Source organism: Rutidosis leptorrhynchoides, chromosome 6 (assembly GCF_046630445.1).
Source record: "Rutidosis leptorrhynchoides isolate AG116_Rl617_1_P2 chromosome 6, CSIRO_AGI_Rlap_v1, whole genome shotgun sequence".
NCBI classification, from domain to species: Eukaryota; Viridiplantae; Streptophyta; class Magnoliopsida; order Asterales; family Asteraceae; genus Rutidosis; species Rutidosis leptorrhynchoides.
In genome coordinates, this window is record NC_092338.1 from 65,592,073 (window position 1) to 65,664,161 (window position 72,089).

Here is a 72,089-nt window from a genome sequence, read left to right on the forward strand (position 1 = left end):
TTAATGTTAATGCAAGGGATGCACGTGAGAACCCCGACTTGGTTACAGGTATATTCACTATCAATAATCTTTTAGCTACTGTCCTATTTGATACTGGTGCCGATAGAAGCTATGTATGTAGACACTTTTGTGATAAGATAAATTGGTCATTAGTTCCTTTAAAAGAAAGTATGCTTGTCGAGGTAGCCAACGGTAAACTTAAAAAGGTTGACCAAATTTGCCGAGGAGCTATTATTAACATAGCTGGTGTGGATTTCGAAATTGACTTGATACCCATCAAATTGGGAAGCTTTGACATGATTGTCGGCATGGACTGGTTGACTAAAGTAAGGGCCGATGTTATCTGTGGAGATAAAGCTCTTCGTATACCACAAGGAGATGGTGAGCCACTGGTTATATACGGAGAGAGATGTAGTTCGAAACTGAACCTCATTAGTTGTATGAAAGCGCAGAAGATCATGAAGAAAGGACGACTTGCCGTTTTAGCACACGTGAAGGCTTTAGAATCAGAGGAGAAGAGTGTGAATGACGTGTGAATCGTGAATGAATTCCCTGACGTCTTTCCGGAAGAGTTGCCTGGATTATCGCCACCCAGAGCAGTGGAGTTCCAAATCGATCTAGTGCCGGGAGCTGCACCCGTAGCTCGTGCGCCGTATCGTCTGGCACCTTCAGAACTGCAAGAGTTGCAGAGTCAACTGTAGGAATTGCTCGACCGAGGGTTTATCCAACCGAGCTCGTCGCCTTGGGGCGTACCTATTTTATTCGTGAAGAAGAAGGACAGATCTTTCCGCATGTGTATCGACTACCGCGAACTCAACAAATTGACGATCAAGAATCGATATCCTCTTCCCCGAATTGAAAATCTTTTTGATCAGCTGCAAGGATCAAGCGTTTATTCTAAGATCAATTTGCGATCAGGTTATCACCAATTGAGGGTGAAGGAGAGTGATGTGATGAAGACTACGTTTAGAACCCGCTATGGTCATTATGAGTTTCTCGTGATGCCATTCGGTTTAACCAACACACCCGCTGTATTCATGGACCTCATGAATCGTGTCTGCAAGCCATACCTGGATAAATTCGTTATCGTCTTCATAGATGATATCCTCATCTACTCCAAGAGCGAAGAATAACATGAGCAACATCTTCGGTTAGTGCTCAAACTCTTGAGACAAGAGCAGCTTTATGCCAAATTCTCCAAGTGTGAATTTTGGCTGAAGGAAGTCCAATTTCTGGGTCATATTGTGAGTGATCAAGGTATCAAAGTTGATCCCGCCAAGATCAAGGCTATCAGCATGTGGGAAACCCCCACTACTCCGACTCACATCCACTAATTTCTAGGTCTTGCCGGTTATTACCGAAGGTTCATTGAAGGTTTCTCTTTGATTTTGCGTCCTTTGACTGCGTTAACTCATAAAGGGAAGAAGTTTGTTTGGGAAAAAGAACAAGAAGCAGCATTTCAAACCCTGAAGCAGAAGTTAACCACCGCACCTATCTTATCTCTTCCTGAAGGCAGTGACGACTTTGTTGTGTACTGCGATGCTTCGAAGAATGGTTTTGGTTGTGTATTGATGCAAAGAACGAAGGTCATTGCCTATGCATCTCGTCAACTGAAGGTCCACGAGCGAAACTACACTACTCACGATCTCGAACTTGGAGCCGTTGTCTTCGCTTTGAAGTTGTGGAGACACTATCTTTATGGGACAAAGAGTACCATATTCACCGATCACAAAAGCCTCCAACACATCTTCGATCAGAAGCAACTGAACATGAGACAGCGTCGATGGATTGAAACGCTAAACGACTACGATTGTGAACTTCACTACCATCCGGGCAAGGCCAATGTTGTAGCTGACGCCTTAAGTCGAAAAGAGAGGACGGTACCTCTTCGCGTTCGGGCTCTGAACATCACCATCCATTCGAACCTCTACAGTCAGATTCGAGTAGCCCAAGAAGAGGCTCTCAAGGAGGAGAACATATCTCGCGAATACCTGAACATTCTCGTCTCTAAATTCAAGGTTAAGGAGTCTGGACTCCGATGTTATGCCGGAAGAATTTGGGTACCTCGTTATGGAGATGTACGGAACCTTATACTTGATGAAGCCCACAAGTCGAGATATTCGATTCATCCAGGAGCTGGAAAAATGTACCACGATCTTAAGGAACAGTATTGGTGGCCAAATCTTAAGAAGGATGTTGCAACTTATGTTGGAAGGTGTTTAACTTGTTCGAAGGTTAAGGCTGAACATCAGAGGCCATCTGGATTATTTCAGCAACCAGAAATCCCACAATGGAAATGGGAAGTAATTACAATGGATTTCATCACGAAGCTACCAAAGACGGTGGGCGGATACGATACAATCTGGGTTATCGTTGACCGTCTTACCAAATCTGCTCATTTTCTAGCGATGAAAGAAACAGACACAATAGAGAAACTTGCTCAACTGTACATCAAAGAAGTTGTATCTCGTCATGGTGTGCCTCTATCAATTATCTCAGATCGATCCCCGTTTTGCTTCCAGATTCTGGCGTTCATTGCAAGAAGCCTTGGGAACTCGTCTCGGCATGAGTACCGCGTATCACCCACAGACCGACGGTCAGAGCGAACGAATGATTCAGACTCTAGAGGACATGTTACGTGCCTGTGTTATTGACTTCGGAAAGTCTTGGGAAAGGCATCTGCCGCTAGCCGAATTCTCTTACAACAACAGTTATCATTTGAGTATTAAAGCCGCGCCTTTTGAAGCGTTGTATGGTCGCAAGTGCCGTTCTCCTATTTGTTGGGCCGAGTTAGGCGAAGTGCAAATCACCGGACCCGAGATAGTCCATGTAACGACGGAGAAGATTTCTCAGATTCAGGCAAGACTTAAGACGGCCCGCGATCGCCAAAAGAGTTATGCTGATCTTAAACGTAAAGACTTCGAATTCAACGTGGGTGACCGAGTAATGTTGAAGGTCACACCTTGGAAAGGTGTAATTCGTTTCGGAAAGCGCGGAAAGTTAAACCCGCGATATATTGGTCCTTTTGAGATTTTGGAACGTGTTAGACCGGTTGCTTACCGTTTGGATCTTCCGACTCAGTTGAGTGCTGTTCATCCTCCCTTCCATGTATCAAATTTAAAGAAATGTCTTGCTCCACCGGAACTTATCATACCATTGGAAGAACTTACCATTGATGACCAACTCCACTTCGTGGAAGAACATGTCGAAATTATGGACCGTGAGGTCAAAACCTTGAAACGCAATAAGATTCCAATTGTCCGAGTTCGATGGAATGCCAAGCGTGGACCTGAGTTTACCTGGGAGCGAGAGGATCAAATGAAGCAGAAGTATCCTCACCTTTTTCTGACTCCATCACCATCAGCTTAAATTTCGGGACGAAATTTCCAATAACAGGTGGGTAATGTAACGACCCGACTTTTTCGACTTGCTTTTATGCCTTGTATTTTAGCGAAACTACGTATTTGTGCGTACTGTGTTACTTTATTACTTCAGAACCTTGGCACAGGTGTTTTATATTCATATATACTTAAAAACATGCCTTGGTGTATGTGGAATGCTTAACTTGTCCACTGGATGCTTTATAACCGTTAGTGTTACTTGCCGTTACGAATAAACCGCGGACACGTTTGACTTTTGTCGGAACCGGAACTTTTGGACTGCGAAATATTAATTATTATTTTATAATAATAATTACCTGGGCCGTTGGATGCTTAATTTTATTTATTTAATTGCTAAAGCCCAATAGTTAGTCTTGTTGGACTTTCTACCTTGTTGGGCTCAAGCCCACCCTACTCTAGCTAGTGACCCAATTAATTAGCCCAAGTATTATTACTAGTGGCCCATAATAATAAATAAATAATAAATTAATTAATTAATGAGTCATACTAGCATAATGGATAAGGTTTATCTAAATGTTACATAAGATTCTAGCAAAAGGACACACTTTAGACACCATTAGCCAAAAAGCAAGTTTTTGTCTCCCCCTCCCCCTCTAAATGCCATCCACCACCACCACCATGGTCATGGCCATGTCATCAATCCATGTGATCTTCATTTGCCTATAAATACTAGCCTTTAGTCCCTCATTCCAACACTTGATCATTTTGGCATTTCACACACTTATTCTTTCTTTCCTTCCTAGCTTGTAAGTTTTTCTTTTCCTTCCTCTTTTCTTCTTAAATTCGTGTACATCATCATCATTATGTGGAAGATCAAGTTCCTTCTAGCTTTGATCTTACTTATATCTTGTTGATTCAAGCATGAATCTTTCAAGAACATGGAAGATGGAAGATTCAAGCTTTTTAGCTTGAATCTTCATATCTTTTGTAGATCTACTTCTTTTATACTTTAATCTTTCTATTTTATGATAAAGATTCAAACATTTGTTTGTAATCTTCATGCATCTTCAAGATCCAAGCTTTATGCTTCAAGATCTTCAAGAACAAACAAGATGCAAGCTTTCTAGCTTGAATCTTCATATCTTTTTGTTAGATCTAAGTTCTTTTTGCTTTAATCATGTTGTTTTATGAAAAAGATTCAAACTTGTGTTTGTTATCTTCATATATCTTAAAGATCCAAGCTTTATGCTTCAAGATCTTCAAGAACACTTAAAGGTTCAAGCTTTCTAGCTTTGTAACCTTGTAACTTGTGTGAAATGGATCCAAGCTCTCTAGCTTAGGGTTCCATCACCTCATTTGACTTAGATTGTGCTTATACTTGTTGAATTGATGTAAAGTTTGTAGCTTTAGTTGTTATTGTGAATTGAAATTGTGTTAAGACTAAGGATATGATGTAACCTTGGTTCATCATCCATCTAAGACTCATGAATGAGTTGTGTTCTTACTTGGTCTTAACATATTGTGTATTGATGGTGAATCTTGGTCCAAAGTGATGCTAAACCATCAACGAGTTGTACACTTGAAGCTACAAGCATCAAGGATGAGAACCGTGATGAGCATCAAGCACCAAGAACCCCACCGGAGCACTTACCTACTATTTTTCGTATCTGATCAGACCACCTAGGCTACTGAAAAGTTTATTTTTAGTTATTTCGGTTCAAGTATATGATTTTCCGTTTAGGCCTCGTCTTAATCCGAGTTACGGTTTAGGATTTATGGCCCTCCGATAGTCACTACACCCTATTAACGTTGTGCTGAAATTTCTGACCTACTCACACTTAAACTGTCGCCACGGTCAAACGAAGACGAGTTAGGTTCTTAAAATTGGTCAGCTGTTAGGGGACTGATATACGGAGCCATAGCCACTGACTATGCGTCTTTTCGATTTACGTAGAGGTCGTAGCAGCTGACCGAAGTCAGACTATTGTTTCGATCTCTATTCTTGAAGAACTTACTTAGCTTTTATGATGATGATGATGACACTTAAACTTAATTATGAACTATTTGAACTTATAAAGACAACCTACAGACCTAGTAACCTTTGATTTAGGTTGACGACCTTTCGGACCGACTTACTACTTGTGTACTTTAATTACCGACTTTACCGCTTTTATCACTGTGAGTTATAGCATCCCTTTTTACTTTAATTATTTTGGGACTGAGAATACATGCGCTTTTTACGTTTTACATACTAGGCATGAGTACTTAAACTTTATATGTGTGTGGGTTATACAACGGCATAAACATTCCCCTTAGCACGGTAACGTTTAGTCATTGGTTTTTGAACCGGTGAACGCGAATCTTAGATATGGATCCATAGGGTTTGACATCCCCACTCGGGCTAGTCGCGCTAGCATTTAACGGGTGTTTAATACTTCGTGGACATATGCACTCGTCAAGTGTACTTTCAGGGGGTTATAAACGTTAAGTCTAGTTACCGGGTGCCCACGGTTATGCATATACTTTTCATACTGTTTTGATACGCTGTTGCAGCACTAAAATCTCGTGGCCTATCTTACGTTACTATTACAACTTAAACTATAGCTTACCAACATTCGTGTTGACTTTTTAAGCGTGTATTTCTCAGGTGCCTAGAGGTTTATTGCTTCCGCTGTTAGACTTGATGTCATGTAGTTTCACTTGCTGTCATGCTGTTATTGAATTGTTGTTATGGACCTACTGTACTAGTTATCCGCTGCATTACTAGAGATGTCTCAAACTATGAAACTTATGTTTTGCATTCATAAACTTATGTTATTTTGGAACAATGGTTTGTAATAAGTCTTATGACATGTTATCTTTTGTAAAACGTTATCTTTTTAATGAATGCAAATCGGTTTTCAAACAGCATATAGTGTTTGACCTTATGATGATCCTGTTGTTGATGATCCGTACACGATGATTTTGTACGGGTCGTCACAACAATACTCCTAACCACTACTTCACCCAAAAAAGAAACACATCCTAGTCATCCAAAAAGTGCAAAAAGACAAGTAACACCACAAATAACACCACTCGCCGTTACAAATAGTCTTGTACATCAATCAAATATAGTGGTAATTCACACATCATTAATTTTTATCCCAACAACATTCAAACACATTTTAATATCAAATCTATTCATATATATTTCATCAAATATTAGGCACACAATTATAAATATTTTTAATCAAAATTTTAAAAGATAAATTTTGAAAAGTCAAATGAAATAGGTATTTGTGAGATGGAGGGAGTAATAAAAACTAAGGAGTAATTAGGTTGTGATGTGGTACATCGATTGGCGGTCTGTCTTTTTTAGAGGAGGTTAGGAGTTCGACCCACATTGGTTACATATTAATCTATAATTTCATCTTTGCCATAAAGTATCACATATGACACATTTCTCACATCGCGTTTGGGGGGTGGGGTAAGAGGGAGGGGGTTTTACCGTCCATGCCCCGATTGGTACGGGTTTTCTCCTGGGCACGCAGTTGGAGGACAAGTATAGCAACTGCAGGAGATGATCGCGTGAGTGGTTAAGTCCCATGATCCACAACTAATTTTTTTTTTTTTTTTTTTTTTGGCAAAAAACGATAACTTTATAACAAAGACTTTATCTCTGGAAGAGTTAAAGAATAACAAGATACAAGAAGATACTATGGGCGGGCTCGAAAACAACAAACTAAACTTAACGACATAATCGGAAAAAAGCTAACTAACTCCGAGCCACACCCTGAAACAAACAGAAAACACGACATACAAGCATAATAAATGATGATACACGAACTTACAATACTCACCAACAAAATCTAACCCCACTAACGGGCATCGTCATCCTTACCACACTTTTTTAGACATGAAAAAAGGACCTCCTTGCCATTATTGTTGGTGTCGACGCCATCACCCGCACTAGCCTTGAATGAAAAGGACGAACTGTTTCCGGACACGTCGCATGTGATAGTATCCGACGAAAAGGGATTCAAACCGCCTTTTCTAAACTCATCAAAAAAACTACCTTTTTCTAACAAGCGTCCCTTACCCGAGACCACATAAGACCATTTACAAACCGAATTTACTTGAACTTCATTGAACGAATTTTGGATCGCATCCCCTGCTTCATCATCATCAATGCTATCCCATAACTTGAACGAATTATCCGACACAATCTTCTTCCTTGCCTTATCTTTTGCCTTACCTTTTGCAACATAATTCTTCACCCCGGGCCCACGGAAATTACTCGAGTGTATACCCCATCCTAGGCAAAAACCTTCACATTTCGCGTCCGTACAAATACAAAACTTCCTACCCTTACCATTCTCCGTAGCAACATTTGCCAATTTATCTAACAAACAACTAGTCTCTACACCTTTCGATTGAAAAGTAATAGCTACGGATATTTGGACATTTATTAGTCGGAATAGAGGTGGTTGGAACACTTACAGGGATAAAATCTGATCGCGCCATTCTTTCATCTATCATTTCATTGCAATGATTCGTACCCAACACAAAAGGACTACAGATATGACCATTCTTCTTTTACATTTTACCTTCTTTAACTTCACTTGCGTTACTTTATACATTGGATGATTTGCCCCCATCGTCTTTTGTGACCTTGTCAAACATACCCATCCATTTTTCATTTCTACTCCTTTTACACTTCTTTATTGTTAGTAAATGATACATTTATAATTTAAACATCAACTTGATAAAGAGTATCTAAAGATTTGGACGAGCGGACTTGATCATGCAATTCTTCAATGAAAGTTATTAGCAAATAACTTGATATCTTATTGCTCCAAAGTCTACATTAACAAGTGGTATCATTATAATAGTAAACTTATTGTCAATATTTGATCCTCTTAATTTTTTAATATTTGTTGCCTTAAAAAAAAAAAAAAAAAAAAAAAAAAAACCAACGAATCTTCGCTTCAACGGTATCCACAACACCTTGTGTGTTGGTGCGAGGGTTAGGCCATGAGTTCGAGCCTCGCTCGGCTCATGCTATTAATCAATCTGCCTGAAATATGGAACTCCAGATTGACCTAGGAGGGTTTTCTCCCGAATCTATTCAGGATTCAAACCCGGTCCGCTGCCTCTCGGGATAGTTTAAGGATCGAGTTCCTGCAATGTGATTCGGGTTTTCTCTCGAAAGTGCGTGCGTGCATGGCAAATTAGAGTATTCGATGCCGACTGTTGCCTTTCAAAAAAAATAGTAAACTTATTGCCATATTTAATTTATATCTAAGTTAACTATTACTGAAATATAATTTAGGATACAAATTCTAATCTACTAAGTACTAAAGGGGCCAATGTTCATAAAGATAGAGAAAACGATTAAAGCAAATTAAGTTCATAATTTTTTGACAAAAAGTTTTTAATGTTTTGACAAAAAGTTTGGAAAAGATAAAACAATAGATTTTAGTCAAATTTGTTTTTAAAATGTAATGGTCAAACTAATACAACCAAATCGAAAGTATAAATTTATGAAACTTCAGGGATACAAGTTTACTCAAAAGTAATAAGGTAGGAGGCAAGAAATAAGAATGGACCCATCCCCACATGCCAGGATTTAATACGACGGCAACAGACTGCTTTGTTTGCTGACGTGGAGGAAGATCTTGTCATGTAGCGGCCTCCTGACAAGTACACGTGGGAGTCAACATCTATACATATTGACGTGGCAAAGGAAAAAATGACCTGGCACTCCCGTTTTGTTGGAGTTTCTGTGAACAAAAAAATACGGAGTAATAGCATGGTGACGGCGTTTGAAAATTGCTTGCGACTTGTCAATTTAAGCATGTCAATTTATATCGAATTGCTATAATTTTATTAATTTATTAATTAACTAGTTAAAAGACCCGTGAAATTACGAGATTTTTTTCAAAAAAAACTTTTAAATAATATGTCATAGTTGACAAATATTGTTAAACTAACATGTTGATCTTATCCCTCTTCTTATTAAAAGAAAAGCCAAAGTAAGTAATATTTATTTCAATAAAAAGATCTTGACTATTTATTTTTTCTAATCAATTAATTATAACCATTGGATCAAAATATGAAATGAATATTACCTAATACAAATTTCATTTGAATAACATATTACTACACTACCCCTTTTTGTTTTAAATTGCTTTTGTTAATTGTTAGTTAGGAAAACACTGTATTGAGAAAAATTAGCAAATAAATTGGGAAGGTTTTTAATTTAGGTATTAAATTAATTAATTTAATTAATGAAATTGCATTTAATATAATTGCATGTATTTTTAAAATAGGTATTCCAGAGTCAAACTCTATGAAATCTTCTCAGTTACATCCAATTATCCCCTAAATTATGTTTTTCAACAAAAAAACCCTTCATCATCGCTCGGAATCTAATCACCATTGCGGTATATTACGAGAAATTGGGATTTTTGAAAGACCACATCAACAAATTGTCTATTCACCATTGCGGCTTATTACTAGAATTAGGGTTTTTGCGTCAAACTGTTGCATCAAAATGAATAATCAAGCGTATCAATTCAGGTTTCGATGATGGTCAAGACATTGGAAATCACAGAACAATTGATTTATGTCTCACATACCATCGGTAAGGTTTGATTCCGTTACTCTTTGGAACCGAACCCTGTTATTCTCCTTGAAACTTTAGTTGTTTCTATTTTTGTTGAATACATCGTTCGGTTATTTGATGATGTGAACCCTACCTGATTATCAAATACTTTCGATTTTATTTTATATAATACGTCACCGTAAATTTTCTATGGCTTTTGTTATATTATGATACAACCCTTAATTTAGGATTTCAAGATAAACTTGTGAAGGAAGATTTCAGCTTCCGGATCAGAGAGCAACTTACTTCAATCGAAGCGCGAGTCTTTCCACCTCCACCTATAATAAGCTTTTTATTCGTATTCCTATTATTGTTACTTTCTATATGTGTTTCTGACACTCTTAAAACTTCCATGGGTTCAATTCAAGTATCTCCTATCGGGGCGTCAACAAGAATTTCTACCAACTATCAGTCAATGGAATGTCTTCGACTTGAAACCTCCAATGGGTCAAATTATTGGAAACAAGTGAGAATAGTGAACTAATTCTAAAACTTGCAATATAGTTTGCATGATAAAATGAATGCTACATTTGTTTTATGTTGCCTCCAGGTACATCTGTAGACGCTAAGAGAGGATCTTAGAATCAACCTAACACGATCTAGAGGCGGAATAACACTAGAAAGAGCTTAAACGAATATCTATGGGTTTTCGGGTTCGTACAAGTCAAACCAAGACTAGATCTTGATAAACACGAAGCCTAGACTGACATTCTGTGGTATTTGGACATGAAGATTGAGAGAGACTCGACCAAGAACTGTTTTCGTGTGTGTGTAATGTGCAGAGTTGTTAACCGAAATTAATGAAGATTAATTAGGCTTAAATACCTCAGTTCCTATGTCGGTCGACAGTGGATGACAGTCGGTCGACTGACCATGTCAGTCGGCCGACTGTCGAATAATATTACGAATTATATTTAAACGTTTACAAATATAAAATAACACATCGACAATCAACGTTTAATAATATTACAGGTTACAACATGATCGAATAAAACGTTAAAGTTCATGGAACTAGGGATTACAAAATATGCACTAACAAACTCCCCCTAAGACCTAGTTCCTCATAAGTCTTCGATCTGCTTCAATCTCTGTACGGATCTGTAACCATATTATTCAAATAGCAAACCTTTGCAACACGAATGTACTGTTGTGCTTGAACTCTATTTTCTGGCCTGTACATCATCCGATTGTAGTACAATGTGAAGATGTCAGCTTCACAGCAATTTCTCAACCAAACGGGATCTAAAACCCGTATCGAGTCTGTCTCATCTTCCTTCAATTTGTCCAAAACGATGACTGCCTCCTCTGAGCGTTCATCGTAGTACCACCAGCGAAAACGTGGGCTAAAGTTCTGCGGCATTTTCATCACAGGAACCTTTCTCATATAATTTACTGGCTTGTATTTGACAATCTTTCTTCGTTCGCCCGTTTTCTTGTTTGTTCGATAAGTGATCGTGGGAAATTGAGGGCCGAATCCCTCAAAGTTCTTTGACAAGTACGAGTGTCTTATCTTCTTGTAAACAATATTAGGAATTCCGTCATAATCCCTATATAACATTTTGAGCCTAGCCACCTGCATAAATTCAAAGTACGGTAGAGACGTGAACTCGTATCCATATTTGATGTAATCCACTCCGTACTCCTTCTTTATTGCGTATATATTCAACTCTTTAATGTAGGCCCACGCAATTATTTTTCCTTTAGCCAAAAGATTCGCCGGTCTATTAATGTAATTCATCCATTCAGGTTCCGGCGCTGGCTTCTCACAATATTTTCTGATCCTCAACAGGATCTTCCACTCAGCTTCTAGAACTTCTATCTTTTCTTTATTTATCTTGACCGGTAAAAACCCTGGAGGCAAATCTTCGGTCTTTTCTTTTTCTTCGCATTTACGGTTTAGAAGCTCTTCATTCATTTTGAAGTAGTCTTGAAATGTAGGTAGATCTTTATCGTTATTACATTCGTACTCCGGAAAATCACCTATTGGTTCATCTTCAATAATTACTTCATCAAAATCTTTGTCGTTTTCATTACTTACGACAATTTCCTCAAAATCATCACTAGAATCGTAACGATTCTCAAAAGATGAGCTAGCAGTTGCGTCAGCTGAAGTACTTGCTTGTTGCTCTTGACGCACTAGCTCGGCCTGCTCCTCAGCGCTTAGATCCGGCGGGATCTCCCCTTCTTCTAAATCATCAAATACAACTGAGTGATTCAGACGATCCTGCTTTGACAAAAAATCACGTAAAGAATAATCAATATTTAGAGGAATTACTGACAGTGGGTTCTCGCTTGTGCCTTTAGCAATATCCAAACCTAGCTCATCCTCGCCTTGATCGTTAAAATTACCAAAGTCTATATCCTCCTCGAGATCAACAGCCTCAATATCGAAATTATTTTCCCACTCAAGCACCTTCGACAGTGCCTTGTTCGCTGTAGTCTCAGCCTTTACAATCAGCAAATTCTGAGCATCAAACTTAGTTTGTAACTTCTTCAATTCAACCTGTTGATCTTCAACCTGCTTGGTCAGTTTGGCAATCTCAGCATCCTTTCTTCTCTCTCGTTCATCAGCTTTTTCTTTAAACTTTTCAAATTCAGAAGCCATATTGACAACCTTCTCACTTAATATAGAAACCGCAGCATCTTGTGTAATAGCAGTCGTGGATGCAGCAGCATGAACTCCTGTATCAGTTTCAGCACGTGTTTCTTGAGTAGCAGCAGCTGAAGGTTGTCGTTGTGATTGCTGTGATTATCGCTGTTCAGTAGCGGAGGACGACTCAGTCCTTTTTGCCTTCTTAATGAATCTTATGCGCCTCTGCTTCGGCTTTGTCGTAACCGAAGGACCCTCAGATTGTTTTCGCTTTCTCAGCTCGAATTGATCAGGGTCAAGGTCATCTCCTTCATCGTCTTCATCAACCAGTATCTGTTCAATTGGAACAACTGGCGGTGGCTGATTAACCTCTTGATCGTCTTCACCAACTGCGACGATATCATCTTCATTACCAGACGTACTGTCCTCATGACGACAGGCAGCACCTGGTGGACATACATAGTTTTCATTTGCGAGGTGGCCAACCAATCTCTTGAATGGTTCATCCGGACCTCTCTTTTGCTTGACTCGATTGAAAGTCAAATCGTTCAGATGATTCAGCTTAATCTCATCCTCCCAAACCTTATTCAATCCTTGCACTTGCTTTTCAATCATCACCTGCAAGAACCTAGGAAACATTAAGTGGCTCTTCTTTTTCACGTTCACCAACATGCTTCTGAAAATTACTTCGGAGAAGTTGAAGTCCGCATGAAGAACTAGTGCTGCAAACATTGAGCTATAAGTCTCATTCAGCTCATCAAAACCGCCTACCATTGGACTCATGCATCTTAACAACACCAAAGTTAGGTATTTGTATTGATGACAGAATCGAGTTCTCTTAACAGCACCTTTCATTGGATCACCAGAGTATCCACATCTTACTAGTCACCTTCGGACCTTAGTTCTATTCAGTGTGACTGGCATAGAATCATTATCTGGAAAACCTAAGTCTTCACGAACTGTCTGTGCCGAGATCTTTACAATTGTACCACCAACGCTGCTTCGTATCACCTTTCTTCCTTGTTCAGTGACAATAGAAGCATTGTTCCAGAATTCTCGTTGGTGTGAGTAGTATGCCTTGCATTCTAGAGTTATTGCAGTATGAATCCTGGACCTTTTCAAGAATTTGATAATATCAACGAAGCCTTCCTTTGCTTCAGGTCCTTCCTCGTTTAGACATGCCTCTAGATTGGCATTTTCGCTTGCCGTCAGGCCTGGAAGATTCTTGGACAGAATCACCTCTTCCTCATGTACGTCTTCGTTCACTGGACTACCTAGTTGAGCCATTTATTCTCGATTGGATTACGGCGCTGGAATCACGAAACAAAGTTGTATAAGAAAAACACGATCAAAAACTCCTCCTTACAAAGTTCGAATTTTTTGGTAAATCAACACAATCGCACGAAATAAAGAACATCGGCCGTCTGAGGGCCTTTTATACCCAGCTCGACAATCGGTCGACTAAGTGATTATGTCGGCCGACATATGTGACAATCGGTCGATACACGTGACAAACGACCGACAAATGTAACAAACGTCCGACATATGTAACAGGCCAGTAAGTCGGTCGATTTTTGTTCAATGTCGACCGACTTATAGTACAAATCGGTCGACTGTATCCTCCTAATTAAAAAATTATTTTTCGATACATAAACCCCGATAATTCCCTCTATTCACATCCACTGGCTGATTTTACACGCAAAATATTTTCGTTTTGAAGACTTTAACAACTTTATGATTTGAGATGTGTAGTTCGTTTCTTTTTGACGTCGAGACACTATTTGTAACTTCAAGGAAATATACACATATTCACATAAGCAAACAAATAAAATGTTTTTGTATTTTTCAAAATAAATATCAACACACTGAAAAATCTTTTTGTAGTTTTTAGGATTTTAAAACATTTCACAATAACAATGCAAATGAAGTACAATTCATGTCAGAAAGTCAATGATCAAGGTTAAGAAAGATCCAAGATTGTATGGCATAAAACATGTTATTTACAGGAAGCAGTTTCTGTAAGTCATAAACCTAAGGAAGCTAAATTATCAAAATGTATACATGTTCAATTAACATTCAGACAATAGTATGTACACAAAATTTCACAAGTAAAAGCAAACAATAACAGAGAAAAGATTTTAACATGGTTTCTAGATTCATTAAACTTTTACAGACTTTCCTCTTAGACATTTTGATGATCAAGTTAATTAATTACATTAACATATTGCTATGTTAGATTCAATCATTGACTTAGACATCATTTGAGATCGCACGATTTATTAGGTAGTCAATTGAGCACAAGTCTATTGACGCTTTCCGTTACCACAAGCACATACGATAGGTCTAATTGAACAGGAAGATTCTCATAGTAATTTTGGAATATCCCTGTCAGCCATTAGCTTCTATCGTAACGTATACTTTTCAATTCATATGATTCTGATGGATCTCATAGTATATTCAATATTCTATCAATCGTGCAATCAACCAACTGCTATCAATCTCATTCCTTCTTTATTATTAAAGTTATTAGAGGAAATGGAATGAAAGACGTAGCTTTCTTAATAAGTGAGTATTCAGAATATCTCTCTGAAAACATCTTTCGCTGTCTAGGCCTTAATGGGTACAGTCCCATATCACAGACAATGATAATAAGTCCAATAGAATGGTTTTGTTGAAGTATGAATGATTTAAGTTCTTCTTGGTAATCTTCACACTCATTTGTATTCTTGCAAAGACTTCTCTTCTCGATTTCATCATTATCTTGACCTTGATATTTTCGTCTTCCATGATTTCACTTTTATTTTCATGATATAATAACTTGATATGCAATGTGCCATTTTTTTTTTTTTTTTAAACAACACATTGCAGTCTTGACTTTGATTTAGTTCTCGAATTGACTTCCTTGTGATGAAGATCTCTTTTCTTCATTTGTGTATCAATTAACTTAAATCATTCATTCATGGACTGTCTGTAATATAGAACCACACTTTTCAACCCGTTCACAGGAAAGACACTCTTATTGAGATAAACTTACTATTTTGGAGTTTAGGTACGATTCAAGAATTAAAGTTTGATAGAAGTCGGTATGCATAGTCAATTAGAACATTTTCAACGCTTATTGATCGCTTGAATATCCCAATTAGTCGTGAGACTCAATGGTGCAGCAATTTGGAATTTGCTTGGGGATATTCTACATCATGTGTTTCTAGATTATACGTCATGATAGGGGATACCCTCACCTTTTGTTGATTTCCTCAACAATTTTCTTTAAAGTATGCACCTGTGGTAATTAAGTGACTACCCTCAACTGCTGTAAACCTTTCCATGAGTTCCTTATCAAGATATTTACATGATTGTGATTATGATCATCTCATTCTATGATTAAGTCCGTATCCCATTTTTATATAGATCAAACTCGTTTTTTTTCTTCTGAATATCTGATGTTGCATTCATTACTCCCCCTAAAATACTAAAAATCTAAAATCTTTTTGGTTTTTGGATTTTAAACACACAGAAACAATCAGAAAGAAAAGAAATATAACCACACAGTATATACAGCTATGCAAGCAGAACACATAAGATGAAGTTACTCGTTGGTCTCTTCGTCAAGAACGACATCTGACAATATTTTGACACTTAACTCAGTTAACAAGAAATCAAAACGTGGTTTATCAAAAGCTTTTGTGAAAAGATCAGCCCTTTGCGTAGTTGTGCCAATTTGGATAACATCAATTAGCCTTTTCTCATAACAGTCTCGAATAAAATGATATTTAATCCCTATGTGTTTGGTCTTAGAGTGATTCACAGGATTTTTCGTAACAGCTATGGCAGCAGTATTATCAAAAAAAATAGGAGTGTTAGAAATATGCAAACCATAGTCACGAAGCTGCTGTTGTATCCACACAACCTGAGATGCACAGCTTGCTGCAGCAATGTATTCAGCTTCACAAGTGGACAAGGCCACTGCTGTCTGCTTCTTGCACTGCCATGTAACTAGTCTGATTCCAAGTAATTGACAACCTCCTGATGTTGACTTAAAATCTTTCTTGCATCCACCATAGTCGGAATCACTATAAGCCGTCAGTACAAAATCATTTTCACAGGGATACCATAGGCCCAAATTCGGAGTTTGCTTTAAATAACGCATAATCTTTTTCACCACAAGCAAATGATGTACATTCGGATTTGCTTGATAGCGAGCACATAAACAAACTGCGAACATGATATCAGGGCGAGACGCTGTTAGATACATCAACGAACCAATGATGGCTATATATAAGGTTTGATCAACCTTATCACCTTCCTTATCCGGTGTAATCCCGTGATTCACCGATAGCGGCGTCCTTGCAGGACGTTCATCTTCCATTTTGAATCTTTTCAGAATATCTGATACATATTTTATCTGATGTAAAAAGATACCCTGATTTGTTTGTACAACCTGAATACCAAGGAAGAATTTGATAGTTCCCATTGAACTCATCTTGAACCGTTTCTGCATTACCTCCTCAAAATCATCCACCATCATCTTATCTGTAGATCTAAAGATAATATCATCCACGTACACCTGTACTAGCATTATATGCTTGCCCTTTTCTTTGATGAAAAGTGTCTGATCGATGACACCTCTTCTGAAACCATTATCAATCATATAGTTGGACAACGTACCATACCACGCTCTTGGAGCTTGATGAAGCCCATACAGTGCTTTTTCTAGACGATATACCTTTTCTGGAGAGTGTGGATCTGTAAAACCCGGTGGTTGCTTAACAAACACGGTCTCATTGAGAGTCCCGTACAAAAAGGCGCTTTTGACATCCATTTGATAGACCTTGAAGCCTTTAAAAGATGCGAATGCCAAAAATATTCGAATTGCCTCAAGTCTAGCCACTGGTGCAAATACTTCATCATAATCTATATCATGGATCTGCTGATATCCCTTCACAACCAATCTAGCTTTATTTCGAATTACAATACCTTGCTCGTCTTTTTTATTCTTCCATACCCATCGAAGCCCATAAGGTTTGCAACCATGAGGCGGAGTCACTAGTTTCCATACTCCTAAATGCTTGAATTGCAAAAGCTCTTCTTGCATGGCATTTACCCAATCATCATAAAGAAGAGCTTCCTCAACATAATTTGGTTCAATTTGACACACAAAGCATAAATATGCATGTAAGAAGAGTTTGCCTGACCTATTTAGTGAAGAATAGAAAGCTTGCATAACATTCTCAGTTGAAGCTTTCTGATTTTCAGACGTTGAGGCATCATTTGATGGTGCTCCAGAAACTCCTTTCGAATCAACAATAAAATCATCTAAGTGTCGAGGTAGGACAACTGTTCGTGATGATCTACGAACACCTTCAGGTTCTGGTTGTTCTTCCTGAACTTCTACAATTTGTGGCAGATTATGAACACTTTTGCCACTGTCTATAGGTTGTAACTCCTCTTCAGAATCAGATCCATCATAAGATGGATCATCTTGATAATCACCGGATTCTTCATCATCTTGAACAAGTTGTTGTTGCGGCACTGGGTGATGTTGTGGTGCCGTTTGAGATTTCGGAACCATTTATGATGGAGACGTCTGCATTTCATTCAGTAATCTTGCAATAACTTCATCATCAGTAGCAACAGACGGAAGACCAAAAGAATCAAACAAATTTTCATAATCAAACTGCCATGAAAAACCTTTCCCAGCAGGAATAGCAGCATTTCTTTGAACATCTACTTCGAAATGTTCTTCAACACGTTTAGATACAGTGTTGAAAACTCTTTTGTTTGGATTCCCATAACCAAGAAATATACCAGGAACAGCCTTAGGATTAAATTTTCCTCCAGTATCTCGTATCATGATTGAACACGGTGCACCAAAGGGTTCGAAATGTTTAATGTTAGGCTTCCTTTTATGTAGCAATTCATAGCAAGTCTTTCCATGTCTCTTGACTACTAACAATCGGTTCATTGTATAACATGCTGTAGCCACAGCTTCACTCCAGAAGTTAACCGGTAAACTTGAGTCGACTAACATAGTTCTCGCAGTTTCAATTAATGTTCTGTTACGTCTTTCAGCAACACCATTTGATTGCGGAGTATAAGCTGGACTGAACTGTTGTTGAATGCCTTTCTCATTGCAGAAACTCTCCATCTGCTGATTCTTGAATTCAGTACCATTATCTGTTCGAGTCTTCCTAACCTTTAACTTGTACAAAGATTCCAGCTTCAAAAACAACAACTTTATATTGTCAAACGTGTCAGACTTCTTCTTTAACATCACTACCCAAGAGTATTGTGAGTATTCATCAGTCACTACCAAACAATATGAATCTCCAGAGATGCTTGTTCTATTAATCGGACCAAAAAGATCCATATGTAACAACTCTAGAGGAACAACAATTGAATGATGTTTCTTTGTTGCATGTGACTTTTTAGTCTGTTTCCCTTTCTTACACGGAAGACATCCTTCAGGAATTTGAAAACTCTTAACATTTACTCCCTCAATCAGATTATTATGAACAAGATTGTTCATCTTTCTCAAGCTCAAATGACCCATACGCTTGTGCCATGAAATTGATTCTTGTTCTGTAGCTTTGGATATGAAAGCTTGATGACCTGTTGCAGCTTTAACATGGGCTGTTGACATATCCAAAATATACAAATCTTTATTTCTGGGAGCTGTCATAAGAATCATCTCTTCCGGTATTACATACTCTTTCTTCAAAATGTAGCATCTTTGATCATCAAAAGCAACCTTATGCTTTTTATCTGCTACTTGCGAAACTGACAGCAGATTATTTGACATCTGCTTCACAAAATTCACTTTATCAAAACTAACATTAGCATTAGCAATCACACCCTGAGCTGTAATAAAACCTCCTTCATCTCCTGCAAAAGAAACAGATCCTCCATTTACTGATTTGACATTAGAAAGTAAGGACATGTTTCCTGTCATGTGTCGGGACGCCCCACTATCAACAATCCAGGTATTTCTACTTGGATCGTAGGCGACCTGCACAACAAGAAAAGAAGTTAGTTTGAAATGGACACCCATGCCCGAATGGCAGTGGGTTTCCCATCGACACCAATAACTTGCACATCCATCCATTGACCCTTTGATCCTTATGGATCATTGGACTTGTCAACAACCTTTGTCTCGGTTTTGGGCTTCCAAACGGTACGTTTACCAACAGATTTCTCATAATAGTCATTCGTTTGAAAAATTTTATTCACACCTGACTGTACCCTTGTGGATGAATTAGCAATAGAATTTAACTTTGGTTTATAAAAACCTTTTGAACTATTACTTGAAGTACCTATGGAACTGGAACTAGAAGCATAGTGTGTAGTTTTCGTTTAAGTGTTAGATTTTCTTTTTGGTGTTTTCCAACACTGTTGACAGTTAACAGCACAATGACCCTTTTTCCCACATTTATTACAGTTTTGAGTTTCTTTTGTACGTGTTTTTGAACTCAGATGCTTATTGGGAAAAGACTATTTCATGGGTGACATAGGCTTCTCAACATGATGTTTCAAGCCTGGTCGACGGTTAGGATGCACATATTTAGGCACATTGTTAGTATTAGGGCTCCTTTTATTAAATAGTTCTTCAGGTGCGTGTGTAAGAACATATTCTTTATCTAGGTTGAGTCCCTGCTGATACTTGACAGGTGTCTGAAATATTTTCTTTCCATTAGCGTTCCTAGAGTTTACTTGTTTTCTAGGTGTGGGTTGTCCGCTTTCACTAGCCTTATTAGCATTCAATGAATTTTTCAGGATAGTAATTGGTTTGGATTTTGGTGTCACAAGCTCTGAAACTTTTTCATACTCTGAATCAGATTTACTGTCCTCAGCTAAGTCTTCAACAATCGGCTTAGTGCTGTCTGATTTTTCATTCTCTACAGGCTTAACACTTAGGATTTCACTAAGGCAAGAATCAGAAGGTTTATTAATGTACTCATTCCTAAGAGGAGGAGGACACTCTTTATAACCTAAACCCTTTTTACCATCATTCTTGTTATAGACAGTATAGTCAATGACATATGACATTCGCTGCCAAGTGTCATTTCTAGCCTTTTCTGACTCATACTTAATCTTAAACTCTTCCTTTTCTCTCTTAGCACATTCAAGTTGATTTAAGTACATCATTATGGCCTTTTGGTCACCTGAAATTGTAGCTCTTAAATCATGAACTTGATTTTCTAGAGTTTTGATTGTCTCCCTGAATTTCTTTTTATTGTTAAACTGAGTTAAATTAGTCTCGTATAGGCCTTTTACCTCAAGATAAGCTGCTTTAACAATCCTAAGTTCCTGTTTTACTTCAGGACAGTATATACATCCTAAGGGGATATCATTCAGTTTAGAAACTATGGATTCAAGTTTAGCAATTTCTAACTTATGATCAGCACAATCGTTACATACCAAAGGAAATTCAGTTTGTACCTTAGAGTCACTTGATGTGTTTGCCATGAACGCATACTCCTTTTCTTCAGTCTCTGATTCAGGTTCAGATTCTGAACTAGAACTGGAACAGTCAGAATTATTCAACTCAACTGAAGTCTTGACATCATCTACTACAATAGTTTCTCCATCTGATGAAGACGAACTACTGTAATCCGTCCATACATCGCCATCATTGTGCATTGCGTATTTGAACTTCTCATACACTCTCTTGTTAAGAACACCTCTTCTAACATATCTGATCATTGCATAAGTTCGCTCAATTCTTGCTTCCATCTTGCAGATGTAACACATGCATTCATTCGCAGTACCAACACAACCAGCTTTCTCTCTCTCTTGTTTCTCACTTTCAGTTTCTTCTTCGGTCTTAGGCATTCTAACAACGTTAGCATGATTTTCATCATCAGCAAATACTGTCCAATCACAACCTTCGTCTGAATATGTTGCAATTAAGCCTTTTGCTTTATCATTTCTGATAGTATCACTGCTCGTTGTTTCAACTGGCACATTAACCTTTGTCTTATTATACTGATTGTGAAATGGGTTGTGAAAACCAGTTTTCTGTGGCCTGGTACATGTTCTTTTGAAGTGTCCTAACTCATTGCAATTAAAACATCTCACTTTTGACATATCAAAACCTAACTTAGTATCACTAGTAACACCTAAGCTCTGTTGACCTGTCCTTTTCAGAAATTTCTTCGCTCGTCTAATCACACTACCCATAGCCCAGAGGATATCCATCTTTTCAAGTTCATCCTCATCAATCTGCTCATAATCTTCTGCTTCTAAATGAGCATTACCAATTTGACCACCAACCATTTCATTATAAGAATTAACTACCAAAGCAACTAAAGCCATATCTTCCTCTACAACTGAAAGGGGCCTAGTTCTTAAATTCTCAGTGTTGAGAACTACAGTTTTTAGCTCCTGTCTAATGGTGGACTGATTTGTACTACTAGGCTTATTTACTTGGGTTGGAAACATCACATTTTGAGCAGGTTGTGATCTATTTACAGCACTATCATTAGAAACAAACGCTGTTTGTAAGGGAGCATGAACATTGCTCAATCCAGAAGTACCAGCTTTGTAAATTATAGGACTCTGTTGACCCTCAAGATGTTTCTTCTTGGTTTCCATATCCAAGTCCTTTACCATCAATTTTGATGTGAATTTATCTAGGGTCAGTGATTCACCAGCAGACGAAGCTCTGTCTTCTATCTGTTCAATAAACGTATCCCACTTGTGTGGTAAACCATCTGTTAATTGTTTGATAGCTTTCTGTTCTATAACTTCTACACCTAAGTTACCCAATTCAGAGACAAGATGACGATAACGAATGATTGTCTCTTCTAACGTTTCATGACTTAGAGCAGCAAACCTTTTCCATTCACTTTTGATTACTTTAGCTTTCTTTTCACGATACGCCTTATTTCCTTCGACACCTATCTTAATAGCATTCCAAAGAGAATATGAAGTTAAGTGCATTTGATATTGATGATAAATATCACCGTCTAAACCCTGGGTCAATTGAGCATAACATCTACATTCTAAGGCATATGTTTCTTTTTCTGTTACGCTATAATCTTCATACTTTTTACTATTACCATCAGTACCTAAAGGCTCTTTATATTCATGTTGTATCAAATCCCACATTCTAGGGTCAAGGCCTCTAATGTAATTCATGAACCTAGCCCTCCATCTAATGTAATCATTTGTATTATCAAGTCTAGGAGCACGATTGGCACTACCTGATTCACTATCAGATAGTAAAATGTTTTGAACGCCGGAAGTAATTACCATTGCCTGATCAGACATTTTAAAATTTAATTAAAGTTGAATCTGATCCTAAGTCGGTCGACTGTTGGTGACAGTCGGTCGATGAACAGCTACAGTCGGTCGATGAACAGATACAGTCGGTCGATTGTCAATGGTTAATTGGTCAAAGTTCTGTTTACATTTAGTAAACTGGTAGTACTTTTTTCAATCGGTCGATGTTCCTTCAATCAGTCGGTTTAGATCTTAAGTCGGTCGGTTTACAACTTAAGTCGGTCGGTTTAGTATATGTCGGTCGGTTTACAGACAATCGGTCGAACTGATGACAATCGGTCGAAATACACGAAAATCGGTCGATTGTCTCCTAAGTCGGTCGACTGTACTTTCTTTCAGAGCTAGAATAAAAAAAAACAGGTTTTTGACTTCTAAACGATTTCAAGCTCAATTTTTGAACTAAAACTACTGACCAACACCTTAAGCAACTAAGAATGACTTCTGTAAACACTCTAAAGCAATTAAAACCAAAGGTTTAACGTAAAAGTATACAAAATTCAATCCAAAACCAATTTTTGACCCAAAAATATACCAAGAATTCGTTTAAAACAATTGATTCAGCAAGCCAAAGCTCTGATACCACTTTGTAGACGCTAAGAGAGGATCTTAGAATCAACCTAACACGATCTAGAGGCGAAATAACACTAGAAAGAGCTTAAACGAATATCTATGAGTTTTCGGGTTCGTACAAGTCAAACCAAGACTAGATCTTGATAAACACGAAGCCTAGACTGACATTCTGTGGTATTTGGACATGAAGATTGAGAGAGACTCGACCAAGAACTGTTTTCGTGTGTGTGTAATGTGCAGAGTTGTTAACCGAAATTAATGAAGATTAATTAGGCTTAAATACTTCAGTTCCTATGTCGGTCGACAGTGGATGACAGTCGGTCGACTGACCATGTCAGTCGGCCGACTGTCGAATAATATTACGAATTATATTTAAACGTTTACAAATATAAAATAACACATCGACAATCAACGTTTAATAATATTACAGGTTACAACATGATCGAATAAAACGTTAAAGTTCATGGAACTAGAGATTACAAAATATGCACTAACAACATCCATCTTAGATTGTTTGATACTGAAAATGAAGCTGCAAGGTTTGTACCCAATCTAATTTTGATTTGTTTATTTTACATTTCATGGTATATTTGTTGGGTTTTTTTTGTGTGTTAGACCTCATTCACTTAATGACATACCATTTTATGAATAAATGACAGATCTTGATAGGAAAAAGATCCAATGGTTTACTACACAACAACCAAAGCAAGTCATGTCTCAATATGCAGTTTACAAGATTATTTTTAATTACATTAAAATAAGTTACAGGTGTTTTGCATAAAAATAAGAATTTATGATCGAGATATTCATTTCTTTTGATAAATCTTCAATATGTAAGGCGTTAAAGTCTACTACCCCTCAAGGTATGTCACACTAAACTAAATCACATTAACCATTATATGAAATATTATATTTTTTGGTATGGAATAGGTCGTGATTGAATGGTTATCAACAGATTAATAGCTCGGATGTGACAACATATTTTAGGATGGTTGTGAACCGAGAAAATGTTGCAAATTCTGCTATATTAATCTAGCCTTCTTTAATATATTATTCTTTTACTTTTGGAGCAGAAGTTGTTCTCTAGATATGGCCTCAATTGCGACTGACATGATTCTGATGACAGGATTCATTTTCGCACCCGTTGTACTTCATGGAATCATGGATCTACTACGTCTCACTGTCTCAGTGGCGAGATGCTGACTACCAGAATGAGCCTGAACACAAAATACTCTTTTTACCAACAAGAAGTATATAATATATCCATTTGTTTTTCTTTATCTCGATTCCTTTCGTACATATTGTTAAAAGACACAACTTAATGTTTTGCTGCCTCTGCCCTATTTTGGAAGGAGTTGTCAGTTTTGCGGTTATTGGTCATGGGCAAGGATGCAGAGGTTGAAGCTGCAAAGGAAGCCACAGAGAAATATCTCGCTCATATAAAGTAAAATTAAGAGCTTTTGACATACATTAATCATTAATGGTTACAACTACAATTTCAATCGTCCAAGTGGGTAAGTTATTTTATAGATTTGTTTCAGTTTCACCCAAACCAATTTTAGCCCAATTTTAGATTGTTCTGGAACTAATTACGTTTCAGTTACGATTACAATAACTATATGATTTTTTATATGCTCCAGTTTTGTAGACAAAATGATTTAGGTCTTACGTATTACTACGTAGCTATTTACACGTGACCGTTTTTTGTTTTAGCTAATTTTCTTTTGACTTTGGCTGTTTAATATTTTAGAGATAACACTAACTCTAAATTGATAATCAGTTCCATTAATGAGTACATATGTCGACAACCTCTACGTACTGTAGTTGTATTAGTTGCGGATAAGACGCTTATGTTTGGTTAGCTTGAAAAGTACTATTTAACTCACTTGAACTTATTGTAAATTATGGCTTTATTTTTTCAATCAGTTGGTTTTATATAATGACATCACAATAATTATCTCAGTAACTATACTAAATAATATAGTTTAGGAAAATTTATACTGAAACAGATTTATGTCATTCTAGGCATTTGACATTCTTCCTGTTGTGACTAGAAGTTTTGTTTACTTCAATTTGACCCAGTTTAGATAAGTTATATCCCAAATCAACCCATAAAAAATAAGACTAAATTGTCATTTTTATTGTCCGCATTGTTAGCAGGTCGCATGTTGGTTGTGTTTTGTTAAAAGACATGTTGGTTGTGTTTTGTTAGCAGACATGTTGGTTGTGTTTTTAGCAGGCAAGAAGAGAAAACCAAGTAAGTCATGTAGGAAAGAGATCAGTCTAATCAAACATGTCCTATTGGTGTGTTTTATTTGCGAATGAATTTGATGAATGTTCGTTTGGTTGTATGTATGTGATCTTTATATTATTTGAATAAACCTACTCAGTCTGATGTCAAAATCTTCTTTGAATCACTTTGTAGAGAGGTTTATAGTTATCCATACAAAATTATTATAAACATTACCGTGTTTGATTTATAAACTTTAATAGTGTATTATTGCATTTTCATTGTATAGGTTTACCGCTTGAGGTGGTTTGGAGACTATCATCATTTGTCTCACATTGTTTGTTCTGTTGATTATTCTAAGCTTATAGATGTTATGGTACTTTAAATATGCAGTTCATTTATTAAACAAATCTTAGATTTCTGATTCACTTTAAAATTTATTTTTTATTTTTTATAGGCGTTCCTTGCATATTGTCACAGATGTGAAGGCGATATACACTTGCATTTTGATAAAACCGACGAGTAAGGATAGTAAAGGTTAGATAACGGTCATATTCTTTTTCGGAAACTATAGAATTACCAAACTGTATTGGTATTATTAAGGTAATGTAAGTTACTGAAAATGATTAATAGGGTCTTATGCAAGAAAGGCCCGCTTCTAATATAATATGTTTGTCTCGATCTTCTAATCATGCTATTTTCACCTTTTTCCTTTGGTTATACTCCGTAATTGTTACTAACCCAAATGGACATTTTCTTTAGGAAATGGCTAGAAATCTGCTGCTTTATCATATTCCAATTATTGGTTATAGCTACATGGACACATTCTTTTCCTTTAGTTTTATAAAACCCAAATGGACATTTTCAATTATTGATTACAGCTACATGTACAATTCAACTAAGAAGTTTTGTGATATTACAATTACAAGCATAAAAGATTGTTTATGGTTTAGTTTGTTATAGGAATATCGTTGGCCGAATATCGTGACAATTATGCATCTTTACAATTAAAATCAACAAATCGGAGTTCATGTCCCGAAGTTCTTTTTAGATAAGATAATATACATACCTTCCTCATTCTAATGAATAATTTTTCAACTATATTTATTACAGTTTCCTTGATCAGGTACAAAACAATTTAAACATTTTAAATACATTTTAATATCATTTGATCTATACTCAATGTTTAACTTTTATTCATCTATAAGATTATTATTGACAGACAAACCCATTACGTATTTCGACTTAGAAAAAAAGTCAATGACATACAAACTATAATATAAGACAAACATCAATGACGTTACTCACACATCTATTTACATAGATTGGAGTCGTTTAATCACAAATGAGAAGCTATTCCTATATAATGTTTGTTTATTTTGTAAGTAGATATTTTATTTCAATTTGGATTTTTTGTGTTCTAACGGTGTTATATTTGCATATCATCATCATTTCATGTTATTCCTCCTTTAATATAACAAAAGCTTCATAAAAAAATTTCGCGAATTCGCGGGTCTTTGACTAGTATAAAACCAAATGAGTATCAATTACTATAAAACCATTATTTGTAATTTCATTAGTTAAACAGATACATAGTACTCCGTATAATCTTTAATTGTGGATTTAATTTATATATATATAATTAATTAATTTTTATAACATCATCAAGATGCCTTCTAATTTTTTCTATTTATTTTTAATATTTTTTATGCTTAAAAAATAACTAATTATTAGTTACCTTAGATTAGCTTTTAAAGTAGCCAGACAATGAGATGAATAGCTAAGCTTTAGTCCTACATACATGAAAACATTAAATATACGCAGTTCATAAATTGCTCAAATGAAGTTACAGTTATCATTAACTACTCAAATCAAGTTCTAATTACCATAAATTACTCAAAGCCCCCGATATACATATGAATTCGATAATGTCATACTGAAGATATTCATATAAAAATGAATGATTTGAATTAGTTGCACCTACACTAAAATATATAGAAACACCTAATTAGTCAATCAACAGACTATATCATAAAGTTTAGTGATTTATTGTAATATAAGAAAACCCGTATCAGTTTTTGTGGAGAAGGCATGACAAAAGCATAAAAAGAAGAAAATATTTGAGCAAAGAAATAGAAAAGAAACCTGATACGGAAGAAATCGGAGGAAATGAGCGCTTCTTGTTGGATCTGGAACAATAATATTGAAGAAACGTAAAAGCAAAGAGGAACAAAGACGCAAAAGATGGTTTCAGACCCTAAATAAATCATAAATTCCTATTCAGACATAAAAAATTATTTGTATTTTAACAAAATTAGGGTTAAAAATGCTAATATTTATGAATTAAATTAACCATCTGATATAAACGAATACATTTATTCATGATTAAAATTAAGAATTATATTAGATTATCGACTATTGATTAACAAAAAAATACAAAAAAATATTATTCAAATGATAATAATAAAATCTGCTATATCATTCGATAACATAAAAATCATGTGGAAAGCACAAAAAAGAACTTGATATTGTTATCAAATTGCAAGGGATGGAAGAGTGCATATTCTTGTTGAGAAGAAGAACAGAAACACGTTGAATAAATTATGTAACAAATGAGCATTTTGTCACAACCCAATAAGTTTGTGGCCCAACCCACTAAGATTATGACCCAATTAAGGGTTTTAACCCAAGAACTTCATGGAAGGCCCAAGAACATCATGGAAGCTCCCTAGAACTTTCCCATGAGTTCTTCCATGGAATGGTATGGAATGTTCATGGAAATATCTATCTCCATGTATATACTTGAAGTTTCTAGTACTTAGATCCTAACCATTGATTTAGATTAATCTTAGCCATCCATTTTGTGTTAGAAGTAGTATAAATAGGGGTGGTCTCATTTGGCACACCACACCTCAAATCTCAAACATTCTCTCTTGTAAAGCATTCTCAAGCAATATAAGTATTTTCTTCAATTCCACTTGTTCTATAATATTTTCTCTTTTGGTTACTTGAATCATTATAAGGTCCGAGTAAGGCTGACTTAGTAGAGACTAAGTGCCGCACGTGAGCTTATTGAGATAAGTCCGTGACATTTGGTATCAAGAGCAAGGTCGATTCAAGGAGATGGCAACCGAGACCGAGAAGAATGTGAGCGCAACAAGTGGTGTGATGGGTGATGAGACTCGTGGTCGGGTAGAGACTCGACAAGGAGCCAAGAAGAACCGAGGTATGTCCAAAGACTTTGTCGCAAACTTGGACAAGAGGATCATGGATGTAGAGACATCCATGGACGACGTGAAAGCAAAGGTCGAAGACGTCCACCAACGTTTGGATGGTTTGGACGGGGACTTTGACGAATTGAAAGATGATTGCAAGAGTGCAATCAACGTGCTAGACGTTGACATGCGACGTGAGATCCATGACTTAAGGGGTATGCTCATGGGTGAGATTACGAGGCGAAATGGAGGGGGAGGTCTCCACTATTCACCAACGCCTCGTGGATTTACAAACCAACATGAACTCTTGTTTGAGATTCATGGCTAGTGGGGGTAGCAACACTGGATGCAATGATCCGAAGGTGGACGTTCCCAAGCCGTCACCGTTCGTGGGGAAGCGGGAAGCCCGATCGGTTGATGATTTTATATGGGAGATGGAACAATACTTGGAGGGAGTCAACATAGTGGATGATGCAATGAAGATCAAGACGGCAACCCGTTACCTGAAGGATACCGCAGCGTTATGGTGGCGTCGTCGATATGGAGATATCGAGAAAGGTACGGTTACTATTGATACTTGGGATGATTTCCTTACTGAACTTAAGAATCAATTCTACCCCAAGAATGCTCAAAAGGATGCGATGAGTCGTCTACGTAAATTACATCATTCCGGGACGATTCGGGAGTATATTAAAGAATTCACGAACCTTAGCCTGGAGGTCCCAAATATTCCCGATGATATTCTCCTCTTCTATTTTCTCGATGGTTTGCAACCTTGGGCTAAAACGGAGTTGGAGAGACGAGGAGTCCAAGACCTTGCCACCGCAATTGCTCAAGCGGAGGCACTAGTCGACCATGCTAATAGGAAAGATTCGTTCAAGTCAAAAGATAAGAAGGTGAGCCATGAGAAAGGTGGGGGAGATAAGCCCGCCCAATCAAGGAATGATAATACACGTAAGCCACCAACCGGGAATAACAAGAGCATAAAAACTTCTTACAAGAATGATGGATGTTTCATATGTGATGGACCGCATAGAGCCCGAGATTGTCCGAAGAAAGCTAGCCTTCATGCTATGGAAGCTCAAAAGGCGGGTTGTCAGGATGAGGAGCGGTGCATAGGATCAATGCATATCCTCAACGCAATCAAGGCCAAGACGGAGATACCCAAGGTAGTGGCTAAAGGACTCCAATTCGTAGATATTAACATTTGTGGAGATCGGGTACGAGCTTTGGTGGATACGGGAGCAACTCATAACTTTATCTCCACCGATGAAGCCAAAAGGCTAGGACTTAAGGAAACAAAAGAGAGTGGCATGATGAAGACGGTGAACACGAGTGCCAGACCGATTAGTGGGGTGGCTAAAGACGTATATGTGAAGATTGGAGAATGGGAAGGAATGATTGATCTCTCAGTCGTGCCTATGGACGACTTCAAGTTAGTACTTGGGATGGAGTTCCTAGATAAGGTACGCGGTTTTCCTATGCCGTTTGCTAATTCACTGTGTATCTTGGATGGTGAGAAGACTTGTATGGTGTCAACCGAACGTGGAAGCAAGAGTGCATCCAAGTCACTTTCGGCCATGCAATTCAAGAAGGGGTACAACAAGAATGAGACATGCTATTTAGCGGTAGCAAAGCAAGAGACGGTCGAAGATAAGGGAAAACTAGAGGTACCCAAGGAGATTGAGAAGGTCCTCGATGAGTTCAAGGATGTCATGCCCAAGGAGTTACCAAAGAAGTTACCACCTAGGAGGGAGGTTGACCATGCGATCGAGTTGGAGCCGGGATCAAAACCACCTTCCAAAGCCCCATACCGAATGCCACCACCCGAGTTAGAGGAGTTGCGAAGACAACTCAAGGAGTTGCTGGATGCGGGATACATCCGACCGTCAAAATCCCCGTATGGTGCTCCGGTGCTATTTCAAAGAAAGAAGGATGGGTCCTTGCGGATGTGTATAGATTACCGGGCACTCAACAAGGTAACTATCAAGAACAAATACCCAATCCCACTTATTGCTGATTTGTTCGATCAACTTAGGAAGGCGAGATACTTCTCCAAGTTAGACTTGAGATCGGGATATTATCAAGTCCGAATTGCCGAAGGAGATGAGGCTAAGACCACATGCGTGACGAGGTATGGCGCTTATGAATTCCTAGTCATGCCCTTTGGTTTAACCAATGCCCCTGCCACATTTTGTACTTTGATGAACAAATTATTCCACCCGTTCCTCGACAAGTTTGTCGTGGTGTACCTGGATGACATAGTCGTGTATAGCGATACCATGAAAGATCATGTGAGGCACTTGAAGCAAGTATTCCAAGTACTAAGGGACAACGAGTTGTATGTGAAGCTAGAGAAATGTTCATTCGGATTAGAGGAGGTGGATTTCTTGGACATCGAATTAAAAATGGGAAGTTACTCATGGACGGGGCTAAGGTCAAGGCAATTCAAGAGTGGGAGGCACCAATGAAGGTGACTGATTTACGATCTTTTCTTGGTTTAGTAAACTACTATCGTCGTTTTATCAAGGGATACTCGGCGAAAGCGGCTCCATTGACAGAATTGTTAAAGAAGAACAAAGCTTGGTTGTGGGATGAGAAATGTCAAGCAGCATTCGAAGAGTTGAAAGGAGCGGTCATGGAAGAACCGGTGTTGAGACTTCCGGATGTGACCATTCCGTTCGAGTTACACACAGACGCATCGGACTTTGCTATTGGAGGAGTTCTAATGCAAGAGGGTCACCCGATCGCATTCGAAAGCCGGAAACTTAACGAGGCGGAAAGGAAGTACACTGTGCAGGAGAAGGAGATGACGGCGGTGGTTCATTGTTTGAGGACATGGAGGCATTATGTGATGACCCAGAAATTTCGACTAAATTTAAACTTAATCTTTGTATGATTAACATTCCGACACGATAAGCAAAGTCTGTAAAACTGAATCTCAAAATTTTTGAATTACTTTTATATATTTAAATACCTTCGGTTGTTTTCGACGATTCGCGAACAATTATATGTAAAAAGATACATATATACTATAACATGAAAAGGTAACAATGTATTAATTGTTTGATACCGTACATTAAACTTATTGGTTTAAATATCTATTTTAATGTATATGATAAATTTAAATATTTATTATTAAAATTTATTTATAAATAACGTCCAATGTGTATTTAAAAACTGATTTATGTATATTAAAAAGATATATACATATATATAATAAACGATAGTAACATTCGTTTATTGATTCAATTGATATTTAGATAAGTTAACTAAAGCGTTTAAGATGAACCAGTTAAACACTAATTTGCTACAGTGTTTTCAAATTGCCACATTACTCAAAATGCTACAGTGTTTTCGAAAATCACTATTTGCTACAGTGAAATTGACTTTGCTACAGTGAATTGCTACAGTAAAATTTGACTTTGCTACAGTAACTTTGCTACAGTAAAACACTATTTTAAAATGTATTTTTAGCAAATAACGAGATGATGATTTATAGAAGTAAATGACCAAAATACTCGAAAGTTTAAGATATACTATGAGTGGTATAGTTTATGGATAACTTAAGGCTATATTTTGACAAAGGTACGTGTCACGAAACGTAAAATGCAAGTTTTCTCAGCGTACGAAAGGACATTCGAAAAACCAGAACCGGGACATAAGTCGAGTGATGACGTACGACTTATCGGAACAAAAATTACAAGTCAACTATGCACGTGAATTTAATATAATATATAATTAATTATTTAAATTATATATATTATATTAATATTTAATTATGTCGACGAGCTAAATTACAAATCAATGTGAGCTGTCCCTGGTCCTCATGCGAGTCGCATGGCCAGAAGGCCATTTCCATGCGAGTCGCATGACTCCAGATTTCAGGCCAAGTGCTATAAATTCTCGAGTTTTGGCCAGATAAATCACACACACATATATATTATTTTTACTCCGTATTTATTTATTTTATTATTATTATTATTATTATTATTAATAATAATAAGATTATTATTAATCTTATTATTTTTATTATTAGTGTTATTATTTTTGCGATACAAAAATAATAATGTACATAAAATATTACGACGGAGTGCTGTCCAAGTATTTTTCAAAATGAGTTTTCGAGCAAGCTAGAGCTAAGGAAATTATGGGTTATTGACAAGGAGGTTATGGGTAATGTTCGGGGGTATTTTTTTGTGAATCAAACCTCGTGTTTATCATCTCCGATGCGTCTACGTGCTTTCCTGCAATATTGTATATCAATATTAAACAGTGAGTTTCATATGATCCCTTTTACTCTCTACATTTTTGGGCTGAGAATACATGCAAATGCTTTATTAACCGATATACAATATTTATATGCGTGAGTTTCATTTGCTCCCTTTTTAATTGCTTTTGCAATCTATATTTTTGGGCTGAGAATACATGCACTTTATTTTAAACGCAATGGATACAAGTACATACTAAATTCTACACTGAGTTTGAACCGAAAATCCCTTAGCTTTGGTAACTAGTAACTGCCAGTTATAAGAACTGGTGGGCGCGAGTAGTAGTATATGGATCCATAGGGCTTGATATCCCCGTCCGAGCTAGAGCACTAGCCTTTTAACGGACGTATGCTATTTGAGAAGCGTACACGTTGGTTTGCGTGTATTATTAAGATGATTATACAAAGGGTACAAATTATATAAGCATTAAAGTTTAGTTACCAGGGTGCTCAATTTTGTAGAACCGATTGATAAACGTTTCGGATGAAACAACTGAAATCTTGTGATCCACCTTTTATGTAAAACCGATTGATAAACGTTTCGGATGAAACAACTGAAATCTTGTGATCCACCTTTTATGTAAAACCTATTGATAAACGTTTCGGATGAAACAACTGAAATCTTGTGATCCACCTTTTATGTAAAACCTATTGATAAACGTTTCGGATGAAACAACTGAAATCTTGTGATCCACCTTTTATGTAAAACCTATTGATAAACGTTTCGGATGAAATAACTGAAATCTTGTGATCCACCTTTTATGTAAAACCTATTGATAAACGTTTCGGATGAAACAACTGAAATCTTGTGATCCACCTTTTATGTAAAACCTATTGATAAACGTTTCGGATGAAACAACTGAAATCTTGTGATCCACCTTTTATGTAAAACCTATTGATAAACGTTTCGGATGAAATAACTGAAATCTTGTGATCCACCTTTTATGTAAAACCTATTGATAAACGTTTTGAATAAAACAACTGAACTTTTGTAAATCCACATTGATATACGGATTATGTGTAATATTAAAACTATGAACTCACCAACCTTTGTGTTGACACTTGAAGCATGTTTATTCTCAGGTTTCTAGAAGTCTTCCGCTGTTTGCTTATATATTAGACAAGCTATGTGCATGGAGTCATACATGGCATATTTTTCAAGGAAACGTTGCATTCACCAAATCATCACCATGTATCTTATTTTGACTGTACTGTCAACGGAAGTACTATTGTAAACTATTATTTACAGTGATTGTCTATATGTAGAAATCATCAGATGTTAAAAACCTTTGATTTAAATATTCATTTATGGTGTGCCTTTTCAAAAGAATGCAATGTTTACAAAACGTATCATATAGAGGTCAAATACCTCGCAATGAAATCAATGAATGACGTATTGTCCATATGGATTTGGAGCGATCGTCACACATTATCTTTTGGGATCAAGGTTCGTGATCAAGACGGATAATGTGGCAACGAGTTATTTTCAAACCCAAAAGAAGTTGAGTCCCAAACAAGCTCGTTGGCAAGACTTCCTAGCCGAATTTGACTATGTGTTGGAGTATAAGTCTGGGAAAGCCAATGTGGTAGCTGATGCCCTAAGTCGTAAGGTGGAGTTTGCAGCGATCACAAAACCACAATTCTTCCTTCAAGATCGTATAAAGGAGGGATTAGAGCATGATCCTATAGCCAAAAACCTTGTTGGATTGGCTCGAGATGGGAAAACGCGAAGGTTTTGGCTCAAGGGTGATCTATTATTCACCAAAGGAGACCGGTTATATGTGCCTAAGTGGGGTGATCTTAGACGGACAATCTTGAAGGAGTGTCATGATTCAAAGTGGGCTGGTCATCCAGGTATCAAGAGGACAATGGCATTAGTAGAAGGCACTTATTATTGGCCAAGGATGGAAGACGACGTAGAGACGTACGTGCGAACATGCCTAATATGCCAACAAGATAAGATAGAGCAACGCCAACCAGGAGGACTATTACAGCCGCTACCTACACCGAAAGGACCATGGGAGAGTGTTTCCATGGACTTCATTACTTGCTTACCTAAGTCGGAAGGGTGTGGGAGTATTATAGTCGTGGTAGACCGGTTTTCTAAGTATGGTACCTTCATAGCCGCATCATCCGAAGTTACCGCGGATGAAACCGCAAAACTATTTTTCAAGAATGTGGTGAAGTATTGGGGGATACCGCATGTGATAGTAAGTGATCGAGATCCGAGGTTCACAGGGCGTTTTTGGACGGAGTTGTTCAAGATCATGGGGACGGACTTGAATTTCTCCACGAGTTTTCATCCCCAAACAGACGGACAGACGGAAAGGGTGAATGCACTATTGGAGCTCTATCTTCGACACTATGTAAGTGCAAATCAACATGATTGGGCTAAGCTTCTTGATATTGCTCAGTTCTCTTATAACATGCAAAGGAGTGAGTCCACGGGGAAGAGTCCTTTTGAGTTGGTGACAGGACGCCAACCATTGACCCCGAATGCTTTGGCCGCTTCATATGATGGAAGCAGCCCAGCCGCTTATAGAACGATGAAGGAGTGGCACGAACAAGCCGACTTGGCGCGAGCATCACTAGATAAGGCGGCCAAGAAAATGAAGAAATGGGCGGATGAGAAAAGACGACATGTTGAGTTCAAAGTTGGGGACCAAGTGATGGTGAAGCTTTTACCTCAACAATTCAAAACATTTAGGAAGGTGCACAAAGGATTAATCCGGAGATATGAAGGCCCATTCCCGGTAATTGGACGTGTTGGGAATGTATCTTATCGAGTTCAACTACCGCCCAAATTAAAGATTCATCCAGTCTTCCACGTAAGTTTTCTAAAACCTTATCATGGGGACGAGGAAGACCCAGAACGAGGAGTTTCCAAACGAGCACCAATGGCAGTTGCGACTTCGTTCGATCGTGAAGTGGAAGATATCTTGTTGCATCGAACGGTACGGAGACGAGGTGTGCCGAGCTATAGAGAATACCTGGTTAAGTGGCGTAACTTGCCCGATAGTGAAGCAAGCTGGGAAGCCGAAGACTTATTGTGGCAGTTCACAGACAAAATCAAGAAGTATCACGAGGATCACACGACGAGGACGTCGCGAGCTTAGGTGGGGGAGAATGTCACAACCCAATAAGTTTGTGGCCCAACCCACTAAGATTATGACCCAATTAAGGGTTTTAACCCAAGAACTTCATGGAAGGCCCAAGAACATCATGGAAGCTCCCTAGAACTTTCCCATGAGTTCTTCCATGGAATGGTATGGAATGTTCATGGAAATATCTATCTCCATGTATATACTTGAAGTTTCTAGTACTTAGATCCTAACCATTGATTTAGATTAATCTTAGCCATCCATTTTGTGTTAGAAGTAGTATAAATAGGGGTGGTCTCATTTGGCACACCACACCTCAAATCTCAAACATTCTCTCTTGTAAAGCATTCTCAAGCAATATAAGTATTTTCTTCAATTCCACTTGTTCTATAATATTTTCTCTTTTGGTTACTTGAATCATTATAAGGTCCGAGTAAGGCTGACTTAGTAGAGACTAAGTGCCGCACGTGAGCTTATTGAGATAAGTCCGTGACAATTTGATATGTATTAATTTAATAAGGTGATTTTATTACTATATTAGAGTTTATATTTCGTAGTTTAGTATTTGATTTATGCCAGCCTTTTTTTTTTATTTATCTTTTTTATTTATGACATGGATAATTAGTGTTGTGGATTTAGTTTTTATATATAAAATTAAATAGTTTTTATGACATCATCAAAATCAAGATGCCTTCTAATTTTTTCACTTTTTTTTTTTTTTGATTTTTTTTATGCTCAAAAATTGCCTAATTATTACATCATTATTTTAGCATTTTAATATAAACTATAGATTTATTATTATTTTTAAATCAAAGCTACTCAAATTACACGAATTTTTTCACAAAAGATTTACAAATCTCCACCCCTTGACTTGTTAGATGTGAAGTAGGTTTAATCAAAGAAATTGAGATTAAGTGTGTCATAACGTGAGAAATTCAATCGAGAATTTGGCTTTGCTTGTGAAAAGTACATGTCACATATGGTGACATAATCTCACCAAATGTGAGGTTAACTCACGTCCAAGAATTCTAGTTTAATTTGAACATCCATAATTGATACATGATTTGGACTACATATACGATTTGCATTCCCGGTTCTTTTTCCCTATAAATAATATCATGTAACTCACAAATTATGTGCATAAAATTCTGGTTTGCACCCGTGGAGTAAACCATTCTCCGCATTTTGGAATTGGAATATAATCACGTAAAATTCAAGCGTCGTTTTTATGTTTTTATTAATCGTTCTTATTTTAGCTACTTCGTTTATCGTTTGTGAGTGATTGATTGGTATAAATCACTCATCTTGTTAGGTCCAATAATCCTAACAAGTGGTATCAGAGCTATAGACTACGAGGTCGGGCACGATGGCGATTTGGATGCAAAAAACGAGTTTTGGCGATTTTGATGTTCATGCGCAGCTTCAGAAGAAAATTCATATCGGGTTCCTTAACCGTAGGACCGACTTTGATTTTTGGCTGTGGATATAAGATATACTGATCTACACGTGGTAAACATTTGAGGCTGATCAGGCATTTGGATTTTGAGATATAAATTTTAGAATTTGCGTAGTTTCAAGATGAACTTTTCGGGTTTGATGACGCAAGTGCGAGACGGTTTTGTCTCGAAACCTTTGATACGAGCTGTGTTTTCGGGGATGTGGGTTTGTTATGGGAGCTCATGAGGTTGTTTTTCTCTCGAATTAGAGCAGTTGGATAACGAACAAGATGCATCGTAATAGTGTTGTGTTTCCGCCTACCGTGAAGAAGAACGAACTATTCGACTCTACTAGAATTTTTTCTTTTAATTGAATTAATTGTAGAAGTAAATGTAATTCTCGGTGGGATCTTTGGCTAATAAAGCCATTGTTAAAACGTTGTTAAAAAGGTATATTGCTGGTCCAAGAAGAGATCGGTCGAAATAACCAACCCAAACAAAATACTCTATCACGTGACACGCCACACAAATCCTAGCTAGCTAAACCTGAGCGGACAACCCTAAAGCCCAACATTTGAGTCAAATAGTCCATCAGTCCTTTCAATTTCACTTTACCTTGTAAAATTATTTACTGTATTTTTTATTTTTATAAATATAAATATTTTTCAAAATATTTTCTTTTGAAGTGGTGAAATATTTGGGCACTAATTTAGGGTGTTTGCACAATAAAAAGAAAATGGATTATGAAGCTGGGTTTTTTGAAGCTATTTTGTCGGCTCAAAGATTTATGTCTTGCTTTCTTACAATGGTATATAGATACAAATATATCTGTCTAATCTTTGCTATTGCTGTTTTTTATTTTACTTTTTTTTTTGTGTAAACATCTGGTAGTGACTTGCTTTTAGTTTTATACTCCGTATGTTCTAACACAATTGGCGGTTTTAGTAATATACTTATATAGTCATATGTACTCCAATTCGGTATAATATGCTCTGTGCACATAATGTTATGTTATTTTTTAATTTATATAAGAGTTATGAGTTATGTGAATATGATTAGATGCACACAAGGTGTTCGATGTTTTGTTGAATTTGGACTCATGATATCTGATATACTTGTAGTGGCTAAGAAATCAGGATTTGTTTAGGTATACTTGCAGTTATATGCAAAAAGACCTTTGATTTTGTCCGAGTATGCTTGATTTTGTAAGACCTGAATGTCTAGCTTTCAACACCTATGTGACTATTTGCTCTTATGCTTCAAACATGGTGTTATTTCCGTCCTTTATTTTTATATTGCTTTTTGTAAATACACGTAGTTTGAGTATACCGTAAATCTGATTTTATGTTACAAGTTATGCAGATATATTTAACATCAAGAATTTGGTATCATCTAACCATAGCAAGTAATTATATGGCAACTTGACAAGTCAACTGGAACTCGTTTTAATGCTAAATTCTTAGATTGCTTCATGTCTTGCTTGAATGCCACTCTGCATCTTTGTTAGTTAAGCTGATAGTTGCGTATACTTATCAAACTTTGATCCTAACATCAAGTGAGTATGTGCTTGCAGGAAGAGTTTTGGCTGAAGGACACAGATACATTACCAAAATCGACTGCAAATGATCAAAGGTAGATTTGTTTCTTACATGGTGGCTTTAAAAAATTGAAGTGTAGTTTAAAGTTTAAACTGAAATATATGATGAAACTATTGTAGGTTTTCTTTTGCTGAGCTTCACAAGAGGGAGAAAACTGAATATGAAGCAAAAGATGGTAGTGATACAGAGGATGATGATGAAGATGATGAGGATGTGGAGGAACCTGATGATGATGATGATGCAGGAGACGAGGATTTTTCAGGTGAAGAAGGAGACGATGATGAGGAAGGAGACCCTGATGAGGATCCAGCAACAAACGGTAATCAGGGAAGTGATGATGATGACGGTGACGATGATGATGAACAGGATAATGATGATGAAGATGATGAGGATGACGAAGCAGAAGAGGAGGAAGATGATGATGGTGAAGAGCAACAACCATCTGCTAAGAAGAGAAAGTAAAGTGTGGTTAGTTTGGTAGATTAGATATTGGGGAATGTCTAATTATCTATTGAGTATGTTGTAGGAATTTGAACATCAGTTTAGCTTTGACTTGTGTCATTTGTGGAGTATTAAAATCTTTGTTTAGAACAGTATTGTTTTGGAAATCTTTGACTTGTCTTTTTCAATACGAATTCAATTCCAAAAACATAACAAATCCATAACAAATCTTTGACTTGTCTTAACAACCCTAGTTCCCACAACCTGACCGTTACCGAGTGTTGTGGGAAGGTTGTAGTCATGTGGCGCCAACAACTTTTTCACGAACTTCGTACCAATAGGCTTTATTTTATTGTATTTCAACAAGACCAGAAACAACTTCAATTTTGGCCTCAAAACCCGACTCACTTTAGGTATACCTCTTCGAGTTACCCAACTGTGATGTATGTCTTCCATTTATCATCTACTATTGTCCGTAATATTAAAACGGCTATTATCATCATATCTTATACTGTAGCAAAGTAGGACATTGGTTAGAAAAGCTTAACGTTGGTTTCGTGTTCATCGCTTTATTATGTAGTTTTACTAATCATTACATTAGTATAGATAAAAATAAAATATATGTCAATCTCAATGAAATGTTATGACTCTGCATTCAAACATACGTGTTTAGTGTTTACAAATTGCGGGTGACTGAGTGAGTACAAGGTGACAAAGTTCACCGTTATATATTGGATATGTATCTCTCACTGTCAAAGTAATTTATACATCCACTGATGTCATTAGTTAAAAACCAAAAAATATTTTCAGTACATTGCGTATTTCACTGATGACCCGTGCTACTACCAACCTATATCAGTCATAATAAAAATAAATAAATATTTCCTCACAACAAGATGTTTATGACACTGCATTAAAAGTTGACCAGCTATCTAAAAAAGGCGGTTGATCTGTTCAAAATTACAAAGATGACCTCGTTTGCAGGGATATCATGTATATCTCATTATCACCTAGCTAGTACATATCTTGATTTGTATAAGAGTTATCACCTACATACACATAATTGATCAATTATGCAAATAAATAAAGAAATGACAATGAACGAGAAGCAAGTTCAAGAAATAGCTGCAGACTGTAAACAACTGCCAGAAAGATATATACGTAGACCGCATCGAGAATATGGTCACGTTGCTACTACTGATGCCACGTCATCTCCCACGACTGTTGCTGCTGACATACCTGTCATTGATTTGAGTCTTTTAACTTCATCTTCGTCTGAGCTCGAAAAGCTTAAATCGGCAGTTATAACTTGGGGCTGCTTTCAGGTCTATTTATTTATTTATTTATTTTATTTATTACACTATCTATCTTCTTTACAATCACTTTGCAACCCAATTAGCTGAGTAATAACCATTTATTTATATTATGTGATTTGTTAATGATATATTTGCCTCTGACGGTTGGTTATTTCGGTTAATTACAAAAAGTGGTGATCATTATTTATATACTTTTGCCTGTGTTTTTGGCGTGTTTGGAATTAGTTAAGGTATCTTATGTCCTTAACGTTCAATAAGTGTCTTGGATTTTTTCAATAACTCTTTTCATATGTACACTGATTACCATAAAAAAATACTCCTTCTAAACATAATTTGAACCTAAACATAATTCCAACATAAACCTATTGCAAGGAACTCAGAGTCTGGCAATAAGATCATCAAGGAGTTACTAGATCATAACATTTCCCTCTTTCAATGAATTTGGAAGCTACACCGTCTTATTCGATCACATACAAAACGACAATGATGGATGCAATCTTAAGGCTTGATCTGGTCCGAAGGAAGAAGAGAGTAACTATTACAAAGATTATTTAACTCTTTCAAGTATATTTCGGGTGAAAGTAAATAATGCTCATTCCACTTTTTATAATTGAGATTAGACCTTTAATAGTGAAGCATGATAGTCTCAAAGCTTGCACCATCACGTCGTAGTGGGGTGATAGATGGTAATTTTGGGTGGCGTGATGATTCCATCACATGAAGGTGATGTAGTTTTTAACCAATCGAAAATTAAATAATTCTATTTATAATTTAATTAAATTAATTAAAATAATAAAATAACTCCATCACACAACCATCACTCCATACCACTACAAACTCTATCAGGCCATCATCATTGCCAAATCACCACTATACCCCATAAAAACACTATAACACACCCATCATGCTCATCACCACTATTATTAAAAGTCTTATATTTAGAAATAAAGTGTGACACATGGCCTGTCTTCAGTGGTTGAAAAACACATTTTAAATTAACTCAGTTCGCTGCTATTTCTTGAACTTGCTTCTTCATTGTTGGACGTTAACTTAACTCACTGTAGATTTGCCTTTTAAGTTGCCACCTACCAATCATATATTTTTTTTTACCAATCATATGGCTAACTGTTTTGCAAGGTTTTAAAAGTCAAAAAGTAAACAGGATGTTTTTTTACCAATCATATGGCTAACTGTTTTGCAAGGTTTTAAAAGTCAAAAAGTAAACATGATGTTATTATTGGTTTGAAGAACAGTCTGCCAGAAAGATATATACGTAAACAGCATGAAGAATACGGTCATGTTGCTACTACTGATGCCACGTCATCTCCCACTACTGCCGCTTGTGACAACCCGGAAATTTTCAACCAAATTTAAACTTTATCTTTATATTATTCCGACACGATAAGCAAAGTTTGTTAAGTTAAATCTCAAGAATTTTAAATTGTGTTCATACATTCATTATAACCTAGACCAAATTCCGATGATTCACAGACCGTTATATATAAATAAATATGTATATATATGTGTATATATATATATATATATATATATATATATATATATATATATATATATATATATATATATTATTACTTGAGAATATTAATAAAGTATTAAACGTATAATACTTTACATGAACGTATTTGTTTCAATATGTTTATCGATGGAATTAGAAGATAATATCAAATGATTGATTTATCAGATACATTGTGATATGATTACGGGTCTATGTTATGAGGTCCACTGTGATTTAAGAAATCTATTCTTTTTGACAACATTCGGAAAATGGTAAAGTGATTTATAAGTAAGAACGTGGAGTGTAAATAACTTAGATGTTGGATATCGAAAAGTTAAGTAACTCGACATTTTTTATTAAAATAATTTCATACATTTATTTAACATTTGAACTTTATCGCATGCTTCAGCAACAGACTGTAATTTAAAAACTTGAAATCTATTATGAATATATATGATTCTACTTTTCTAAAACGTTTTATGATATAACGATTTCCATTATTTTAACCTTTAAACAAAATGATTCTTAAATATATTTAGTTTTGGAAAACAAAATTATCATATTTATTTGATTTAGTTTCAAACGTACAAAAATGTTTTCAGTTTAAAAAGAACATTATTATTAAAACATATATAACTTTTATAAATATCTAGAACCACTTTTGACAACTCATTACTTAACCAGTATGATAAAGATAACGATATTTATATTAAATATATATAACGATTTAAATTAATATTATATATATTTATACGCGTATTATACGTACATAGTTTTATACTTTTACTATACTTAAACTTTACCTTTACTTTATTTTTACTTTACTTTAACTTTAATAATTCACTTTAATAATTCATACTTTAATAATTCACTTTAATAATTCATACTTTAATAATTCACTTTAATAATTCATACTTTAATAATTCACTTTAATAATTCATACTTTAATAATTCACTTTAATAATTCAAAAATCTATTATAAATAGAATTCAATAGGTTTCATTATTTCATAGAAACTTGAAAATATTTTTCTCTAAACTCTCTCAATCGATTTACATATATATATTTACTCTGTATTGTTTCAAGATATTATTAGTATACATAAAATATTGCGACGGAGTGATGTCCGAGTGATTTCGAAATTGTTTTTCGAGCGGGATAGCGCTAAGGAAATTATGGGTTATAGCTATGAAGGTTATGGGTATGGTTTGGGAGTATTGCTCGTGAGTCAAACTAGTGTTTATCATCTCCGTTGCGTCTACGTACCTTTCCTGCAATATTGAATCTCAATATTGATACGTGAGTACTCATAATTTAACTTTTACATACTAATAGTGTATCCCTGACTAGTGCTCGAGTATATAGGATTATGCATGTTTGTACTTTTAATATTGCCTTTAGTTAGGTTATGTTAAATCCTGAATTAGTTATATATGCGACTGAGATAAGGTATAAGATATGCATGTCGTTGGAAAGCTAGAGAAAAATTAAGAACTTTTCATTTACATATCGAATGATTTCGATGAACGGATTTGAAGTTATAGTCCATCGAATTTTTGTATTATTATTAAAAATGATTATTATTATCGTCGTTATTATCGTCGTTCTAGTTTTATCTTATTATTATTATTATTATTATTATTATTATTATTATTATTATTATTATTATTATTATTATTATTATTATTATCATTATTAATATATATATCATTATTTAAAAATGGTTATTGTTATTGTTATTATTATTATTACTATATTATCATTAAGATAATTATTAGTATTATCGTTAATAATATTATAGTAACTATCATTATTAATATTAGTGTAATTAAAACAAATATTTGTAACACCTAATTATTTTGATTACTATTATTATCATTATTATGAACACGATATAAAAGATGATTAAAAGCTATTAAACGAAATGATTAGGAAATAATGAGTAAGAGTATCATGATGAAATTAAAATATTATAAGATATTGATTTAGATAAAATTATGTTTCTTATTATTTTTATCATTACTATTATTATTAAAAGTATCGTTAGTATTAAAACTATCATTTTAACAAAAAATGTTATTTTAATAGAAATGTCATTATTACTATAAAATATCATTATTATTATTATTTTAAATAGAATTATTATTTTAAAGATAATATTAAAAATTATCGTAAATATTAAAGTTATCATAATTAGAATTATCGTTTTATCATAATGTCATCTTAGTAATTATAAATGTTGATATTTTTATAATAATAATTATTATTACAAAATAATACAACTTTTACTTACTATCATTATAGATATTATTTAATCAAATAAATATGTAATACAAACATATTTTACTACGTGTAATAACTTACTTTAATAATACATATCATATTATCTTTATGATATTAAATGAACCCTATAAATTTTATTACTTAATATATATAAAAGTATATTTTATTATATAAATTTAATATAAAGTTTTATTTATTAATAAATAAATTATATTAGTTACTCTAATAAATCTTTTAAAAATATTTAAAAATATAAAATGACGATATTTAAACTATATATTAATCATGTATAGATTTTTGGAAATTATTTTGAGTCAAATTTACTTTTGTTGACTTTTGCATACTAGTCTCGAGCATTAGGATTGTGGTACACTATGACTTGACCTAATTTGTTAGACAAATATTGACCAACACATAAATATATATAATTAATTTAGGTTCGTGAATCCGAGGCCAACCTTGCACTTGCTCAATGACGTTATATGTATTTTTACTACGAAATACAGTATGGTGAGTTTCATTGATCCCCTTTTACTCTTTACATTTTTGGGGCTGAGAATACATGCAAATGCTTTAGTAACTGTTTTACAATAATTATATGTGTGAGTTTCATTGATCCCCTTTTACTCTTTACATTTTTGGGGCTGAGAATACATGCAAATGCTTTAGTAACTGTTTTACAATAATTATATGCGTGAGTTTCATTTGCTCCCTTTTTAAATGCTTTTGCAATATATATTTTTGGGACTGAGAATACATGCGCTGCTTTATAAATGTTTGACGATATAGACACAAGTAATTGAAACTACATTCTATGGTTGAATTATCGAAATCGAATATGCCCCTTTTTATTAAAGTCTGGTAATCTAAGAATTAGGGAACAGACACCCTAATTGACGCGAATCCTAAAGATAGATCTATTGGGCCTAGCAAACCCCATCCAAAGTACCGGATGCTTTAGTACTTCGAAATTTATATCATGTCCGAAGGAGGATCCCGGAATGATAGGGGATATTCTTATATGTATCTAGTTAATGTCGGTTACCAGGTGTTCACCATATGAATGATTATTTTTATCTCTATGCATGGGACGTATATTTATGAGAACTGGAAATGAAATTCTTGTGGTCTATTAAAATGATGGAAATAAATGATTATGATAAACTAATGAACTCACCAACCTTTTGGTTGACACTTTAAAGCATGTTTATTCTCAGGTGTTAAAGAAATCTTCCGCTGTGCATTTGCTCATTTTAAAGATATTACTTGGAGTATTTCATAGCATATTTCGAAGAACGTTGCATTCGAGTCATTGAGTTCATCAAAGATTATTATTAAATCAATTTATAGTTGGATAGTGGATATTATGAAATGGTATGCATGCCTGTCAATTTTCGATGTAAAGAAAGATTATCTTTTAAAAACGAATGCAATGTTTGTAAAATGTATCATATAGAGGTCAAATACCTTGCAATGTAATCAACTATTGTGAATCGTTTATAATGTATATGAACGGGTCCTTTCAGTTGGTATCAGAGCGGTGGTCTTAGCGAACCAGGTCTGCATTAGTGTGTCTAACTGATAAGTCGATAGGATGCATTAGTGAGTTTGGACTTCGACCGTGTCTGCATGTCAAAAGTTTTGCTTATCATTTTGTGTCGAAAATTAACTACTTATCATCCTCAGGAAATTACCTGCTTATCATTTTTAGTCTAAGACACGTCTTGCTGCATTGATTGCATGAATAGTGTATAGACAAAAATTCATATCTTAGCATATCTGCTAAATCATATCTTATCGTATCTGTTACTTTAAACTTTGCCTGACATATCCCGCAAAGTCCTCCGTAATCTACGAAATCTTTTGATCTATATATCTATATATATATATATATATATATATATATATATATATATATATATATATATATATATATATATATATATATATATATATATATATATATATATATATATATTATGTAATTAGAATACCATCCGTTAGCCAAAATCATTTCATATCGAAAAAAAAAAAAATCCTTTATCCAATCGTACGAAATGGAATTCGTCATCAGTTCAAGTCACTCAGATTCCGAAATGGAATCCCATTCAAGCTCCGAAAGCAGTGTGACCGGAATAGATCAACCAATCAGTCATCACCTATTCTGGATGAATTGGGGATGGGTTCGTAGCCTCCTTAATCATTGGAGACAAGAAGAAGGTGATCCCTTCCATCCACCACATTGCCCTCTTGACGAAGAACCTGAAGCACTTACCAGCGAACCTGTCTGAAACACCATTTTCTCGCTCATTTCCAGAGTATCTCGTCACGATTATATATTACATCAAATTCTAGATTTTATTTATCCGCTCGTCCGAACCGACAACCACCCCGGTGTAATAGAAGAAGTCAACGAGCTTTGCGCTCGGGTAGTAGCTTTAGAGAATATGGTGCAGAGATTACAAACACCAGCAGCAGCACCAGCAGCATAACCAGTACCACCATCATCAACGCCAACAGTACCATTACCACCTCCAACCACAACCACGTCGTAAACCTCAACTTCACAATCTGTCCCACGAGCATCAACGTCATACGCACCATGGATACCAAGGAGTACCAACAACAATAACTAGCGAAGTATTAATTCATAACTTCATTGGAGAAACATTCTGCGGCGATTATGTAATCTCTAAAGTTTTAGAGATTATCTAATCTAGCCCTAACCATAAATCAGTTAAGCAAACCAAAATGATAGAAGGAAGAGTAGAAACCCTGACAAAAATGGTGTGTGATTAATAAGCTAAACTTGTTTTACCAACAGCATCAACAGTATTGTCAGCGTCATTAGCATCGTCAGTACAGTCAACATAAGAATCAAGAACACCTATAACATCACAAACTCCGTCAGTTCAAGAATCACTGTGGACATCACTACGAATCAATAACGCGTATATTGCATCAACGAGTTACGAAGAGTTAACTCATTCCCTCTGAAGAAATTATATGTATATTTTATATATATATATTTTGAAATAAAAATAAATCTTTCCATGCTAAGCTATTGTGTGTGAATCTTAACTACTCGGTTAATTCATATTACAAATATGTAATAATGTACGTCCTTCGCCCGCAACTTAACCATCGTTAACTACAATCTCTGTTTTAATTCAATAAATTCCATCTCATAATAAATCAAGTATATTATTCAAATATATGTTTGATTTTACACTTTCATCATCGATGTACTAGAAACTTTTCAAATAACATCATTCGTACTTTGCGAAATTCACAAGAATTCCACGAACCGAACATCATACATCAACAAATAACGAAGTATTGATTAATAATTTCAATATCATTAAAGAAATACTCCGTAAAAGTTATGTAATTTTTTAAAGCCTTTAGGGATTATTCAATTGTAGTTTCAACCGTAAATCAAATGAGTTTAATTTAACATTAACTCATTAAATCTATGTTACATCTAAAGAAAATATACATTCTAACACAGTTTTGAAGTCAAAGTATAGCTTGTGAAAGATGTAACGATCTAAGAGTGATGATTTTGGTCATATCTCGAGTTGAATTCTGAGATTTCAAAATCAAAATATGTAATTAAATTTTGAATGAGTATGGTTGTTTTGATTTCTATAAAAGAATGTATATTGTTGTGAAAGTAGGGAGTATAATGGATGATAAAATTCTTTTGTATAAAATATTAATTGTGAAATTTTTTTTTAACGGGTAGGTAATACCCGAGAGATATATAAATTTACAATTAATATGTTACATTCTTCGAATCTGATTCAGCAAATCATCCATTATACTCCCTACTTTCACAACAATATACATTCTTTTATAGAAATCAAAACAACCATACTCATTCAAAATTTAATTACATATTTTGATTTTGAAATCTCAGAATTCAACTCGAGATATGACCAAAATCATCACTCTTAGATCGTTACATCTTTCACAAGCTATACTTTGACTTCAAAACTGTGTTAGAACATCATATGTATATTAACGATTACAATCTGTGTTCAAAACCCTTCGAAATTCCTGAAGACACTTCAAATAATGAAAAATTGAGATGATGATCCAACCACATATTAACCACAGTCTTGCATCTGAAAAGCTCTCGAAACCAGAGTCATAATTTAACACGTATTCATGTCAGACCCTTTGGCATTTATTAGCAAAAATAACTTTGCGATTCCTTTTCAAATTAGTCAGTTTTGTCACAGCTCCAACAAGTCAACTTCTACTTTTTAGTTGAAACAGTCTTATTATAATCTTGATATAGACGTTGCCCTTTCGTCATCGTGACCGGAGAACCTTTTATGTCTCACCACATTAGAAATGAACTTACCAACAACTTCACTGATCTTTGACTTTCCGAGTCTTTATATTTATCGAAACCCCATCATTTACTCATCCGCATCTTGTAACAAGAATTGTCATGCCAATTACTGGGAATCAGCAATCAGTATTTTGAAATCTTGCAGCATGTCTCTGCCAACGGTTATAGGTGTATATATAACGTCTATCTCCTAGACTTATATACTTTGAATGTGAAGTTTCTGAAAAACACCCTAAACTGCGAACTAGTTCTCCGAAGTTTGGAAAATGCTGATGAAGCAGCAAAAAAACTGTAAACGACCTTAACAGTTAAAAGTTTGATAATAAAGGATAGTGTGTTGGAAAAGCTCAGAAAAAGAGAAGGTTTGGAACTGGAAAACGGATTAAGCAAACCATGAAGGAGGCTATGGACAAATCACAAAGACTAAACCTGCCTTCAAAGAATCCAAATGATTCAGTGTCTGCTGAAATTATTATCAAATACCTTACTCCTGACTCTAAACTCTTGTGAATAATACTCTTCATAATTTTCTGATCTTAGATATTCTAAGATATCATCATATCTTTCATTATAAATATCTTCAATGTTTCTGAAGATATCTTCATAACTATTGTTATTCGAAATCATTTATCTCTTTGCGCTATCTGTGTTACATCATAAAAGAAACTATTTTAGTTTCTAAATTCTGAAAAATTCGAATTTAAAATATGTATACTATTGAAGTAGTGTTGGGAACTGAAGCATGAGTTAGTATAATATAATGACACTTGATCAACGTGATTATATTACAGTAAGTCATGCTAAGTTTTTAAATGGAACGTGATGATTCACAGATCATAACATCATCATGTGCCATGTTACACGACTCTTGTATTCTATTTAACCTCTAAAATATTAAGAAAATATTTCTTGATGATTCGGTCTTTTTCCAGGGTATTCTGGTAATTTAACAAATCAAGACCGTGCCATTACCATTTCCTTCTTAGAACATTAACAATGTTCATTCTGAAATTTATATCTACGAATTATGGACCATTACAAGCGATGCTTAATCGCAAAAAGAAGAAACGAAAGGACAAAGCTCCAAAATAGAAATCGGAGTATAAATCGCAGCAAATAGGAGGGAGTATTAACTGTGGATGACAATGATTATAGAATACAGAAGCACGGACTTTGAAGTATAAGGGAAGATATAAAACCCAACAACAACCCAGAAATTACAAACCATATATATCGATGCATATAGCAATATAAAGACACGGGAGAACTAAAAACACAATAAAACTAAGAGTATAGTAAAAGTAAATGTAACGACTCGGATTTTTCCACTAATATATAGAAGATTAATATTTACATAATTAAGGTTTCCAACATGTTAAGCAATCAAACTCATTAAGATTTGGGAATTTGAAATGAATTTTATACAAATGTTTGGCCACCCAGTCTGCCTGACGATTCACGAACGTCATAATTTGAAATAATTATATAATGATGTATATATGGATATATATATATACTTATGATTTGTTAAAATGATATTTAAGTATCTCATTACATATATTAACATTTGGTTATATACATAAAATGAGATTACTAACTTAAAGACTTCAAGACTATATACATATATATAACGATTAACGTTGTAATAACTTCTAAATTAAAATGTATATGTATGTATTGTATTAATATGAATTAATACACTTTTAAAGGACTTAAGTACATATATACTAACATACTTATACTCAACAAAGATAGCTATACTCATAATCTCATTCAATTCCATCAAGATTTCTATACGTATTCATTCGGTATTCACACCCGTATCATACCCAGCTTCTAGATGTATTTACTATTGGTATATACACATAAAAATATTCTCTTTAGCAGCCCATGTGAGCTACCTAACCTTATGGGAACCATCATTTGGCAACTAACATGAATGATTACATAAAATTACAAAAACTTTAGTAATCATTCATGACTTTTTTTACAAGAAAACAAAATGACACATCCTTTATATCTAATCCATTATGAACGACCAAAAACACCTACAAACACTTTTATTCTTCAATTTTCTTCATCTAATTGATCTCTCTCAAGTTTCATCTTCATGTTCTAAGTGTTCATCATAAATTTTACAAGTTCTAGTTTCATAAATGTCAAGATAACCTTCCAAGTGTACAAGTTTACTTCTAATCTTTCAATCCAACTCCAAAACTCTTTAGAATTCATAATCCTACTTTCATATCAGTAGCTTCTCAGCTAATAATCAAGGTAAGAATCATATATAAATTTTGGTTCAATTTATATACTTATAACTATTTTAATTCAAGATAGAATTCTTATTCGAACTTTTGTTCATTCCATGTTTATACTTTAAGAATTCCAAGCCATCAAGGGTATCTTTGAACTCAAGATACTCTCCTTATTTCTCCATCAACTTTATTCATTTGATTTGAGGTAGTAACCTTATTCATAATCTTATTCGATTCATATTCATATAGCTATCTTATTTTGAGTTTATAACTAATAATAACTAGAACATAGTTTAGATTAATTCTAAACTTGTTTGCAAATAAACTTAATCCTTATAACTTGACTTTTAAAATACTTCAACACATGTATTATGACAGTATGTCAAGCTAACATAAGGATATAAAACTTGTAAACATGAAGAACACCTTAAAACTGAACATACGCCGTCATAGATCAACGGGGGCTGTTTTGGGTTTAATTTTAAAAACCTATCTTAAACTTTGAATTAAAAGAATTCCTTTGGTGAAAAATCTTATTTTATATGGATATGAAACATATCCAAAAATCATGGTTATACTCAAAGTGAAAGTATATTTTTCAAAATGGTCATCAAGATGTCGTTCTTTCGACGGAAATGACTACCTTTTACTAAACGACTTGTAACTTGGATTTTCGACTATAAACTCATACTTTTTATGTTTAGTTTCATAAAGTTAAGTTCAATACGAAACCGTGGCCACCGGAATCACTCAAAACGGATTTGTAATGAAGAAATTAGGGGTAAAACAAAATTGGATATTTTTGCTTGTTTATTAGCGACGGTTTTGATTAATAAAAAAAATGGATGCTAACCTTATCCTAGCTAACTTACCTTGTATCCTATATGTATTTATACATGTCTTGTTCCCGAACTTATGGAAGTACAATTTATAATAGTCGTGATTAAGTTCTACGACAATATATTATAGTCTTAATAAAGATCGTAAGGCACTATATATATATGACTTGATCACCGTGGATCCGTATACAGCGTTTTGACATATCATATCGACCCATCTATATATATATTTCGAAACAACCATAGGCACTCTATATGTGAATGTTGGAGTTGGCTATACAGGGTTGAGGTTGATTCCAAAATATATATATACTTTGAGTTGTGATCGAGCCTGAGACATGTATACAATGGGTCGCGGATTGCTTCAGATAATATACATATTATGTGTCTTACTATATTAAGACAATATATTATAGTGTTAGTGAATTCTAACACAATATACGCATTTATATTTATATATATATATTTATACTGTTGGACTATCGGACTATTGGACTATCGGACTATTGGACTACTAACAAAGGACAATTAAAATTATCACAAGTATCATAAGTATGGAATATTAATTATATATATATATATATATATATCTTGACACAAGAATATTATTATTAGGTTCGTGAATTTGTCAAAGGCCAAGTCTTATTACCACCTATTTGGAAATCATCACAAGTGAGTTATAGTCCCATTTTTACTATCTAATTATTTTTGGGATGAGAATATATGCTATTTTTATAAATGTTTTTCGAAATAGACACAAGTACCGGAAACTACATTCTATGATTGATTGATTACACCGGATATCACCCCCTTTTATTCTGGTAACCTAAGAATTAGTGTTTATTATAATTGCCACTAATTGACGCGAATCCTAAAGATAGATCTATGAGCTTTAACACGCTTCAGTCAAAGGGTTTGACTGCTTTAGTTCTTCGAGGTATTTATAGTATAGTAGTTGCGCGCTGTATACTGGGGGATATTCTATATGCATCTTGTTAAGGTCGGTTACCAGGTGTTTATCATATGAATGATTTTTATACACATAATTTGTGTATGCCATTTATAAAATAAAATCTTGTGGTCTATTATTATTATGAATTACTATGTAGGTTTAAACCTATAACTCACCAACATTTTTGTTGACTTTTTAAGCATGTTTATTCTCAGGTGATTATTAGAAAGCTTCCGCTGTTGCATGTTTACTCAACGTCAAGATTTTACTCAACGTCAAGATTTGGAGTCATCATGCTTTTCTTAATAAATAAACTTGCGTTCGGGAATTGTATTTGTAATATATTGTTGGCAAGTATGTAATGGTGTGTGTAAAATACATGTATTTTGAGGAGGTTGTCTTTGATCGACAATCAAAACTTATGCTTTTAGACCTTTATTCAATAATAAAGGTTATGTTTATTTTAAAATGAATGCAAGCTTTGAAAACGTCTCATATAGAGGTCAAAACCTCGCAAAGAAACCAATTAATATGAAACGTTTATAATACATATGAACGGGGCATTTCAGTTGGTATCAGAGCGGTGGTCTTAGAGAACCAGAAAAAAAAAATTCATTAATGTGTCTAACCGATTTTTTTTTTAGGATGCATTAGTGAGTCTGGACTTCGACCGTGACTGCTTTTAAAAAAAAAAGGATTGATTAACACTTTTGTTGGAAACCTAGATTATTAATAGGTAAATATTATAAGATGTATTATTCTCTTAACGAGCTCGCTGTTGTGTGATAGATGTCTACCTCTAGCTTCGAAATTATTATCTCATTTACCGACTCCGAAGATGAATCTCCAACGACAGAACCGATCATTATTATATCAAGTGACGAAGAGGACTCAAAGACAGATTCGTCAACCATCCATATATCTAATGATGGATACGATGGTGATGATGAGAATTTTTGGGAAGATTCACAGTTTCCGGAAGAACTGGAAGTGAAAGAACCTAAAGAGGATCCGAAAGAGGATCCAGAAGAAAAAGTAATTGAGATTTCAAGGGAAGAGTTCGATGAAGCAACCAAACTTAGGAATAAATCTTGGGGGAAATCTCTAACCCTAAAACCTGAACATGACATATCTTCACCTTATCCTAAAAATAACCACCCTTTGGTTATTAGGGACAACCAAAATCCTTCCAGCCGAAGTCATCCTTATAAAACTGATTCAACCGCACCTACCACTTCAGGATCCATTACACGAAACCGAAAAACTGCCAGTATGACTTGCAAACCTTACTGGGAAATTAAAAAGCATCATGATTCACCAAACGACAAGAAATAGTGTCGTTTCTAATGTGTTTCTGCAGCTATTCGACTTCACGCCTTGTATAATAATATATAGTGTGCTATTTTTTACATACGTTTTGTAAAATAGAGTAGTATGAAGTTATTGTAAAATATTATACAAAAAGAATAAGCGTGAGGTATTAATGCATTAAGTTTTTCATGATAGAATATTATTTGATCACAGTAGTTATTTGTGTACTAGCTATTAAGTATGAATTTTAACGGGTGGGTACTACCTGAATCACTATTATAAAACGCTAATATGAAGAAAAGGCTTTTATAATAATAAAATTCATATTACGCTACAAAGAACTATTAACTACTCATAATATTCTATATGATTAATTCATTGGCTATTTTTGAAGGAAATGGCCCCAGTCACAAGACAAAATCTGAACACTGAAGAACTTCAAACCTTTGCGGCAAATATTGCTGCAGTGGTGGCTGCAATAAACAACAACAACAACCAATCAGGTTCCAGCAGTGGAGCGAACAACACAGGAAACCGCGTAGGATGTTCCTACAAAGCTTTTATGTCCTGTAAACCAAATGATTTTGAAGGGACCGAAGGACCCATTGGATTAAAACGGTGGACGGAGAAAGTCGAAGCCGTATTCGCAATTAGCAACTGTTCGGAAGAGGACAAAGTGAAGTATGCCTCACATACTTTTAAGGGTACTGCATTGACATGGTGGAATACCTACATGGATCACGTAGGACAAAATACCGCCTACACTCTTCCATGGTCCGCCTTCAAGCACATGATGAAGGAAGAATACCGTCCCCGAACAGAAATCAACAAGCTCAAGACAGAGCTTAAAGAACTGAAAACCCAAGGTTATGACGTCACCAGCTACGAACGACGTTTCACAGAACTGGCTTTAATGTGTCCTGGTGCATTTGAGGACGAAGAAGCCAAAATAGAAGCATTCGTGAAAGGATTACCAGAACGAATTTAGGAGCATGTAGGATCAAACGACCCTACAACAATGTAGAAAGCAAGTCGTATGGCCCATAAACTCATAGGCCAAATCGAAGGGAGGATAAAAATGCAGGAGGCTGAGGAGGTCAAAATGAAAGAAGGTAAAAGAAAGTGGGAAGAAAGCGGTGACAAGGGTCACCAACACAATAATAATAACCAAAACAACCACCACGACAACAACAACAATTACAACAATCATCGCAACAAAAATCGCAACAACCATCGCAACAACAAAAATCGCAACCCCAACAACAACTACAACAACAACAACCTCAATCGCGGCAACAATAACAACGACAACAACAAAAAGCAGAGAACTCCATGTTTTAGGTGCGACGGATTTCATCCGGACAAATTTTGTTCGGTGATATGTAACAAATGCAACAGATCGGGTCATGGTGCAATGAAGTGCGAGGTGTTTGGACCAAGGGTAAATCACAACGTCAGAACAAATAATGCCGACACAAATAAAACTGCCATTGTTTGTTACGGATGTGGAAATCCGGGCCATTTCAAAAACGCATGTCCTAATCAAGGGAATAATAACGGAAAAGGCCGTGGAAGAGCCTTCAACATTAAAGGGGCAGAAGCGCAGGAAGACCCGGAGCTTGTTACGGGTACGTTTCTTATCAACAATACACCTGCTTATGTTTTATTTGATTCGGGTGCGGATAGAAGTTATATGAGTAGAGAATTTTGTGCCAAACTAAATTGCTCGTTAACGCCTTTGGATAAAAAGTGTATAGTCGAAGTAGCAAACGGTAAACTAATTAAAGTTGATAAAATTTGCCGTAATCTAAAAATTACTTTAGCTAGCGAAATGTTTGCAATTGATTTAATACCGGTGGAATTGGGGAGTTTCGACGTAATAATTGGTATGGATTGGATGTCCAAAGTAAAAGCCGAAGTTGTTTGTCACGAAAAGGCGATTCGTATCCCGAGCGAAGATGGGTTACCCTTAATGGTGTACGGAGAAAAGGGTAATGCCAAATTAAATCTTATTAATAGTTTAAAGGCACGTAAACTAATACTAAAAGGTTGCTATGTTGTACTAGCATACGTCGAGAAGGTAGAAACCGAAGAAAAGAAAATTGATGACATACCCGTCGTAAGAGAATTTCCTGAGGTGTTTCCGGACGAATTACCGGGACTACCTCCACACCGATCCGTCGAGTTTCAAATAGATCTTGTACCAGGAGCTGCACCAATAGCTCGTGCTCCATATAGACTTGCGCCCACCGAGATGAAAGAATTACAAAGCCAACTACAAGAACTATTAGAACGTGGTTTCATCCGACCGAGTACGTCACCATGGGGAGCTCCAATTCTGTTCGTCAAAAAGAAAGATGGGTCTTTTCGTATGTGTATCGATTACCGTGAGCTAAACAAAGTAACCATCAAAAACTGATACCCTTTACCAAGAATCGATGACCTATTCGATCAACTCCAAGGTTCGAGCGTATACTCCAAAATCGACTTAAGGTCGGGTTATCATCAACTGAGGGTCAAAGAAGCCGACATCCCGAAAACAGCCTTCAGAACTCGTTATGGCCACTATGAATTTATGGTTATGCCATTCGGTTTAACCAATGCACCCGCAGTATTCATGGACCTCATGCACCGAGTATGTAATCCATATTTAGATAAGTTTGTTATTGTCTTTATTGATGACATCCTTATCTATTCGAAGAATAACCAAGAGCATGAACAACACTTGAGACTTGTGTTAGAGTTGTTAAGAAAAGAACAGCTTTATGCAAAATTCTCTAAGTGCGATTTTTGGTTAAAAGAAGTTCATTTTCTTGGCCACGTAGTTAGTAGTAATGGAATCAAAGTTGATCCCGCCAAGATTGAAGCCATTAAAAATTGGGAAGCCCCGAAAACTCCAACGCAAATACGCCAATTTTTGGGTTTAGCCGGTTACTATAGGAGATTTATTCAAGATTTTTCCCGAGTAGCAAAACCTTTAACTGCATTGACACATAAGGGGAAGAAGTATGAATTGACTTCTGAACAAGAAGGTGCCTTCCAATTATTGAAAAAGAAGTTAACTACGGCACCTATTTTATCGTTACCCGAAGGAGTTGAAGACTTTGTCATTTATTGTGACGCATCACGATTGGGTTTTGGGTGTGTTCTTATGCAACGAAAGAGGGTAATTGCATATGCTTCTCGACAACTCAAGACTCATGAACGAAACTACACCACACACGACTTGGAATTGGGCGCCGTTGTTTTTGCATTAAAGATGTGGAGACATTATTTATATGGGGTCAAATTTATCATATACACTGACCACAAAAGTCTTCAACATATTTTAAATCAAAAACAACTGAATATGAGGCAGCGTAGGTGGGTTGAGCTGCTAAATAATTATGAGTGCGAGATTCGTTACCACCCGGGGAAGGCAAATGTTGTAGCCGATGCCTTGAGTCGAAAGGAAAGAGAACCTATTCGAGTAAAAGCTATGAATATGATTATTCGTACCAACCTTATTACTCGAATAAAAGAGGCACAACAGGTGGTTTTAAAGGAAGGAAGTTTTGAAAGGGAAATACCCAAAGGATTGGAAAAACAGCTTAATATTCGAGAAGACGGAGCTCGATATTTGGTTGATAGAATTTGGGTACCAAAATATGGAGATTCGAGGAAAGTGGTACTTGATGAGGCACATAAAACTAGATATTCAATACATCCCGGAGCGGGAAAAATGTACCAAGACCTCAAGAGAAACTTTTGGTGGCCTGGAATGAAAGCCGATATTGCCACATATGTAGGAGAATGTTTGACTTGTTCTAAAGTCAAAGCTGAGCATCAAAAACCATCGGGTCTACTTCAGCAACCTGAAATCCCAGAATGGAAATGGGAAAACATTACCATGGATTTCATTACTAAATTGCCAAGGACTGCAAGTGGTTATGATACAATTTGGGTAATAGTCGATCGTCTTACCAAGTCAGCACATTTCCTGCCAATAAGAGAAGATGACAAAATGGAGAAGTTAGCACGATTATACTTGAAGGAAGTTGTCTCCAGACATGGAATACCAATCTCTATTATCTCTGATAGGGATGGTAGATTTGTTTCAAGGTTTTGGTAGACGTTACAACAAGCATTGGGGACTCGTCTAGACATGAGTACTGCCTATCACCCCCAAACTGATGGGCAAAGTGAAAGGACAATACAGACACTCGAAGACATGCTACGAGCATGTGTTATTGATTTTGGAAGCAGTTGGGATCGACACTTACCGTTAGCTGAGTTTTCGTACAACAACAGCTACCATTCGAGTATTGATGCGGCACCATTCGAGGCACTTTATGGAAGAAAGTGCAGGTCACCGATTTGTTGGAGTGATGTGGGGGATAGACAACTTACAGGTCCGGAAATTATTCAAGAAACCATCGAGAAAATCATCCAGATCCAGCAGCGATTGAAAACTGCTCAGAATCGACAAAAGAGCTACGCGGACGTTAGAAGAAAAGATTTAGAATTTGAGGTTGGTGACATGGTCATGCTTAAAGTATCACCTTGGAAAGGCGTTGTTCGTTTTGGAAAACGGGGAAAACTAAACCCGAGGTACGTTGGTCCATTCAGGATTATTGATCGCGTTGGACCAGTAGCTTATCGACTTGAATTACCTCATCAATTAGCCGGCGTACATAATACCTTTCACGTCTCGAACCTGAAGAAATGCTTAGCTAAAGAAGATCTCACTATTCCTTTAGACGAAATTAAGATCAACGAAAAACTACAATTCGTTGAAGAACCTATCGAGATAATGGATCGTGAGGTTAAAGGACTTAAGCAAAACAAAATACCAATCGTTAAGGTTCGGTGGAATGCTAGTAGAGGACCTGAATTCACTTGGGAACGAGAAGACCAAATGAAGCTCAAGTATCCACACCTGTTTCCCGATATTGCACGTTGATTAGGTACTATTCCAAATTTCGGGACGAAATTTAATTTAACGGGTGTGTAATGTAACGACCCGGATTTTTCCACTAATATATAGAAGATTAATATTTACATAATTAAGGTTTCCAACATGTTAAGCAATCAAACTCATTAAGATTTGGGAATTTGAAATGAATTTTATACAAATGTTTGGCCACCCAGTCTGCCTGACGATTCACGAACGTCATAATTTGAAATAATTATATAATAATGTATATATGGATATATATATATATACTTATGATTTGTTAAAATGATATTTAAGTATCTCATTACATATATTAACATTTGGTTATATACATAAAATGAGATTACTAACTTAAAGACTTCAAGACTATATACATATATATAACGATTAACGTTGTAATAACTTCTAAATTAAAATGTATATGTATGTATTGTATTAATATGAATTAATACACTTTTAAAGGACTTAAGTACATATATACTAACATACTTATACTCAACAAAGATAGCTATACTCATAATCTCATTCAATTCCATCAAGATTTCTATACGTATTCATTCGGTATTCACACCCGTATCATACCCAGCTTCTAGATGTATTTAATATTGGTATATACACATAAAAATCTTCTCTTTAGCAGCCCATGTGAGCTACCTAACCTTGTGGGAACCATCATTTGGCAACTAGCATGAATGATTACATAAAATTACAAAAACTTTAGTAATCATTCATGACTTTTTTTACAAGAAAACAAAATGACACATCCTTTATATCTAATCCATTATGAACGACCAAAAACACCTACAAACACTTTCATTCTTCAATTTTCTTCATCTAATTGATCTCTCTCAAGTTTCATCTTCATGTTCTAAGTGTTCATCATAAATTTTACAAGTTCTAGTTTCATAAATGTCAAGATAACCTTCCAAGTGTACAAGTTTACTTCTAATCTTTCAATCCAACTCCAAAACTCTTTAGAATTCATAATCCTACTTTCATATCAGTAGCTTCTCAGCTAATAATCAAGGTAAGAATCATATATAAATTTTGGTTCAATTTATATACTTATAACTATTTTAATTCAAGATATAATTCTTATTCGAACTTTTGTTCATTCCATGTTTATACTTCAAGAATTCCAAGCCATCAAGGGTATCTTTGAACTCAAGATACTCTCCTTATTTCTCCAGCAACTTTATTCATTTGATTTGAGGTAGTAACCTTATTCATAATCTTATTCGATTCATATTCATATAGCTATCTTATTTTGAGTTTATAACTAATAATAACTAGAACATAGTTTAGATTAATTCTAAACTTGTTTGCAAATAAACTTAATCCTTATAACTTGACTTTTAAAATACTTCAACACATGTATTATGACAGTATGTCAAGCTAACATAAGGATATAAAACTTGTAAACATGAAGAACACCTTAAAACTGAACATACGCCGTCATAGATCAACGGGGGCTGTTTTGGGTTTAATTTTAAAAACCTATCTTAAACTTTGAATTAAAAGAATTCCTTTGGTGAAAAATCTTATTTTATATGGATATGAAACATATCCAAAAATCATGGTTATACTCAAAGTGAAAGTATATTTTTCAAAATGGTCATCAAGATGTCGTTCTTTCGACGGAAATGACTACCTTTTACTAAACGACTTGTAACTTGGATTTTCGACTATAAACTCATACTTTTTCTGTTTAGTTTCATAAAGTTAAGTTCAATACAAAACCGTGGCCACCGGAATCACTCAAAACGGATTTGTAATGAAGAAATTAGGGGTAAAACAAAATTGGATATTTTTGCTTGTTTATTAGCGACGGTTTTGATTAATAAAAAAAATGGATGCTAACCTTATCCTAGCTAACTTACCTTGTATCCTATATGTATTTATACATGTCTTGTTCCCGAACTTATGGAAGTACAATTTATAATAGTCGTGATTAAGTTCTACGACAATATATTATAGTCTTAATAAAGATCGTAAGGCACTATATATATATATATGACTTGATCACCGTGGATCCGTATACAGCATTTTGACATATCATATTGACCCATCTATATATATATTTCGGAACAACCATAGGCACTCTATATTTGAATGTTGGAGTTGGCTATACAGGGTTGAGGTTGATTCCAAAATATATATATACTTTGAGTTGTGATCGAGCCTGAGACATGTATACAATGGGTCGCGGATTGCTTCAGATAATATACATATTATGTGTCTTACTATATTAAGACAATATATTATAGTGTTAGTGAATTCTAACACAATATACGCATTTATATTTATATATATATATTTATACTGTTGGACTATCGGACTATTGGACTATCGGACTATTGGACTACTAACAAAGGACAATTAAAATTATCACAAGTATCATAAGTATGGAATATTAATTATATATATATATATATATCTTGACACAAGAATATTATTATTAGGTTCGTGAATTTGTCAAAGGCCAAGTCTTATTACCACCTATTTGGAAATCATCACAAGTGAGTTATAGTCCCATTTTTACTATCTAATTATTTTTGGGATGAGAATATATGCTATTTTTATAAATGTTTTTTGAAATAGACACAAGTACCGGAAACTACATTCTATGATTGATTGATTACACCGGATATCACCCCCTTTTATTCTGGTAACCTAAGAATTAGTGTTTATTATAATTGCCAATAATTGACGCGAATCCTAAAGATAGATCTATGAGCTTTAACACGCTTCAGTCAAAGGGTTTGACTGCTTTAGTTCTTCGAGGTATTTATAGTATAGTAGCTGCGCGCTGTATACTGGGGGATATTCTATATGCATCTTGTTAAGGTCGGTTACCAGGTGTTTATCATATGAATGATTTTTATACACATAATTTGTGTATGCCATTTATAAAATAAAATCTTGTGGTCTATTATTATTATGAATTACTATGTAGGTTTAAACCTATAACTCACCAACATTTTTGTTGACTTTTTAAGCATGTTTATTCTCAGGTGATTATTAGAAAGCTTCCGCTGTTGCATGTTTACTCAACATCAAGATTTGGAGTCATCATGCTTTTCTTAATAAATAAACTTGCATTCGGGAATTGTATTTGTAATATATTGTTGGCAAGTATGTAATGGTGTGTGTAAAATACATGTATTTTGAGGAGGTTGTCTTTGATCGACAATCAAAACTTATGCTTTTAGACCTTTATTCAATAATAAAGGTTATGTTTATTTTAAAATGAATGCAAGCTTTGAAAACGTCTCATATAGAGGTCAAAACCTCGCAAAGAAACCAATTAATATGAAACGTTTATAATACATATGAACGGGGCATTTCAGTAAATAGATTCTTCTGGCGGTAGATGAAAAAGAAGAATGACAGATATGAAAGTTAGGAGTATATCAAGAATCAGAACTGGATGGAGCATATTAGCGAGTGCTATAAAGTATGAATTGAGGGAGAAAGAATAAAAGGTGTGAGTTGTGGAAATAAGGAAACGAAGGGGGTGGATATATAGTAAAATATCCGACAGAGAAATCAAAACAGATTATCGCATTTAATCAAAGCGGATCCTAACTTCCTTAATTACCGAAGAACCAAATCTTATTACGAAGATTTTCTCTAAATTCCTTGAATTCCGGAAATCAACCGTGACTATGTCATTGGTTAAAAAGAACGTGCATTTACTCATTTCATTCTTTTGTGATAACTTCACTCGTACTCTTCACAAAAATCAAATTGCTTTATCTATATTACTTGATGATAATAAAACTCTAAATTCCAACTCGTATACGTCATGAAAACATACTTATTGTCAGCCATGACTATCCCATTCAAATTTCGGGACGAAATTTCTTTAACGGGTAGGTACTGTGACAACCCGGAAATTTTCAACCAAATTTAAACTTTATCTTTATATTATTCTGACACGATAAGCAAAGTTTGTTAAGTTAAATCTCAAGAATTTTAAATTGTGTTCATACATTCATTATAACCTAGACCAAATTCCGATCATTCACAGACCGTTATATATAAATAAATATGTATATATATGTGTATATATATATTATTACTTGAGAATATTAATAAAGTATTAAACGTATAATACTTTACATGAACGTATTTGTTTCAATATGTTTATCGATGGAATTAGAAGATAATATCAAATGATTGATTTATCAGATACATTGTGATATGATTACGGGTCTATGTTATGAGGTCCACTGTGATTTAAGAAATCTATTCTTTTTGACAACATTCGGAAAATGGTAAAGTGATTTATAAGTAAGAACGTGGAGTGTAAATAACTTAGATGTTGGATATCGAAAAGTTAAGTAACTCGACATTTTTTATTAAAATAATTTCATACATTTATTTAACATTTGAACTTTATCGCATGCTTCAGCAACAGACTGTAATTTAAAAACTTGAAATCTATTATGAATATATATGATTCTACTTTTCTAAAACGTTTTATGATATAACGATTTCCATTATTTTAACCTTTAAACAAAATGATTCTTAAATATATTTAGTTTTGGAAAACAAAATTATCATATTTATTTGATTTAGTTTCAAACGTACAAAAATGTTTTCAGTTTAAAAAGAACATTATTATTAAAACATATATAACTTTTATAAATATCTAGAACCACTTTTGACAACTCATTACTTAACCAGTATGATAAAGATAACGATATTTATATTAAATATATATAACGATTTAAATTAATATTATATATATTTATACGCGTATTATACGTACATAGTTTTATACTTTTACTATACTTAAACTTTACCTTTACTTTATTTTTACTTTACTTTAACTTTAATAATTCACTTTAATAATTCATACTTTAATAATTCACTTTAATAATTCATACTTTAATAATTCACTTTAATAATTCATACTTTAATAATTCACTTTAATAATTCATACTTTAATAATTCACTTTAATAATTCAAAAATCTATTATAAATAGAATTCAATAGGTTTCATTATTTCATAGAAACTTGAAAATATTTTTCTCTAAACTCTCTCAATCGATTTACATATATATATTTACTCCGTATTGTTTCAAGATATTATTAGTATACATAAAATATTGCGACGGAGTGATGTCCGAGTGATTTCGAAATTGTTTTTCGAGCGGGATAGCGCTAAGGAAATTATGGGTTATAGCTATGAAGGTTATGGGTATGGTTTGGGAGTATTGCTCGTGAGTCAAACTAGTGTTTATCATCTCCGTTGCGTCTACGTACCTTTCCTGCAATATTGAATCTCAATATTGATACGTGAGTACTCATAATTTAACTTTTACATACTAATAGTGTATCCCTGACTAGTGCTCGAGTATATAGGATTATGCATGTTTGTACTTTTAATATTGCCTTTAGTTAGGTTATGTTAAATCCTGAATTAGTTATATATGCGACTGAGATAAGGTATAAGATATGCATGTCGTTGGAAAGCTAGCGAAAAATTAAGAACTTTTCATTTACATATCGAATGATTTCGATGAACGGATTTGAAGTTATAGTCCATCGAATTTTTGTATTATTATTAAAAATGATTATTATTATCGTCGTTATTATCGTCGTTCTAGTTTTATCTTATTATTATTATTATTATTATTATTATTATTATTATTATTATTATTATTATTATTATTATTATTATTATTATTATCATTATTAATATATATATATCATTATTTAAAAATGGTTATTGTTATTGTTATTATTATTATTACTATATTATCATTAAGATAATTATTAGTATTATCGTTAATAATATTATAGTAACTATCATTATTAATATTAGTGTAATTAAAACAAATATTTGTAACACCTAATTATTTTGATTACTATTATTATCATTATTATGAACACGATATAAAAGACGATTAAAAGCTATTAAACGAAATGATTAGGAAATAATGAGTAAGAGTATCATGATGAAATTAAAATATTATAAGATATTGATTTAGATAAAATTATGTTTCTTATTATTTTTATCATTACTATTATTATTAAAAGTATCGTTAGTATTAAAACTATCATTTTAACAAAAATTGTTATTTTAATAGAAATGTCATTATTACTATAAAATATCATTATTATTATTATTTTAAATAGAATTATTATTTTAAAGATAATATTAAAAATTATCGTAAATATTAAAGTTATCATAATTAGAATTATCGTTTTATCACAATGTCATCTTAGTAATTATAAATATTGATATTTTTATAATAATAATTATTATTACAAAATAATACAACTTTTACTTACTATCATTATAGATATTATTTAATCAAATAAATATGTAATACAAACATATTTTACTACGTGTAATAACTTACTTTAATAATACATATCATATTATCTTTATGATATTAAATGAACCCTATAAATTTTATTACTTAATATATATAAAAGTATATTTTATTATATAAATTTAATATAAAATTTTATTTATTAATAAATAAATTATATTAGTTACTCTAATAAATCTTTTAAAAATATTTAAAAATATAAAATGACGATATTTAAACTATATATTAATCATGTATAGATTTTTGGAAATTATTTTGAGTCAAATTTACTTTTGTTGACTTTTGCATACTAGTCTCGAGCATTAGGATTGTGGTACACTATGACTTGACCTAATTTGTTAGACAAATATTGACCAACACATAAATATATATAATTAATTTAGGTTCGTGAATCCGAGGCCAACCTTGCACTTGCTCAATGACGTTATATGTATTTTTACTACGAAATACAGTATGGTGAGTTTCATTGATCCCCTTTTACTCTTTACATTTTTGGGGCTGAGAATACATGCAAATGCTTTAGTAACTGTTTTACAATAATTATATGCGTGAGTTTCATTGATCCCCTTTTACTCTTTACATTTTTGGGGCTGAGAATACATGCAAATGCTTTAGTAACTGTTTTACAATAATTATATGCGTGAGTTTCATTTGCTCCCTTTTTAAATGCTTTTGCAATATATATTTTTGGGACTGAGAATACATGCGCTGCTTTATAAATGTTTGACGATATAGACACAAGTAATTGAAACTACATTCTATGGTTGAATTATCGAAATCGAATATGCCCCTTTTTATTAAAGTCTGGTAATCTAAGAATTAGGGAACATACACCCTAATTGACGCGAATCCTAAAGATAGATCTATTGGGCCTAGCAAACCCCATCCAAAGTACCGGATGCTTTAGTACTTCGAAATTTATATCATGTCCGAAGGAGGATCCCGGAATGATAGGGGATATTCTTATATGTATCTAGTTAATGTCGGTTACCAGGTGTTCACCATATGAATGATTATTTTTGTCTCTATGCATGGGACGTATATTTATGAGAACTGGAAATGAAATTCTTGTGGTCTATTAAAATGATGGAAATAAATGATTATGATAAACTAATGAACTCACCAACCTTTTGGTTGACACTTTAAAGCATGTTTATTCTCAGGTGTTAAAGAAATCTTCCGCTGTGCATTTGGTCATTTTAAGGATATTACTTGGAGTATTTCATAGCATATTTCGAAGAACGTTGCATTCGAGTCATTGAGTTCATCAAAGATTATTATTAAATCAATTTATAGTTGGATAGTGGATATTATGAAATGGTATGCATGCCTGTCAATTTTCGATGTAAAGAAAGATTATCTTTTAAAAACGAATGCAATGTTTGTAAAATGTATCATATAGAGGTCAAATACCTTGCAATGTAATCAACTATTGTGAATCGTTTATAATGTATATGAACGGGTCCTTTCACCGCTGACATTCCGGTTATTGATTTTAGCCTTTTACTTTCTTCATCTTCGTCTGAGCTCGAAAAGCTTAAATCGGCAGTTACAACTTGGGGCTGCTTTCAGGTCTATTTATTTTTCTTTTGTTTTTTTATTATTATTTTATTTATTTATATATTTCCCGTATTAACTAGTATGTGTTTGTTGTATTTCGACATCTTTTTTGAGTATGTCCAGAAAGGTAGAAGACTCATCGAAGCCTGCAAGATATGATGCCTACGTTCCAAGGATGGTGTTTCTAATAATGTGTATATTATGTGTTTATCTGTGCAGCACTTGAAGTTCTCGTTTCGGTTATGTACTATCCCCAAAATAAGATTGTGAACCTTATTTGTACGGCAATGTAATGATGTGTTTGTTCTCTTAAAATCTTGATTAGACTATTTTTAGTGGTGCCTTTGATGTGTCCATGTGATAGACTTTTTTTGAGGTGATAGTGATGACATGGAAAATGTGATAGGAAAAAGAGGAATAGTGGATAAGGAGGTGATGGTGTTGTGTCAAATTAGGATTGAAGGTCGAACGTAAAAGGTGGTTTAAAATGTTGGAAGTGGGCGTGAGGGAGTATGTGATGGGATCAAAATTTTGAGCGTGATGGAATGCCATCACGTCGCATTAGAGGCGTGATGGACTAAGAATTGCTTGATCACTATGCGATAAAATGAGTTTTAGTTTCAGCCTTTTGACTTCATCTTCGTATGAACTTGATGAACTCAAATCAGCATGTTTATGTTCATATCTGAAACCTTCTATCCATCTTTTTCCTTTTCATGTTTGTGTCTCTATATTCATTTAGCTAAAAGTGTCTGCTTCCTTACAGATTTCTTGAGATTTTTAAACTCCACACTATATCACTAGATCGATGCAATTGATTAACGTATGAATAAAGTGATTAATTCAATTTATAAAATTGGGTTGCCTTACTTAGTGACTTTGTTTTGTTGTTTTCATTTTTCTAATTTCAAATCACACATTCTTTTGTGTTGGATCAGGATCAAATGCAGGTACTAGAAGAAAACATAAATAGCCATTATGAAAGTGCATGCAAGGTGTTCGATGAAATTTCATAAAACATGCAATCTTATGGTATGACTGTTGTTTCACCTATAATTTAAATAAGAATTGTCAAGTTTAGCTGAATCATAATATATGAATGTATGAATGTGAATAATATATAAATTTGTTTGATATGTGATTGTTAATATCATATAAAGATTAGACCAATCTAGCCTATGATTCAGATAGTCATTGATATAATACTCTTCACTATTTAAAACATATTTAGAATCTATACTTTGGTAGAGAATGCATTTGCTAACAAGATGAACTTAGAGCTTGGATTTGGGTGTTTAGTACGGAGTATTTAATAAGGCCATGTTTCATGTCAATTTCTTGAGCAATTTCTGTTATGTATTTTTGTAGTAATTTTAATGGCAAATGGCCCGAAAAGGTAACCTATGTTACCCAATTTGACAATCAAGGTAACCCCCAATTTGCTTAAGTCAAAAAAGGATTCCGATTTTTAATTTTTCAAAGAAAAGGATTACGATTTCATTTTTAAAATTGAGGTAATCATCGTCAAATTCATAAACGATCGTTAGTAAAAAATACATAGTTGGTCCCTTAAGTTTCTTAAAAATTGCACCCATTATTCTCTTCATCATCTAATTCATCTTCATCACCATTCATCATAACTCCTAAGAAGGTATCAGTAACTTAATCACTCAATCACTAAACTATTCTTGGGTGCAAATTGAACCACCATAATACATAATGGATGCGTGTTGCGTACTTAGCTGTGCGTGATGCGTGTTTAACATCAAGTACAATTGTAGCAATTATACAGATATATCTCTTGTATACTTGTATACTTTCATCTAACAGTTCTTATTATATCATATATCATATGGCATGAAAGGATAAACCCTAGTTGAGAAATTAAAAGTCAGATGATGTCCCAGCGACGGTGGTTCTCCAGGAGCCGCCGATGGTGATGGCGGTGGAACTTTCACCTAACTGCTAGTAGCGACTCATGAATCCCCATCTTCACAATAAATTTCAAAAGAGATATATTTGTTTATTTTAGGATCAGATATATCATTTTATTTTAGGATGAAATGTGTTTGGTTTTTGACCTTGTTTCATTACTGTGCGTGGTTCCCAAATTTTATCTATTGATTTGGTGCACCGTGCATGGTATTTGAATAGCTGATGTCAAATATAGGCAGTACCACACACCAAGCATGGTGCGTGGTGCGTGTTTGCGAGAAAAATGGTTGTTTTACTGAATATCTCGGTAACGCGCATCACACATTGGCTTGACGCATCATGCGTGGTGTGTGATGCGTGAATAGAGGGTATTTTTTTCAATTTCGATTTTTTGAGGGCATATTGTCAAACACTTTGAAAAATGAGGGCATTTTCACTAATTTTCCATATAAAAAAATACTACATGATTATTTAGTATGAGTTAAAGAGCAAGATAAGTTAGTATAAAATCAAGATAAGTTAGTATAGGTTAAATGAGATGAATTATTGTGTAAATTATTGTCTAAATTATTGTTTACATTATTGTGTTATGTGTGATAGTATAATACGTTTTGCATGTATATGTATAATGGAAGTATTGATGAGTCAAATATAGGTGAATATGGTATTAAGTAAAATTTGGAAAGTAAGTACTCCGTATTTGTATGACTTTGAAAATCATGTAATCATGCAATAATTGTATTAATAAACAATAGAAAAATCAAGATTATGTTCCCGTCTGCAAATTGTTTGAAATATCAAAATATAGAAAAGATAATGTGATCCGATGGACTAGTAGGGGAGGGGGTCTCAGCAGTAATAATTGGCGGGAAGCTTTGGGGAGGGGGGGGGAGTGTAATAATTGCAATAATAATAAAAATCAAGTGGCGGGAATTTTTTTTTGATGGGGGTGGGGGGTGGTGGTTAATAATTGCAATAATAAAAAAAATCAAGTGGCGGGAAGCTTTTTTTGATTTTGGGGGGGGGGGGGACTAACAAATCAAGAAATGCCAATGAAGCAAGTTCTAAAAATAGCAGCGAACTGTAACAGTCTGCCGGAAAGATATATACGGAAACATCATGAAGAATACGGTCATGTTGATACTACTGATGCCACGTCATCTCCCACGACTGCAGCTGACATTCCGGTTATTGATTTTAGCCTTTTAATTTCTTCATCTTCCGAGCTCGAAAAGCTTAAGTCAGCAATTACAACTTGGGGATCCTTTCAGGTCTACTTCTTTTTTTTCTTTTTTAATTATTATTTATTTTATATATTTTCCATATTAACTATCCAGGATAGGCTAGGTGTTTACAAAGGTCAGAAACAGTCACGGAGTTAAACCTTCTGAGTAATAGTTATTTCAGTTAATTACAAACAAATGGTTGTCAAATGAAATTAGTTATTTGAATAGCAGCTTATGTCCTGAGCTTTGAGTGTTCCCATAATAAGCAAGTGATTAGCACTTGTGAGTGTCTTTACAAAAAAACTGCCATGCATGGTCACTAAATTTCTGTTTGTAAATATATACTGTATGTTCTTACTTGATTTAACTGTATGTATGTCAGGCGATAAACCACGGTATTGAAAGTTCGTTTTTGGACAAAGTGCGAGAAATGAACAAACTTTTCTTTAGTTTACCTACAGAGGAGAAGAATAAATGGTCCAGAGAAGAAAATGATTCCGAAGGTTATGGGAATGACACGGTACTTTCAGATCAACAAGTTCTTGACTGGACTGATAGGCTTTATCTTACTGTTTTTCCACAACACCTAAAACGGCTTCAATTTTGGCCTCACAATCCCACACAGTTTAGGTAAATTAACCCACTTTAGATCATCAACAAAAAGTTTATTTTTTTATTATTTTTTGAAAAGAGGTAGATAAAAACTAAGCCCGGCAAACGGGTTGGGTTGGGTCAAGACCCAAATGGGTTTGGGTCAAGACGGGTCATGGGTCGAACGGGTCTCAAAATTCAAACGGGTCGGGTCCAAACAGGTTGGGTCTGGTCGAGGCCCAGTTTTTCCTATAAGTTTTTCCCTTAAAAAAATTTATTTTAAAAAAAAAATTCATTTTCTATTACTTAAAAAAAAAAAGCGTTACTCAATTTTATTGTTTCTATTATTATTTTAACTTTTTTTTTCTTTCTAATTTTCTAAGTTTTGTTTAATTTTTATATTTCATCTTTTTTTAATTTTTTGTATAATGGATTGGAAATGGGTTTGAACGGGTCTAGATGGACCTTCTCTAACATATTGAAGGACTAAAGATATGGACCCATTCCCTTTGCTTTTTCGAGATCCAATGAACCTAAATGGTTCACTAAGTGGACCCAATATTTGGTGTATGGGTCTTGATTGCCATGTAAAATACAAAATGTTGCAATTATGATGTGACAGGGAAGTTATTGAAGAATATAGCTTTAAAGTAGCATCGGTTAATGAGTTTGTTCTTAAGGCCCTGGCAAGATCATTAAATTTGGATGAAAATTGTTTTTTGGACCAATATGGGACTAGTGGAAAGATTCAAGCAAGATTTTGTTACTACCCTCCTTGTCAATGGCCTGAAAAAGTGTTGGGACTCAAACCACATGCTGACGGTTCAGCCGTAACGGTTCTGTTGCAAGACAAAGAGGTTGAAGGCCTTGAGTTTTTGAAAGATGGTCAGTGGTTTGGATTTCCTATCATTCCTGATGCTTTAACCATAAATATTGG

General features: G+C 34.6%; 2 protein-coding genes and 1 long non-coding RNA gene across 5 annotated transcripts in view; all 3 read left to right on the forward strand.

The window, feature by feature from the left end:
- Positions 1-24,283: 24,283 nt before the first annotated feature.
- Positions 24,284-26,330, forward strand: LOC139855928 (uncharacterized). Of its 3 annotated transcripts, none has more exons than XR_011761607.1 (4): positions 24,284-24,678; positions 24,781-24,942; positions 25,586-25,685; positions 25,948-26,330. It is a non-coding gene; the product is annotated as an uncharacterized lncRNA (long non-coding RNA). The 3 variants fall into 3 exon arrangements; XR_011761605.1 differs by having other exon boundaries at positions 25,589-25,685; XR_011761606.1 differs by lacking the exon at positions 25,586-25,685.
- A 12,077-nt stretch (positions 26,331-38,407) lies between these two features.
- On the forward strand, positions 38,408-39,841 carry LOC139851619 (uncharacterized). Its single transcript, XM_071840714.1, has 3 exons — positions 38,408-38,488; positions 39,254-39,312; positions 39,398-39,841. Exons 1-3 carry the CDS (start codon positions 38,417-38,419, stop codon positions 39,738-39,740), a joined length of 474 nt encoding a protein of 157 aa, XP_071696815.1. The 5' UTR covers positions 38,408-38,416; the 3' UTR covers positions 39,741-39,841.
- Positions 39,842-70,381: 30,540 nt separating this feature from the next.
- Positions 70,382-72,089, forward strand: part of LOC139853709 (protein LATERAL BRANCHING OXIDOREDUCTASE 1-like) — a 2,024-nt gene continuing 316 nt past the window's right edge. Inside the window, exons 1-3 of the mRNA XM_071843076.1 lie at positions 70,382-70,606; positions 70,944-71,191; positions 71,775-72,089. The exon at positions 71,775-72,089 is cut by the window's right edge and continues 13 nt beyond it. Of these exons, the coding sequence (XP_071699177.1) occupies positions 70,382-70,606; positions 70,944-71,191; positions 71,775-72,089 (788 nt within the window). The remainder of the gene's footprint in view (positions 70,607-70,943; positions 71,192-71,774) is intronic.

Excerpts from the sequence above, each read along its gene's own strand:
- LOC139851619 (XM_071840714.1), top strand. The coding sequence starts at position 38,417 with ATGGATTATGAAGCTGGGTTTTTTGAAGCTATTTTGTCGGCTCAAAGA. Across the intron at positions 38,489-39,253 it reads TGTCTTGCTTTCTTACAATG|GAAGAGTTTTGGCTGAAGGA; the intron begins GTATATAGATAC and ends ATGTGCTTGCAG. Across the intron at positions 39,313-39,397 it reads TCGACTGCAAATGATCAAAG|GTTTTCTTTTGCTGAGCTTC; the intron begins GTAGATTTGTTT and ends AAACTATTGTAG.